Source organism: Macaca mulatta, chromosome 14 (genome assembly GCF_049350105.2).
Source record: "Macaca mulatta isolate MMU2019108-1 chromosome 14, T2T-MMU8v2.0, whole genome shotgun sequence".
NCBI lineage: Eukaryota > Metazoa > Chordata > Mammalia > Primates > Cercopithecidae > Macaca > Macaca mulatta.
In genome coordinates, this window is record NC_133419.1 from 57,266,738 (window position 1) to 57,327,685 (window position 60,948).

At 51.9% G+C, this 60,948-nt stretch overlaps 1 protein-coding gene and 1 long non-coding RNA gene across 19 annotated transcripts; one reads left to right on the forward strand and one right to left on the reverse strand.

Annotated features, from left to right (window-relative positions):
* The first annotated feature begins 885 nt into the window (after nt 1–885).
* Nucleotides 886–48,843, forward strand: LMO1 (LIM domain only 1). Of its 18 annotated transcripts, none has more exons than XR_013404539.1 (7): nt 962–1,264; nt 2,566–2,677; nt 6,080–6,339; nt 39,372–39,585; nt 40,015–40,130; nt 42,819–42,944; nt 45,232–45,644. XR_013404539.1 is itself a non-coding variant. In XM_028833723.2 (7 exons), exons 3-7 carry the CDS (start codon nt 6,315–6,317, stop codon nt 45,335–45,337), a joined length of 567 nt encoding a protein of 188 aa, XP_028689556.1. In that variant the 5' UTR covers nt 1,071–1,264; nt 2,566–2,677; nt 6,080–6,314; the 3' UTR covers nt 45,338–45,644. The 18 variants fall into 18 exon arrangements, 15 of the variants coding, with proteins under 15 accessions (XP_014970421.1, XP_028689556.1, XP_077820991.1 ...); XM_028833723.2 differs by having other exon boundaries at nt 1,071–1,264; nt 40,035–40,130; XM_077964865.1 differs by lacking the exon at nt 40,015–40,130 and having other exon boundaries at nt 1,071–1,264.
* On the reverse strand, nt 45,577–49,520 carry LOC144334564 (uncharacterized). The gene is made up of 2 exons (XR_013404540.1): nt 46,595–49,520; nt 45,577–46,248 (listed from the first exon to the last, which is right to left on the reverse strand). It is a non-coding gene; the product is annotated as an uncharacterized LOC144334564 (long non-coding RNA).
* Between the last annotated feature and the right edge of the window lie 11,428 nt (nt 49,521–60,948).

Consider the following 60,948-nt stretch of genomic DNA (forward strand, 5'->3'; position numbering starts at 1 on the left):
AGACAGGAGGTGAAGAATTAGGTCTAGGGTGGGTGGAGTTGGGGGTTCCTGGGTGCAAGGGTGGGGTGGGGAGGGTTTGGGGATAAAAGTTGAGAGTGGGGGCGGTATTGAGAGGGATAGTGAGAGGGCAAAGTGGGGGGTGGTGGTGGGAAACTGGGGTTTATAACTGAGGGAGAGCAAAGCCCAGCCTGAACAGGTGACAGGGTGGAGAACACTGTGGCCCAGCCTGGGTTCAGAGTCACCACCGCCTCCTGATCCTCTCGAATTTCTCCTCTGTGATCTGCACTTTCCCCTGTGGGGCTGAGCATGCCGCGGGGAATGGCTGGGCAATAATGAAAAAAGAAAGGGGATGGGGCGCCTGCCACGGTAGCCGCGGAGTCACATTCACAAAGTCACACACACAAGCACTCTCGCGATCTCCTACACATTCCTGTGCCGGGTCCCAGTCCGGGCCCACAGTCCCCAGACCCAGAGTCACGCCCAGCCTGGCGCACTCGTTCAGAATCACAGGCACGGAGCCCACACTCCCACCCGCACACACACACCCGCAATCGTCCTACCCCCACCCTCGTCTTGAGCTCACACAGTGGCTCACCACCCCACACAGCCCTCACTCTGGCATGCGAACACACACACACACACATACAGTTCCTCACACGCACACACTCTGGCTGTGCTTTTGTGTTTTGTCAGAATTAATGAGAAAAGTTCCCGTGCCCTGCGGGTAATTAGTGTCCTTGGAGTTAAATAAGCTAATGGCGGGCACCTCTGGCCCAAGCAATTATGTTTGTGTATTGAATAATTGATTCAAAGGGGGGGGAAGGGCCGCTAATCAGATCTGAGCATAATGAATTGATTTAATTAACAGGGGAATCTGAGGGGCCCTGGGAAATGCAGCCTTCACTTGGCTGAGGCGAGCGCGGCCCGCACCGAGGAAGGACGCGCGCGCGGCTCAGGCTCCGGCTGCGGCCCGGCCCGGGCAGCGGCTGCTCGCTAGGCTCCCGCGATCCCGGCCTGGCCGTCTCGCCCCCTCGCCGGCCCCCCTGTCCCTCCTCCTGCGCTCCCTGCCCGCGGAGCTGCGCTCCGGACTCCGGTCGGTCTGCCCCCGTCGGCAGCCGCGGCTCTCGCGACTTGGCACCAGCGCTGGGCCGGCGGGAGCAGCGCAGGCGGCCAGCGGCGGGAGTCGGAGCCGCTAGCCCCTCAGGTGTCCTCGGCGCTAGTCCGGCTGGAGCCTCCGGGACCATGGTGTTGGACCAGGAGGACGGTAGGTGCCCGGCGCGCGGGGCTAGGGGCGCGGGGCGGAGACTGCGGCGCTGGCCCTGCGGAGTCCACCCCGCTAGCGGTGGCAGCGCCCTCAGCACCCGGGGCCGCCTCCGGCTAATGGGTGCCTTCCCGGAAGCGCGGCTGCTGGATGTGTGCGCAGGTGCCGGGGTCGGCCGTGACAGGCTCGGCGGTGCCAGGCTCAGCGCCCGAGCTTCGTCGGCGGGATTAGGAAGTCTCCCGGTCCCAACGAGGCCGCCAGCCCTGCGCGCTCCGGCCGGGAACTTTCTCACGGACTCTTGCCGCCTTGCGGGCATCCAGAGCGCCTCTGCAACCCGCACCGCGGGCTTCCAGGCAGTGCCCACTGCCAACCAGTCTCCCAGCCTCTCTGGGTGTCTGCACGTTCCCCTTCCGCTCCCTACTGCGGAACGGATCCCCGCGGGAGGGTGGGGGTGCCCACAGATCCTGCAGGTGCAGGGGTGAGGGTGCTGTCAAACCAGCAGTGTCCCTGCGGTCTGGCACTCCATAGCTTCGGCATGGGTGACATTGCCTCTGCCCCTGGCAGGGCTGGGGAGGGAGCTGCCATCAGTTCACCCAGCCTGGCATGTTGGGAAGTGCCACGCTGGCTGGGGTAGGTGGGTGGGCCATCTAGTCCAAAATATCAGGTCCAACTAAAGGCGTTTTTACCTTGAAGTTAGCGAAGTTTAGGGTCCTTCAGGTTCCTTCAGCTGCCAGGTCCTTGGTGGTAATTTGGTATTAGTAGGCTTGTAGTCCTTTTCTTAAAGAGCCCCACGCCCAAACTGCAGTAAGCTTTGGACCTCACAAAATTTCCATCCATCCCTGGGTCCAACTCCTACACTTTCCACTGCCAGTCTCTTGGAAGAACTCACAGCTCTGGCTGACCCAGAGACCATCCGCCACCGAGGCTGGGACAATCCCTTAGTGCCTGAAGGATGAAGTGCTGGGGCAGGAAGCTGGGAGGTTTGGGATTGAGAGGCAACTTCTGGGCTGCAGGGAAAGGGTCTTGCTGCCTGGCCTTCCTCTCTAGTCCGTCTAGTCCCTTGACCCACCCTACCACCACTCACTATAGTGATCAATTGTCCTTGTTTGCTCAGAGCGATCTCAATTTTAGTACTGAACATTCTGCATCCTAGGAAACCCTTGAGTCACGAGGCAAACTTGGACAGTTGGTCAGTGCACACCCACAACCTTTTCAGGGCTGCGGTGCAGGGGTACGGGAGATTTCTTTGCTATGGTGCAGATTTGGCTTGGGCCTCCATAAGGCCTAAAAATTTATAACTGCAGCTTACAAGGAGATCTGTCCAGGCTCTCCAGAAACCAAAAGAGGAAAAGTTTGCCGACTGTGCACTTCTTCACTCCAGCGGGTTGCAAATTCCTGAGCATTGGCTGCTTTTGTGTAAGTAGGGGGAAGGGCGAGGCATCTGAACATGGCCAGCAGGCATCCTGATTGCACTATGAAGTCTGTAGGTTTACTCTGTCCTGTCAACTGTGGTGGCCACAGAGAAGGGGTCCTCATCACCCCAATACCTCTCTGAGCATCACCTGTGTGGCTAGCCTGTAACTCCATCTTGGAGGCAGCTGCATTGTGTTGGGAGCAGGCCCTCTGGCTGAGGCACATCTGACAGTCTTCACCAAAGAGTTCTGGAATATCTAGTCTGCCTGGGCCCTCAAGCCCTGCGTCCCACTCCTAATGCAGGAACTCTTCCTCAGGACTCTCCTGCCAGGTGGAGGGGCAAATTGCTGGGACCTGCCCAGATATTTGTAAGACAGCCAGTAGCACCCGCTTTCTCCTCAAACTAACCTTGGGGATTGATAGCTGTCCTCTCCCTGCCATCCCCAGAGGCATTTCAAGGGCATTTTGGAGCACTCTTGGCTTGTTGAAGTGAGAGTACATGCTCATCACCTGTGGAATGTGTTGGGTGAAAACTACCTCCTGCAGCCCCAGGGGATCTGAGGATTCCACTCTGGTGGTGTGGGCGTGTCCCTGGACCTAGAAGCAGCTTGGGTGGGGTGAGCATAGGGGTGGGGCGAGTGTGGGGGTGGGAGTTACTTGCTTGCCCGTGAGCGGAAAGAGGACATCAGATGGGATGAGTGATGTTCCTATCTGCCTCTGTCAACCCAGCAACCCCCTTCCTGGCTGGAAGGTCAAGCCACCCAAACCCTCCAAGACTTGCTGTGAAGGTTCCTCTCCAGATCAGTTTAGGAGTACCATGCTCACAACTGGGGGTGCAGAAAGAGCCACCTGTGGGCACACACAGCACCAGTCCCCTGCTGGCATGCCCTACCTGCTTCTGCAGCCCATTGCTGAGCACCCCAGGCCAGCTCTGGTCCCTGGGTTTGGGGCACAGGGCCCTGACTCCCCAAAGAGATGCCAGCCATGTGGCTGCCAATTAGGTACCTTGGAGGCTGAGGTGAGCTGGTATTCAGACAAACTCATGGACAAGAGAGTAGAAGGGTGGCCACAGCTAACCCAGTTCTGGTTTGTGGGTCAGGGCCAGTCCCTGAAAGTGAGGAGAAGCCGCCCCTGGAGGTCAGTAGTAAGGCTGCATGCAGCCCCGATGGAGTGAATGCCTCCAGTAGCACCGAGGTTTCTACGGCAAGAAGCTGCTGCTTGCCAGCCTGTAAGGCCCTGTGCGTGCTACACTGTCTAGCCCCCAGCTCTGGCGGGTGTGAGGGGCTGGCACCAAATATGCCAGTGGCAGCAGTGCCAAAGCCTCTCTCAGACCCTGAGGGCATGGGTCTGGCGGCAGTGGCAGGGGAGAGATCAAGCTCGCAGTCCTGAGGCATGCTGAGTCTGAGCAAAATGATATATTTAACATCAAATATACTCAAGGACTATTAGGATTAAGTATTCAAGATGAGGGGGAAAGTGAAACCCTCTGAGCTGCAGATGAGGCATCTCATTAGAAGCAGTGCTTTTCTGTTTTCTCAAAGCCTGACTTCCATGCCTAGCAGAGAGGAAGATGGCTGCAGCCCCCTGCCCCCAACCCCTGTCAAGCACTGGGGCCTCCCAGGGTTTAAGGGGTAAGACCTAGCCTCCAGGTCTCCTTCAAACCGGATAATCTCCCCCAAACCCCTGCATTGTCTGGAGTGCCACAGTTTACAAAGCATATTAACATGCATTAGCTCACCTGATCCCCACAACAACCGTAGATGCAGGAAGGTAGGTCTCCCACTTCACAACCAGGAAAACTGAGGCCCAGATAAAGAAAGAGACTTGCTAAGGTCCACTGTTGGTAATTGGCAGAGATGAGATAAAATCCCAACTGGCGGTCCTTCAGCCCCTTTCCCTTTCCCTGGGTCTAGTCCTCAGAAGTGATTGCCAGGACCAAGCCTCCAACACATCTGTCTGGACCCCTCCTTGAACTGGAGAAAAATCATTATTTCTATCCCACGCGGGAACTCTGTACTGTCTAGGCAAAGAAAAAAGACTTGGGATTTAAAAGTAGGTAGCCTTCTGGCCAGGCACAGCAGCTCACGCCTGTAATCCCAGCACTGTGGGAGGCCGAGGTGGGTGGATCATGAGGTCAGGAGTTCGAGACCAGCCTGGCCAACATGGTGAAACCCCGTCTCTACTAAAAAAATACAAAAATTAGCTGGGCGTGGTGGTGTGTGCCTGTAATCCCAGCTACTTGGTAGACTGAGGCAGAAGAATCACTGGAACCTGGGAGGCGGAGGTTGCAGTCAGCCAAGATCACACCACTGCACTCCAGCCTGGTCAACAGAACGAGACTCCATCTTAAAAAAAAAAAAAAGAAGAAGAAGAAAAAAGAAAGAAAAGAAAAAAGTAGGTGAGTAGGTTGCTTTCCTAGGGTAGGCAGCCAGAACATCAGCCCCAGGATTCTGGGGAGAAGCAGTGTCCAGGACAAGGGATAGACACTGTCTCTTTTCCTGCCTTATGACTTACAGAGCAAGAATTGTCAATTTCATAATAGTAGCAGGAATCTTTGTTTTGTTCAGTGCTGTATCCCCAGTGCCTTAGAACTGTGCTTGGCACATAATATACACTCAGTAAATATTTGTAGAATGAGAAAGGCTTTCAAGGCCAGGCCTGGGCTTACTTCGAGAGAAATTGAGATAAACTCTCCTACTCCATGGAGTTAGGATGCTTTTGGGGATGCTGCTGGGGTCAGGAGTAGTGCTGTAAGACTCAGGGTAGGATTGTTTGTGCCCTGAAGAGGGTTAACTTTGCCAGACAATCCGGGAAGCAACCAGAAACTCCGGGCAGAGCTGATAGGAAGGGAAAGGATGTGATCAGAGAAATATTGCTCGAAGAGGAGACAAAAATCAAGGCTGAGGGCCTGGGAGTAATACATGGGGTGCATCCTCCTGACAAACATTGAAGACCACGACCCTGGGATCCGAGGAGAGACGCTCACCGAGCTGGGACCTAGAGGCCTCCAGGTGGCGCTGCGGAGCCGGGCAGCCGTGCGTCTCCACTCCCCCATTAACCCGGGAGGGAGGGGGCCTCGGGAAATGTGTGCATTTATTCAGTAGCAGGAGTGCAAACCTCATACATTGAGGGAGAAAGGCAGCGGGAGACGGCCGCGAGATTCCCCCATCTCTTTGAATATAATTTTAGATTGAGATTCAGATTAAATCCGAGGGGAAAACACTTTATGAGGCTGAAAGCTGTGTCGTTGCCAGAGCCAGGGTTATGAGCTATCAAATGCAATTACATTAAGACAGATTATACTGGGCAAATTGAGCCATTTAGAAGGTGAGAATCAAAGAAACGGCTCTGATCCTCTTTTCCCCCTTCTCTCTCCCTCTCCCTCTCTCTCTCTCTAAATTGCAGTTCGTAGTTCCTTGCAATTCTGAGGCACAAAAGTAGGTGAGACTGCTTTTGTATCTGCGAAGTGCTTCACTCCTGAATGTAATTCTAGCTGAGTGCAATCTAGGTTAAGAGCCGGACAAGCGGGTAATTAGAGCCCGCTAGCTGCCCGAGGACCGGCCGCCCCGCCGAAGCGCGCCCCGAGTCGGCGCCCTTCTCCCGGCCGAGCCTAGCTGCGGCTGGACACGGAGCGCCCGAGATGATGGTGCTGGACAAGGAGGACGGTAGGTGGCGGGCCGGGGTCTCGACGCCCCTCACCCCCTCGCCCCCTTGCCCCCCGCTGCGGCGCGCAGGCACACACACGCGGGAACACGGGCGCACACCTGCTGGGCTGTGCGGGGATTGCGGGGCGGGCGGCACGCTTGGGACCAGGGCTGGGGCAGGGGGAAGCACCGGGGGACAGCCGGGCGGAACTTGCCGGGGGAGAAGGTGGGCTAGCCCCGGGCTGCATGCGCCCCGGGCCGCACGCCCCGCGGACCCCGGCCGTGAGCCAAGGAGCTGTGCACCGGCCGTGTGCTGCGCCGCGGGGCCTCGTGGAGGCTCCGGCTCCCCTGCGATCTCCGCGCCGCGGAGGTTCGCTTTGAGCATTTCGTCTCTGCGGCTGCTGCTCACACCGCAGCCATCACCCTCGCCCCCGCCGCCGCGTAACCCGAGAGGCACTGAGCGCTGAGCAAATCAGCGGCTTCGGGGAGAATCGTACTCCAGAGCTCGGGGCAAGCGGGAGCGCAGGAGGACGGCGCGAGAGCCGGGGTGCCCGGCAGGCGAGGGGAAGGCGGTTTGGACCCTCGGGGCACATCTCCATGAGCGTGACTCGATGAGAAAGAGAGCCACCTCTTGTGCTGGCCCGCTATCTCCCTGTCTCTTTGAGCGCGGAGGCGGGAGTTTGGCCCAGAGGAAGAAAGTGTCCCGCCGCCGGCCAGTAGCACTCATGCGGGGGCGGCTGCGAGAATGGCACGGACCTTCAGTGGTCGAGCCTCAATGCACCCTAGAAAACTGCAGGGCACGGGAAAGGTCGGAACAGAGGAGCCCATAGCTGCTGGAAGCCACTAGCAGTTGGTCCCATAGACCCCAAAGCCTTCCTGGCAGGGAGTGCCCTGCAGTTAAGTGTCCTAGAAGGTTGGGGATCCCAGCTCCCTTGAGGGGAAAGCCAAGTGGGTGCCCTAAGATGAGTCCCCAGGGTCAGGAGAGAGGCGGTACCCTGGCTGTCCCAGGACCTCCGGCCCTGTAGGTGAGGCCTGTGTGTTGGTGGTGTAGGGGCATTTGTGATTGTTGGTGTCCTCGCTGCCGCCGGCGTTCTGCCATTGGTGAGGTACCAAAAGGGTAGGTTTGCTTTGAGTCAGCGGGAATCCTCTTAAAGTGACTGTAGTGGCCATCCTCTGACCTTCCACTCAGGAGTCTCTGCTGGGCCCGTGCCCGCTGGACCCGTGCCCTCTGCCCCCGGGGCAGCGTTGTTATTGATGTGACCAGTTGGTGAAAACGCAAAGCTAAGTGACTTGCTCAGGGTCACACAGGATGCTCGCATTGCTGCTGCCAGGTGCTGATGCCCCCAGGCTGCCTACTGTCTTCTGAGACATCCAGCAGGGAGGTGGAACTTGAAGTATCTGGCCTGGGGGTGGCATCTAGGAGGCTCTGTGGCTCTCAGCATGGGTGTAGGAAGAGAGAGAATGGGGGAAACCTCAGTGCTTCTGGGCTAGCTGGGGTGGGACATCATCTTCAGTATGTCTTCTCTATTCACAAGGACCCCTTCCTTGGAGCCCCATGTAGGCCATCGGAGAACTTCATATAGAATGAAAAGGCGAAGAAGGGATCTGGGGTCAGGCCAGACAGGGAGGGAGGAGACCTTGATTTAGTGCCTTTCATCACGAACTCCTCATGTTACTTTGGAACAGTCATGCTTCACTTTCCCTCTTGGTAAAAATGAAAGGCTTGGAGAAGCCAGAGCAGAGGGCACTTCCTTGGTACCTGGGGATACTGTCACTATGGGGAGCATGTAGGGTTCATCTTGAGCAGAGGTTATTTGGCATGCTTGGCTCCCCAGGCCCAAGCCAGGAATCTGGAAGACTCAGGCTCTGCACATGGGAGGCCTCAGGCCGGGGAGATTGGTCTCATGCCAACAAGATGACACCCCCTACCTGCACCCAGGATCTTGCTCTGCCCAAGCACCTCATGATGCCTCTGGCTCTGAGATAATACAAAGGGTTTCAGATGAGCCTTGAGTGGGAATGGATTTCTGGAGGTCATTTTAGCCAGCTCTCTGCCTCCAAATTGCGGTGTACCTCAAGCACCCTGGGCAGATGTTTCTTCTGGTTTCTGTTAGAGCTGTGAAACAGAGCTCCAGATGCCCCTCCATCCCCAGCCTAGACTGTCCAGTCTAAACAATATGGTGCCCACTACCATGGAGCTGCTGGGCTCTGGGGTCTCTTACAGCACAAGCACAGCCACTGGGGTCCTAAGCAGCCACCTATTCTTGTCCTGCCCAGCCTATAGCTGTCTTTCAAAAGCAACCTTTCTGCTCATGCATCTGCACTCCACTCCCTGTTAAGAGGAGTCTGGCCTCCCCTAGTTCCAGGAAACCTTGAAGATGGCACCTTCAATTGGAGGAGGGAGAAAGGTTCTGGATCCACTCATCTGCTCCTCCAAACCAACCACCTAACTCCTTCCTGAACACTTCTGCCCTCTCAGCAGGTGGCTACCTGAACTGGGTGGCAGCATTCCCCCACCCCCCAGGTCCCCCAAAGGGTGCGTTCCCTGCATACAGCACCTTTTGTCTGGCTGCAGCAGGGACTCAGGGCTGCTATTAACCACCCCCAACGCCTTTTCTCCACCTGACAGCATCTTGTCGGGAGAGGCTGGGGCTCCTCTGGTTGAAGTCGGGTCTGCCAGCTGCCGAGGACCAAAGCTCCCGCTCTGCTGGGCTGCAGGGCTTTCATGTTGCACTTCTGAAAGATAATAAAATATCAATCGTTTTGCCGTAGCAACGGGTTTAAGAGACTTTCTGAAGTATTGAATCGTCAGAAAAAAAATTTTTTTTTTGCTTTTAAGCACAGTGCATTATTAATAAAGTAATCCATTAGGTCGAGCAGTGAAAGGTCACCACAGAGACGGAAAGATCTGTTTTGCAAACGGTTAAACTTCGAGTTTTAAGATTAATTGCTTTCATTTGGATGCTTGCTTTTGGCCTAGCCATCTCCACTTTACTGGAACTCAGGGTCCGGGCTTTCTAAATGCTGCTGGGTCTGCCTGTCAGCGAAAGGCAGCTGAGCTCCAACTTTCCCGGAGAAACAGCCCTTCTTCCCCTGGCACCTGCAGCTTGGGCTGGCACCAGGCAGTGGGCTTTTGGGGGAGGGTTAAAGTCCCAGGGGAGCAAAGAGAGCTACAGCTCTGAACCCTACCCAAGTCAAATGAGCCCTTGGGCTGTTTGAGAAGAGGCCTTTGAGTAGGAGCAGACGGCAGAGAGTCTGAGAGGGCCCAAGAACAGTGAGAGCTTTGGTCTGTGTGGGACTGGGCAGGAGAGGATGCTAGGGCATCCAGCTGGGGATGCTGGGATACTCCCAGGTGCACACAGGAGAAGGGCAGGGCTGGGTATAAACGGTCTTTGCAAAGGCCCAGCAGGAAGGTGGGGATGACCACAGGAAGCAGCAGGCGGGTTGTGGAACTAAACACCAGACATGATTCCTAGAGCATTTTTAATAAGTAAAAATGCCAAAGAGAGTGAAGCTGGACTGAGGAGGACCAGACAGCGGAGTCTTCAATTGTGAATGACGGCTAGGAGCACAGCCTCCACAGCTGACTCAGTTGATCCACCAGAACCGGCACATGGCTATGCTTGGGTACGAACCAGCCCTTGCTGGGCCACCAGTAGGATTTCCTAGGATAGACCCTCATGTTCTAGGCCACAGAGAGTCCTGGGGCCTCTCCTGGCAGAGTGTACTCACCACTGTCCCAGCCCTGGAGAGGCAGGCAGGCCCTGATGCTGTTCCATGCCAGAGACCCCAGCCCATTAGCAGGAAGGCAGAGCCAAGTGGACACTGCTGCCTGCTGAGGCCTGGTAAAGGCCTTGTGAGTCTGGCAGGGTGGGGACCAAATCATGTACTTGCCCAGTGCCTAGAAGCAGGGGAGTGGGAGGGTTACCATCTGCATCTACCATAACCAGCCCCAGTGGCAGCCCTCCTTTCTGCTGGGAATGAGGCATCACATCCTGAGCTGTACATACAGCTGCTTCCCCTTCCTGCCCAAACTTAGCCAGGCAGAGTGTCTGTAAAGATGGGTAACCCCCTCACACACACACACACACACACCCGAGCCTTGGGTGAAGAAGCAGGTGCTTCTCTCTGTTCCCTGCTCTTCCATTCATTTGCTCACACAGAGCAGCACTAAGAGGGGGACAGGGAAACAACATAAATTGGTCTGTCGTCCAGAATCCATGTCTCGCTAATGTACCCAGATTAACTCAACTGTAAATTGTCTCCTTGGATGGTGGTGTCTTGCTAAAAGTTTCCCATATGATTCATGATTTGGATTGCTTTTAACAGCTATTGGCTAAGCAAGCCGGTGACTGTACAAGGTGATGCAATTGGCATTAGTGAGGGGAGGCACGGGAGCGTGTAATGCAGTCAATACTGCATTAACTACTGATGCCCAATTACAGGGAGCAGGAGAGAGCCTTTCAGGAGCATTAGGACTGGGGGAAGCTGAGATCACTGGCTGCTGCTCGCCTAAAAGCTTCACCCTTTGGATGCCGGGGCTCAGTGCTGGCATGGCCACTCACTTGGCCTCTGTGGTTGTGGGAACTGCCTTTTTCTCTTGCTGTCTGTTTCTGAACATGTCCCACAAATATGCCTTTAGCACATGAAAATGGACGTTTCCCTAGAGCTGGGACCCGCCTCTCCCTCCCGAGAATTGATTCCTTACTCCACCCTGTGTCACCCTGTGTCCCAGAGTCAGACCAGGTGGCTGCCCCATGAGCTTCCATTTAAGGAACTTCATAGCAGGCCCTATTTGTGGGCAGCACCAAGAGGAGGTCTATTTTGGTCTCTCACCCTTGGAACAGATGGATGATTGCCAGTGAGCACTGGCAGTTGACTCCCTGTGGTCATGGGCAAAGGAAACACGAGGTTCAGCCATGGCCCAGGGCGAGGCTGCCACAGTTGGGAGGTGGCCGTGGCTAGACAGGTTGTGCTGTCTGAGCAGAAGGCAGAGCTGTGATGGTGCAGCTAGGGAAGGCTGGGGGCCAGTGACTTGAGCCATGTTGGGGTCTAGAGCAGATGCAGGTCCAGGGAGTTAGGAGATCCCTCCAGAGCTGTGCCCCCATGTAGCAGGGAGGCCAAGGCTGTTGCTGGATCCATCTCCAGGGTCTAGAGGGCCTCCCAGAAAGCCCTGTTCAGGGACGCTGAGAAGACTAGAAGATGTTAGGGCAGAAGGTAGAGGAAAGGACATGGGTGTCCCAGTGTGCCAGGTACTGTTTGACTTGCTGCCACCTTTGTCATTGCACTAAGCTATGCAGGTCCAGTATGTCTACTGTGATTTTGTGTTACACGCCCACCCAGTGTAGAGGTTGCTTGCCTCTAAACCTTTGCCTCTCTACCTTCTCATCTCTACAGTGAGAACAGCCATACCTAATTGGCAGGATTATACTCAGGATTAAGTGAGATACTGTCCATGTACACATTTGATGAGCCAGAAAGCCTCATGGCTGTGTGGAGCAACATTGCTCCGTGTTCAGTTACAGTATGATCTGAAATAACTCTGTGTCCAGTCCAGTGCTTTGTTCACTGGTAAGCACTGGGTCTGTACCCTCACTCTGCCAGTTTATTTATCATGGCCCTTAATCATTGCTGCCTGGGAGGAAGGCTGACCTCACTACTTGCCCATGTCCAGATCCCCACGGCAGGTGGCACCTTGGGAAGAGGTCTCTAAAACCACTCTTTGCAAATTCCTCCATTTATAGGTGGAAGTCGAGGTTCAAATAGGGCAAAAGGGCTGCCTAGGGTTCCATGAGGAATTGGAGCCTAGAGCATCAGCATCTTTTTGCCATGCCTTCTGCCCTAGCCCTGAGGCGTGATGAGGCTGGGTAGTAGAAAACTCTGATTACAGCAAACATCAACTGGACTGGGACTACGGACCACGTGCTTGGGTGTCCCAGTTTTACCCCTTGCCAGCCTACTGACAGCCCAGAAGATGCAGTTCTATCCTCAGATGTAGGTGAAAGGTGCTGATGGACACTCACATCTGTCCTGGTCCTTTTGAAGTGGAGAAGCCCCAGAGGTTCCTATGGCATGTATCCCATCTTGCTTCCCTGTCCTGTCTGGAGTTGGAGGACATTGAGACATGCAAGATGTCCTCCCATTCCCAGGCTTAGCTCTTTGTGGTGCTGCTAGAGTGAGTTTTCCTGGCAAGCCCATATTTGGGATTGGACTACACCAGTGGAGTCAACTTGTCCTGGCTTGCAAGATATTCTGTGCATCTCTTCCCAACTCTGAGTTCAGAGACACTGCATTGGTAGCTTGAAATTAGCCACAGTTTGTACCATGGACATAAGCAAACACTACAAATCAGGGCGTTTTCCCAAAGACTTGGTTGTTAAGCATGCATCAGCACATCACCGGATTGCATTCATCTGGGACTCTGGACCTACCTTTTTGTCCTCTGCTACCGCCATTCTCATCTCACCTACTATCTTTCTCCTGGTGCTCATTACAACCAGTCTGACCAAGCCTCTGCTACCCTGGCATCCTGCCTGAGGCCTACTGCTGCTTTGACCATCACACTAAACTATGCAGGTTTAGTATATCTACTCTGGTTTTGGGTTCCATGAAGACTCAGCATTTGCCTCTATTCCCTTGCTCCTATGTCCTCCTTGCCTGGCATGCCCTTTCTCCTTTAGTTGGCTGAGGTTTCTCCCAGACCATTCCAGACCATGCTCAGAGACACATCCACCAAACCTAGCAACAATTTGTTCACCACTGGTGGGTATGTGTTCATTTCGTGTTCTGTCTAAGGCAGGAGTCCACAGTAGCTGATACAATTAGGGGAAAAGTAAAAGCAGGTGGTGTGAGAGGAGTGAGTAGGTTGGTCCAGATTGCAGGGGCAGCTGCCCAGTATGAAGGCCCATGGGCTCAGATCACTAGCTCCTCCCTCCTGTCCCTTCCCCTGGAGGTCAACTGGGCTTTCTTGAGTGGCCTCCTGTCTTCAGGTGTAGTCTGCTAGCATGATTCAGAAAACCTGGGTTTTGTCCCAGCTGACTGCTGTGTGACTTCAGGCAATGCACTGGGCCTCAATTTTCTCATCCCTACAAAGGGTGAAACACCTAACTGGCACTTTATGTCCAAGCACACACTTGGTAAACCAGAAAGTTTCATGCTTGTGTGAATTGACATTGCTCTCTGCACAGTTACAGTATGATCTTTTGGCTTTGGCCTCTCAGCCTTTAGGAGTCATAAAACACAATAGCTATCATTATACTGAACCCTTACTTAAAAGTGCAGCATTGTGCCGTCTATATGTATCAAGTAGTTATTGCTGCGTAATCAGTTACCCTAAAATGTAGAGCCTCAACACAATAAGCATTTATTTAACTTGAAAATCTGTGGGTCAGTGATTTAAGCAGGGCTTGGCTGAGCAGTTTTTCTGGTTTCAGCTGGGCTCACTCACACCTGGAGGATGGAGGATGGCTGATCAGTTGGATGCTGGGCGTGAAAAGACTGCGAGGCCCTCATTAGCCAGTAGGCTTGTCCGACTTGTTCTTATGGCAGAGACCGGTCCAGAAGGTGTGGAAGCACACAAGGCTTCTCTTTTTTGAGAGAGTCTCGCTCTATTGTTCAGACTGGAGCGCAGTGGCACAATCACAGCTTCCTGCAGCCTTGACCTTTTGGGCTGAAGTGATCCTCCTTCTTCAGCCTCCCAAGTAGCTGAGACTACATCACCATGCCTAGCTAATTTTCGTATTTTTTGTAGAGATGAGATTTCACTATGTTGCCCAGTCTGGTCTTGAACTCCTGGGATCAATCGATCCACCTGCCTCAGCCTCCCAAAGTGCTGGGATTACAAACATGTGCCACCACGCACCACCGCACCCGGCCTACACAAGGCTTCTGAGGCCAAGGTTTGGCACTGGGATGTTGTCACTTCTGCTGCATTCTATTGGCCAAAATAAATCACAAGGCCAGCCCAAGTTCAAAGGGTGGAGAAGCAGATTCTGCTCTTGAAGGTAGGAGGTGAAAGTCATATAACAAATGGTGTGGCTATGGGGAAGGGTACGAATTGGGGTCATTTTTGTAATCAGTCCACCAAGCATCTTCCATATATAATCTCATTTAATACCCCTAAGAACCTTAGGAAGAAGCTACTATTACCCTCATTCTACAGATGAGAAAATTATTGTACAAAGAGATTGAGTAATTGGTTCCACTACAGCTCAAGAGTGCTAGAGCTGGGCTGTGAACCCAAGCAGGTTGACTGCAGAGTCAGTGCACTCACTCTCTGTGCTCTGTCTGCTCCCTTTTCCAGCTGTCAGACATGAGGATGCAAAGAAAGACTCTCAGAGTTCAAGGAAAGGTGAGGAACCTTCGAGATGACTTGGGGTGGAAGGAAGCTTGCTGTGGGCAGTTTGAGGGGGGCTGCCATGGGAGCCCAGCTCCATTCCTCCCAGAGCCACCCTGGCAGGGGAGGGACCATAATGAGGTCAGTCCCCATTGCCTCTTTCAGATTTTCCTCTCTGTCCTGCAAAGCCACTAGACAGCTTGAAAGGATGTGATGCTCTGTGTTCCCAGAGCTGACTTAGACCTGGGCATATATGCAGATGCAGCGAGGTGAGAATCAATTCATTGGTTGGCCCCTAGCCTCAAAATGGGGTGGTAAGTGGGCTGGTGAGAGGCCTGTGTACATTCATAAACCAGCTGATTGAAAAGCAATATTTCAGATAAATACAAGCCAGCGATCTATCAGTGGTTGTAATAAAACCCAGGCTTCAGGCTGTGATTTTATTTTGAAATAATAAGAATTGCTTGATTCTTTTTACTTGAGTTACCATGGTAATTCCGGCGTGGAGCAGTGTTATATTGATTTAGAAAGTGGACAGTAATATTTCTTTTGTGTTATTCTGTTTCTAGGCCTTGATTTCTAATTTCCACTTGGAGATTACTTTTATAAATTTCTTAAGTCCTTCCACTTTTTTTTCCTCTCACAGTATAATTTTCCTCTCATACGCTGCTATGTTCTGAGCTTATTGGTTTGCTCTTATTTTAAATTAAACTTGCTGGTTTCAAATATTGAAATGACATCTTTGTCTGTGTCTGTACTTTGGTTTAGCAAAATATTACAGTCTGACGCTTTCTGCTTAATAATTTAAGGGAGGCATTCTGTCGGCCCTCACTGGGTGCTGATAACTTATGACTCAACCAACGCAGGCCTTAAACTCCTGACATTTTAATATTGTGTGGCGGGAGTGGCTGCCCTTCTTCTCTGAGTCTCAGTGGGGAAAAATTCGTGTGGTACCCCAGAAAGGAGTTTTAATAAATCAACTTTGCTGGTTGGCATGATGACTTGATGGAGAGCAGGAGGGAGACCCACTCTTGCCAGACAAGTGGGAGCAGCGCCGGCCTGGGCTCCTACAGTCCTGCTCCATCCTGCGTGTCCTCTCCCCTCAATCTTTAAAAACCCTAATCCCTGACGACAGTATCCAGGAAGGACTGAGTGGGGCTACCTGTGGGTGCCATCAGAATGTTCAAACTCTCTGATTCTCAGTTTTCCTTTTGTAAAACAAGTGGAATTAGCATGGGCTTTGAGTTACACAGGTTCAAATCCTGTCTCTGCTGCTAAGTCATTCTGATGAGTAAATTCTACTAATAATTTCAAATAGTAAAATGGGTATGAACACGGTTACCTTTTAAGTCTGTTGGGACTTGATCAGGCAAAGCTTCTGACAGTCTTGCAGATGATTGGTGTCATTTCCCTGTCCTCCCTGGGGTACTGGTGAGAGCAGGGGAGACAGGGGAAGTGGATGTGCTTTGGAAAACTTGCCCTGCTCCAGACAGGCCTGGAGTTCCCAGCCCTGGGAGGATTACTCTTTGGAAAGGACTCACGGCTGTGGCTCCTTGAGGACGTGAAGCAGCTTCTCCCACTTTCCTCCTCTGCCCAGCTGAGGGCAGGGGGCCTGGGTAGGGCAGCTGGAGACAGGGCTCTGTCCTCTGGGCTCCTCTCCTCAAAACACTCCACCTCAAGGCCTGTGCTGTAGGAGGAAGTTCACAACAACATGGGTTGTCAGGCAGAGAGCTGTCTGCAGGGCCCCCTCTCAATGGCCTGAGGAGAGGGCCCTTCTCTACAGAGCATGTATGCCAGTGTGACAGTGTATTAATTATCTACAGCTGTGTAACACATTACTTCCAAAATTAGCAGCTAGAAACAATACCCACTTATTCTCTCATTGCTGTGGGACAGGAATCTTTACGGGGTCCTCTGCTCTGGGGTTTCTCTCAGACTGTGATCAAGGTGTCACCTGGGGCTGTGGGTTCATCTCAAGATTCATGTGGGGTTGTTTCAAGCTCAGTAATTTAGTTGCTGGCAGAATGCATTCCTCACGGGCTGCTAGACTGAGAGCCTCCATGCCTTGCTGGCTGCGGTGGCCATGCCGTATGGGCCTCTCCAACATGGCTGCCAGCTTCCTGAAAACCATTGAAAGACAGTGTCTGCTCACAAGAAGAAAGTCTGTCTACGAATCACAGATGTGACGTTTCATCACCTTTGCTGTGTTTCCTTTCTCGGGAGCAAGCCACGAGGTCCAGCCCACACTCAAGGAAGTGGGGCAGATGACATAAGGGTGTGAGTGCCAGGGGGCAGGATCACTGGGGACCATCTTAGAAGGTGGCCTGCCATGAGAGGCCAGCCTCTGGAATAGCAACTGCCTCCAGAGAGAATGCCTCACCAGCTCCATTCCCAGGAGGCCTCCTGGGTCACCTCATGCCAGGGAAGGGCACAGATGTCTCAGAGTCTATCATTTCATCATCACAACACCCTTGGGAGGCTAAGAGGACAAATACTAGCTCCATTTTGCAGAGGACTAGGTTGTGTCCAGAGAGGAAAAGATGCTTGCCTGGGATACCCCAGCAAGCTGGCATGTGGAAGAGTTCAGGCGAGAACCAGGCCCTGCCTGCCATGAGCCTGGGGAGGTGGCGGTAAAGACACTCGCAGGCCCTCCCTAGCTCTAGCTGTGGGAGGGATGGTGCTGAATATGTGCAGACACACACACGCACTCTCACACACACATCACACACACTCGCTCCCACATACATGCACGCACACTACATGCCCACTACACACCCCCATACACACCACACACACCTATACACACACATATGTTCACATACACACATTCACACACACATGCACACCCACCCACACAGACACATGCACTGTCTCTCACACTCACACACCCCACACACACACACACCCCCCTGGACCAGCGCTGGGGGCTGCTGGATTTTGTTCTCACAGGTGGTCAGTTTTCCAAGGCTGGGACGGCCCTACCAAGCCGCCCCAGTGGGGTCTATCACCCCAGGGTCTCCCTTCTCAGTCCGCCGGGATGATACCCGCAGAGGAGGTGAGGGTGGTTCCTTCCTGAGCCAGCCTCCCCGCTGCTGTTGGATTGAGGGCCCCACCTCTTTCCTGGCTGTTACAGGGGCGATGGAGGCGGCGTTTTGAGGCAGCCTGGGCAGAGGTAGTGTGGCAGTTCCTCACGTGGGAGCAGGGTGGAGGAGGCTCTCCTGCGGGCTGAAGTACTCCCGTAAGCAGGTTGATGGGCACGGGGCTGGGAGCCAGAACTGCTGCATCCACATCCCAGCTCTGCCACCACCTCACAGTGTGTCCTTGGGCTGGTCCCTTCCCCTTTCTGGGTCTTGGTTTCTCCATTTGCATTCCCAGAGTGCCTGCCGGCTACATACCCTGTGGCGTCGTATATGGAGACAGGACTATTGGGGAATGGGTGTGGCAGGGCCAGGCCAGCAGAAAGGAACTCCCAGTGAGGTCTCTTTCTCTTTCGTTGGTCTCCTAGGGTCGGGACACACAGTTTCCCAGGTGAGAGCATCTGTAGCTCTCAGCCCTCCACACTTGGTCTTGTCACACTCAATCCAGGTGGAAAGCCCTGTCCCCTGCTGTTTGCAGGTAGAGTCTCAATTAGGAGGCAGAGGGGACCCCTGGAGTAGGTTCAGAGACTCATGGCCAGTGAATGGAAGTCATAGCCTTGGACTGAGAGTACCCCAGTCAATTACATCCTTTTATGGCTGGGGAAACTAAGGCACTAAGAAGCGTCTGCTTCCTTTCTCAGCTGAGTGTCTCTGAGATACTTTCTGAGTAGAAATATCTGTGCCCAGCAGACGCTGCATCCGATTGGCATGGGGCCTTGAGGCTGCACCCCAGCTCTGTCAGTCAGAGGCCATCTCTTCCAGGCAGCCGCTCTCCCCCAGCCAGAAGCTGTTTCCCATCCATGAGGCATCTTCTTGGCAGGGGCCAGGGCTCTGGGGAGCAGTGGGCAGTGGGCAGGGCTCCCTCAGGCACCTGGTTCCAAGCTGGCACTCCACCCAAATGCAGAGTTCAATGCTTTGACCTGCCTTTGTGCCCTGAGGATGTTTTCATGCTCTTCTTTGATCCTCAGAGTGCTTATCAGATCACTGCTAAAATATGCCTTTGACAAGAGCATAAGATCTCATTAGTATTATTGAGATATTATTCTCCAAAAAAAGATCCACGAAAAAATTAAAATTGGTTGAAATAATTAACACAAAGTAAAACTGGCAACAACTAAGACTGCACCTGGTAAAGTATGTTACTGACTAAAAATTGACAGAAGAATCAAATCTTCCTGAGAAGTTTAGAGCTGGTGAAGCTGGCTCGGGAAGCATTTTCTGGTAGAAATAATTGCCAGAAAAGAATCCCAACAGCGGCAAAAACTCGAATTTGTGAGATCTGATGTGAGCCAAAAGCTGATCATAAGCCAATAGTCGCCTTTAACAATTTAAAAATAATTGATCCCAATGAAAATAATCTCCACAAAATTCAAAAAAAATGGGGAAGGGTGAAGAAATGGTTTAACACGAATGAATAGAAAAGTGATCAAGGAATTAATTGACTTAATGAAGCTCATTAAGAGTTACTTTATTGATGAAAAATTCTCAGTGTTGGTATAATTCTTATCAAAATGTAGATGTTAAGGGCTAGCCCCTACTAGTAGATGCTTAGTAAATATTTGTTGAGCGGATAATGAATGAATGAGTTTATAGGTGAAGGAGGTCAGGAGAGGATCAGAGAGAATCAAAAGGATTCCTTTGTCCCAGAAAGAGGACAAGGAACCCCAGGTTCAAGACTGCAGAGGCCATTGTGACTGGAGCTTGGGGCATCATCAGTGAGGCTGCAGGGTGGTCAGGGCTGGCAGCGCCACATTGTGCAGAGCCTTGCAGGCCGTGGGTAGCAGTTCCAGTTTCCCTACATCCTCAGGGGGCGCATGTGCAGGTTTGTTACATGTTACATGGGTATATTGCATGGTGGTGAGGTTCAGGGTATGACAGATCCTGTCACCCATCGGTGTCTGTTGTTCCCATCTTTATGTCCATGTGTACAACAGGACACCTTTGAATGGCTTGAGGTAGAAGCAAGATTCTTGCTCAAATTTACATTTCATTAAGACCATTTGGATTACTCTGTGGAGAGCAAATGGGAGGGGATAAAACTAGAGGCAGAGAAAGCAGCACATAATGGGGAGGGAGGGGTTCTTTTTCAGCTGTACAGACGGACCTCTCCCCATCCCTCCAGCTTCAGATGGCCCCACACTCCTGCCTGCCTCCCTTCAGTTTCCTCCAGAGCTTGCAGACTGGGTGTGTGCAGGGTGAGGCAGGTGGGGGTCTGGATTGGTCAGAGGAGGCAGTTGAGGTTTAGGAGAGGAACTGTGCTGAAGCTGTGGCCTTAGGAATGGGAGCTCATCTGAGGTCTTCTGGTGGTCAAGATCCTGGCTGGAGCTGCTCAGCTCCCTGTAGCGGGGCTTGAACTTGTGGCCAGAGCTGGAGTTGAACTCCAGGGAAGGTAGACCAGAGGCCCTGGCTGCAAGCCTGTCCTTGCCCAGCTTTGTCCCTGAGGCCCTTGCTTGCCCAGCCCAGCTTTGGCTTGAAGGCTTCCCCAACCCTTCACTTCCTCCTCTGCTGCTGTCATGACTGGACCATGATTCTGGCTTTCTAGGCTCTAAGACAAGGAGTCAAAGACTGTGGGCCTGAGGCAGGTGGGAGGACACCAGGACTGGGAGGTAGCAAGTCCAGACCTATCCAGCCACCCGACGGTCAGTCCCTGACTCCTCTGGCCTCCTATGATCTGTCTGTAAAGTGTTTCTTGGCCCTCCCACTCTGGGCCAATGTTCTTTCTCCCGACTGGCTTTCATAAAAGCTGCTGATTCTGGGAAAGAGGCATGGCTCAGGGTCTCCCTACCCTTACCTGTTTCTACTCTAGTCCACCCCCAATTATATTCAACTAGGATCAGTCCAGAGAAGAGCAGAACTTGTTTGAGGCCTCAGAGCACCTCCGTGTGGTCTGGGAACTATGCCTAAGGTCTTGCCTCTGCAATGAGCTGTCCCTCAGGGTAGAGGTCTGTATAGTGGTCTGTCTGTAGACTCAGGTGTCTATAGTGGTGCATATAGTGGTACCATTCCTGCCTGGCTGCCCAGGGTCTGGAGACCCAGCAGCCCACTCCATGCTGTCTCAAGGGCACACACTCTTCTCCCTGTGGTCCATACTACTGGGAATCCTGCCCTCCCTTCCATGGTAAAGGCTTTGGACTCACTCTCCCAAGGAGAGAGAACCCCCAAGAGCACCAGGTCAGACACATGCAGATGTGAAATCTTTAGAATTCTTTGAAAGCGACAGCAGCGGCATGAGGACCTGACCACTTGCTGCAGGATTAGCTGTCTTTTGACTTGGTAGGTAACAAGCATGAACTGTGGATTTCAGTCCTGCTCTGCGGTCCTCTGACTGTGGGCTCTCCGGCAAGTCTTGCTCTACCACCCACTGCTACTGGATGTTATTGGGCAAACCACTTCACTTTTCTGAGCCCTGGTCATATAAGTTAAGACCCAGAACATCCTCCCTGTCCCCTGCACAGAACTCAAATGAGAGAAAATGTTTTCATGTGTTTTGGCCCACCCGAGGAAGTGTTGGTGAGAACATAGTGGCTGCATAAACGGAAGGGCACTTGCAACATGCGCTCCTGCCACCCCTTACCTTGAGAGGGCTTCTCATCCCTGGGCCTCAAAGAACTTTGGGAGAGAAATTTAGAGAAGTTCAAGGGTAGTTTCCCTGAGGAGCAGCTTCCCAAGACAGCATTTCATGCTGAATCCGTGTAGACTCAGGGAACTAGCCTCATGACTAGAAAATGAGCATGTGTCCACTTGCTTCAAGGCCCAGATAGTCCTTTCAAGTGACCAGAGCTGTCCTGTCTCCTCCATAGGGCTCTCTCCACTGCGGGAGAATTGGAGGCTGGTCTGCCTCTGCAGAGATGAGGTCTGAGCCGCTGTGACCACTCTCAGTCTATCCCCGTTCATTCCCAACTTGGGGGCAGACAAATGCCCATGCCCCTGTGCAGCCCCAGCTCCCCCTGCTGACCAGGATGCTTCATCTTTTTGGGTCATCCTCTCAGATTAGCTACAAAGGGTACTGTCCCTAGTCTGGGCATGGTGCTCTCCCCTTCCAAAGGCAGCCTCGTTGCTTTCCTTCCTAGCCTCGTGGCCTGGATCTAAGCTGGCACATCCCTGTGCCAGGTGGGGCTCACAGGCCCTGGGAGAGGGCAGCATCCCTTACCCAACCCTGCCTGGGGGCCTGGAAGTCCTCACTATGATGCTATTCATTATGCATGTACCATTATGCACATACTGTTATGTACTTGTGGTGTCCAAAGTCGGACAAGCTCAAGGTCCTGAAGGAGGGACCCCTCTGCCATGGGCATGCTCAGTTTGCAGGTAGGGCATAGTCCTTGAAGGATGCAGAAATTTCAACAGAGACCTGAGAAGACAAAATGATAATGCAGTTGTGGAAGCAGATGGGCCAAGGAGAGTGATGGATCCAGTAAGGTTTCAGTTTCTTGGGGAGCAGGGCTGGAAAAGTGGATAGAGTCAGATTTCTGGATATGGGGGTCTGGGGAAGGAGGTAAGGGGGTGCTATGGAGCCCTTTCATCACTTTCATCCCAGCAGGGGCATGGAGTGACCAGGGCCTGTCCCCTGTGAGGCTGGCTGTGGGGCCTCCCAGGTCCCCACACCTGGCAGTTTCTAGCTGCCACAGGTTATTGCCCCACTTTGCTGACCCCAGAACTGAATATTTTATGAACTGGTTTCTCCTGTTCTCAAAGGAATATTTATATTGTTTTTGTTTGTCTCATTTTATAATAGCTTTATTGATTTATCATTTGCATACCACAAAATTAACCTTTTTAAAATACATACTTTAGTGGTTTTTAGTATATTCACAGAGTTTTGCAATCATCACCGTTATCTAATTCAAGAACATTTTTATCACCTCAAAAAGAACCTTCACCCCATTAGCAGTCACTCCCCATTCCTCCCTCCCTGGCAACCACTAAACTACTTTCTGTTTGTATAGCATTGCCTATTCTGGACATTTCATATAAATGGAATCATGCAATATGTGGTTATTGTATCTGCCTTCTTTCTTGGCATAATGTTTGCAAGGTTCCTTCACGTTGTAGCATATGTCAGTACTTCATTTCTTTTTGTGGCCAAATCGTATTCCATTGTATGTATATACCATGTTTTATTTATTCGTTTGTCAATTGATGGACATTTGGGTTGTTTCTGTTTTTTGGCTGTTCTGAGTAATGCTGCTAGGAACGTTCATGTACAAGTTTTTGTTAAGACCTATATTTTCATTTTTCTTGGGGATATACTTAAGAGGGGAATTGCTGGGTGATACAATTTCAATGTTTGTCCCCTCCAAATCTCATGTTGAAATGAGATTCTCAGTGTTGCAGGTGGGGACTGGTGGGAGGTGATTGGATCACGGGGATGGCTTCCTCATGAATGGCTTAGCACTATCCACTTGGTGATGAGTGAGTTCTTGCTCAGTTCACTCAAAATCTTGTTGTTTAAAAGAGTGTGGCACCTCCCCCATCTCCCTTGCTCCCAGTCTTGCCATGTGACTTGCTTTCTCCCCTTCCTCTTCTGTCATGATTGGAAGCTTCCTGAGGCCTCACCAGGAGCAGATGCTGGAGCCATGCTTGTACAACCTACAGAACTGTGAGCCAATTAAACTTCTTTTCTTTACAAATTACCCAGCCTCAGCTATGTTTATAGCAACGCAAGAACAGACTAACACACTGGGTCATATGAAAACTCTGCGTTTGGGGATATTTGTTTTTAAATTCAAATGAATAGTACATGAGTATTTAGGAGAGAAGCCATCCTTAGTTGTCTGGGCTTCTGGAAGGGAGGCACCCTTAGCTTGGTACTGAGGTTCATTGGCACTTTGGATACGTCTTTTGCCTGCTGGCTTCAGTTTTCCGATCTATGAAGTGGCTTTAGTACTGATCTCTGCTCACCTCAAGGGCTTCTGTAAATAATTACTACTTGTGAGCCGGGCGCAGTGGCTCATGCCTGTAATCCCAGCACTTTGGGAGGCCGAGGCAGGTGGATCACAGGGTCAGGAGATCGAGACCATCCTGGCTAACACGGTGAAACCCCATCTCTACTGAAAATACAAAAAATTAGCCAGGCATGGTGGCACATGCCTATAGTCCCAGCTCTTCGGGACGCTGAGGCAGGAGAATGGCATGAACCCGAGAGGCAGAGCTTGCAGTGAGCTGAGATTCCGCCACTGCACTCCAGCATGGGTGACAGAGCAAGACTCTGTCTCAAAAATAATAATAATAAAAAAATTACTACTTGCATAGCATGTCATGGATAGCAAAGGACTTCTGCTTACTTCAGGTACTTTCATTCTTCAGCCCTGCAAGTTGAATGTTATTGCTCTAGTTTTGCTGATGAGGAAGCCGAAACTCAGAGAGGCTAAATGACTTGACTGAGTTCACAATGTGGGTCGATGGCAGAGCCTGAACTTGAACCCAGACTTACCAGAGTCCAAGTCCCTGGCCTGAACCCTTGCCTCAGATGTGTCTCTAAGCAAAGCAGGGCCCAGACATGGCCAGTTGTAGGCTCTGAAGCAGAGCATGCTATAGGAGAGAAAAGGATGCTACAAAAGTCCATTTTTAGCTGTGTGACTTTAGTTAAGTTGTTCCACCTCTCTGAGCCTCAGTTTCCCCATCCACAAAATGGAAGCAATAATTATAACTTATAGCACTGCAACAAGGACTTGGGAAGATGCTGTACATGAAATGCTGGGCATGATGCCAGGCACATAGAAAGTAGCTGGTAGAAGTTTATAGGGCACACGAGGAGGAGTGAAGAGGATGCAGGGTACTGTGGGACTGTTGGGGAGAAGTGGCTGGCTTCTGGGCTGGTCAGAGCAAGCTTTAAGGAGGAGCCCTCACTCGGGCTGGCCAGGAAGGTGAGCAGAAGGTGGAGAGTCCCCTGGGAAGGCCCAGTGTTTTCTGACCTGGTGCTGCTGAAAACCACGAGGGGTTCCCAGGGTTCTCAAGAGATTTCCCATGTTGGGAGTTTGTGGACAAGCTCTGCTGGTGCCCCCAGCCCTTACCCCCAGGCCAGCCTGCAGATGCCTGAGAGGGGGGCTTGCGTGACTGCCTCAGTTAGCCCGAGCGGTAATAAAACACTTTAAATTTATTGTGACATTTGGATTTAATTAAAAAGTACACACTTAGGGAAGTAGAACATAATAGGGAGAGAGGCAGTGTGGCTTTTCCCCTCCTTTCTTCCCCAAACTAATTAGCATTGTATTTTAAATTGTTTATGTGCCGCTAATCATCGTAATAAATCATTTATACTGAAAAAGACACACTCGGCTGTGCCCGCCTTGCGGGTTCTGCTCACAGGGCTCTATCGCGAACAAATTGATCTGGAAGTGAATTTATTAACCACTAGGGAAGAAATCATTAGTGCTTTCTCTAAACATTCCCCAGGTACGCTTTATTGCCACAGTTTATGCTGTAACTAAGAGGAGCATTATCAGGTCCATGTTGTAATTTCCTTGCAAAGCCAGCAGCCCACTCCCAAGCTGGGGGCTGGGAGGGGCTGGGAGGGGCTGGAGAGTCCCTGCCTCCTCTCCTATATGTGATCTGGTGACCCCAGCCTCCTTTCCTGGTGCTCCTTATTCCAGAAAGGGCTCCCTATAAAGCCCCTGCAGGCCCGAGGCCTTGGTGGCTGCATTCTGTTGTCTCTTACCCACAGGGTGGTTCACACTCATTCATGTTTATGTGTCAGGAGTATGGCTTAAAGTTGGGAGCTAGCCAGGGGTTCGGAAAACTCTGGGGCTGGGGCTGAGGGAATCAGTGATCTCAAAGAGTCTTGTCATAGACCAGCTTCCCCACCCAGAGATGGTGAATGCACGCACTGTGAGCTAATGATAGGCTGGGAGGCACAAATGGGGCTCAACAGGGACCCAGGCAGGAGTGGGAGGCTGCAGCCGAAGCTGCCAGGAACATCCTCTGTGGGCTTATGCCTCCAAAGGCCTTCCTACTGCAGGCCTGGGGCCTTCTCAAGGGTTTGGCTAGAGCAGTCTGTTCTGGCTTGGTGAGGCCCACTGCCCTGTGCCTCCTTGTCCACCTCACCTGGGTGCAGGGCCCAGGCAGTACTTGTACTCCAGACGTGGTCTGACGGATGACAGACAGCACGGCTGTCAGCTCCCTGGCTGCAGACTCTGTGCTGTGGACAATGCGGCCTGCGGCCACACCAGCTTGCCCAGCGGCTGGCCCACCCTGCTGACTCTCACACAGGATGCCACTTTCCCTTTGCACTTGGGGGCTTCAGACCACTCTCACTTTACAGGGGCTGCACTGCAAGACACACAGCAGGCTTTCTCCCAGCAGGTTTCCAGAAGAGACATTCGCTTCTGAACAAGGATCTTCTGCCTGGGAGCCCATGGCTGGTCTAGGATACAGATCCCAACCTGTCTGATTCCAAAGCTCATATTCTAAATGGCTTCATCCACGGTTGCTCCCTGAGCCTCCTCAGTCATGCGGGAGGCTGAAGGGAGATCTGGCCCACGCAGGCCTTGCTTTCAGCGTCTCTCTCTTATCCAGGTCTGCAAAGAAGTGCTGAAGCAACCCCCAGGGCTTCAACAGGAAGCCCTGGGGCAATGCCTCAGGCAGGCATCCCAGAAGCAGTGCTGTCTCAGCCACAGCCAAAGGGGTTCCCATCCCTGCTGCTCCTGGGGGTGGGGCCTGGAGTCTCCCTCCTAACCCCCAGCCCTTCCTCCCCTCACCCAGCCCAGTGGCTGGCAGATGGGCTCTGGCAGCTTCAAGAAGGAAGCAGGACCCAGCAGCTGCCTAGGCTCAGCTTGCTGGGAGGGTCCCCTCTTTGTGCCTGGAGAACGCATTTAAAAGTTTGAATTCAAAATTGATTTTGAAGGGCCCTAATCTCCCATCCCCTGGTGCTCGCGGTGTGTCTGCAGCTCCTGCCAGACTCTCGTTTTCTGGTTCAGCGCGCTGGTGCTCACGTCCCTGATGCTGTGAAATTGAGACTCGTCTGAGAGTCCATGTCCTCCTCCTCTGAGGAGATTGCAGGCCTCCTGGGAGCCCTGTTTCATTAGATGGGTGACGCGGGCTTTGAGGGTGCCCAGGGAGCAGCTGAGTTGCTGTCAGGAGAACACAGATTCCAGATGCTTCTCCACCGGTCCCCACAGCTGTGCAGTTTCAAGCGGCATTCTGTTAAGGAACCTAGGGGCTGGCTCTAGCAGCCCAGGATGGGATGGGGGTTGGTGGAGGCTACAGATCGAGAAAGGCTTGGGCCTGGGGCTTTTCTGTAGCAAACTCCAAGGGCCGCTTTCTCCCACTGGCCCCCGGAGACTCAGACTATGCTGACAGGGAAGAGTAGTCATTTTTGTAAGCCAAGAAGACCCTCAGGTAGGGAGTTGGGAAGGCTAGGTCTGTGCCAGGGGTGGAATTACAGAGACACCTGATACTCCTGAGGGTTGAGATGGGTATTTATGTGTAAAGGGAGGCTCGCAGTGGAGGCAGGGGCTGGAGGATGTGTTTTTGCTCCTCTTTTATCTAAAAGATAAAGGGTTTATATTTGCATGAGAGCTGTCGTGCCTCAGCTGGAGCCCTGGGATGGCTTCTCAAAAGCCTGGATTGTGGCAGCCATGACCCAGGAGCTGCTGTGGTTGAATCTGCTTTGTTCGTTAGGGCCACATAGCTACAGGTACCTAGGGGGTGTGGCACAGGGGCAGCAACAAGCCTGATTAAGGCTCCATCTCTGGCGGCCCTGCCTATCTGAATTGGCCCACTCTGGCCAGCAGACTCTTGCCAGTAATATCTGGATAGAATCCAGTCTCTTCATGCATGAATTGAACTGATGGCTAAACAATGACTGCTGTGGGGCTCAACACTGGGAATACAATAGTGGACAAGACATGTAGGGCCCCAAGAACAGCCTTCATGGGGCTTTTGTTCTTAGGAGAACAAAACAACCAATCAGAGTTGTTTTTTTTTTTTTTTGGAAACTCACAGAAAAGTTAAAACAATGACAAATTGTGATGAAAAACTCAGAAGGAAATTACTGAAGTGTGGGGAGCTCATTTAAATAAGGAAATAAGGAGGTCAAGAAAGGCTTCTCTGAGGAGATAACATTTAAGCTGAAGCTTTGAAGATGAGAAGGAGCCAAGTATATGCAGAGGCAGAGGCAGGGAAGGGTGTTCTGGGACGGTAATAGCATGTGCAAAGACCCTGAGGCAGGAAGGAGTTTGGAGTGTGGCTGGAGCACAGTGTGCGAGGGGAAGGCAGACACCAGAACACATGAGGATGTTACAGGCTGGATGAAGAATCTGGATGTTATTCTCAGGCCATTGGATGTTATGAAAGGGTTCCAAGTTGAGCAGTGACCTGCCCTGGTTTATCTGGAAGATCCCTCCAGCTGCCATGTGAAGAATGGGCTATGGGTACCAGACATCATGCTATGCTCATAGTGCGTCGAGAGACTGTGATGGCTGTGGAAATGGAGGATGCAGGTGGGATGAGGAGCAAGAGTTGGCAGGGAAAAGGGTGAGGAGGATGGAAGTCTGAGGACGACACTGAGTTTCTGGCCAGAGCACTGGGTGGATGATGGTGTGGGAGGGAGGAAGTCTGGGCGAGGGTACAGGGGCGAGCTTTGGGGAAGAAATCAGGAATCCTGCTTTGGACCTGTTGCTTTTGAGCTATGTCTGAGACTCTAAAGACAACCAAAGAATGGAAAGAAAATGCCAATACCCATCCTGGAGAAGGTGAACACATTACAGATAACGATGCAATTAACGTAAGCCTCATTCCAAGTGACAAACTCCAGTGAGCACATGCAGCTTCTGATGTTTCTAAATTTCCCCCACTAAAGAACCATAGAAAATTATGTGAGGCTGTGAGAACAGACTGCATCACACCTGCTCCAGAATCACATCCAGGCCTTCCTGCAAGCTCTCTATGATGTGAATATTTGTGCCTCCCCAAAATTCTTATGTTGAAGTCCCAACACCCAATGTGATAGAGTTAGGAGATGGGGCCTTTGGGGGTGATTAGGTCATGAGGGCAGAACCCTCAAGAATGGGATTAGTGCCTTCTTAAAAGGGACCCCAGAGAACTCCCTTGCCCCTTCTGCCATGTGAGGATGCAGCAAGAAGATGGCCATCTAATGATCCAAGAAGCGACTCTCACTAGACATGGAATCTGTTGGTGCCTTGCTCTGGACTTCCCAGCCTCCAGAACTGTGAGAAATGAATTTCAATTGTTTATATGCCACCCAGTCTGTGGTATTCTGTTATGGCAGCCTGAACAGACTAAGACAGTCCCTTAGACTATTGCTATTGCCCCAAACCAGACTCAGCTTCCCTCAACAAGGAAGATCTGTGGGGGATGTGTGGAAACTCGTCAGGCCCTTTATGTCATGGTGGGTTCAGGCTTTAGATGCAGTATTCCTAAGGATAGATTATTCTTCGCCAAAACGCACTGCAAAAATGTAGCATATGAAGCTTCCCACTTTGTACTCCTGCACAGGAAATGGCCCCTCTGGGGGGCTCTGGGGATCAGCGACCCAACCTTTCCCTGACAAGGGGTGTTTTGTATTCCTGCAAGGAGTGTTTCAGAGCCGTCTTCTTTTGGTAGGGTCCAGATTGGGTCCAAGTGAAAGTTCACTTTCCCCATTGCTTGAGGAAAAGATGATGTGATGCTGCCTCTGGCCCTGGGACACAGCAGGCAGGGCATGGATGCCTCCTGGCCAGCAGCCTGGATCTGCAGCCTCGCTTGGCCGCTGGTGGCTTTACCCTTGGGCAAGTTGATGATTTCTCTGCACTCAGGGTCATGACAAGCATATGTTCCTGGTACAGAGCAGGCACTCAGTAAGGGGTAATGTGGTTTGAACTGTCATCCGGTTGAACATGACTACGGTGGCTGCAGGTGCTAGGGGTGCGAATGGACACTGCTTCCCTTAGGGCTTCCCTCCTGTGATGGGCTCTAGCATGCAGGAGGAGCTTGGCACTTAGAGCAGGCAAGCATTGCTGGACTTCACCCTGAACCAGTCCCCTCTCCAGGACCTCTTCTGCTCCAAATGTCTCACCCTGAGCTGGACCTGTCTCCAGGACCTCTCTGCTCCCCGCCCTACCCATCCCCTCATTCACACACAAGGCCCTGGCTGTTGGTTGAGGCTCCTGCTATCATTATAGCCCTGGATCTGGAGCCCCCAGCCCAGCCTCCTCCTGAGGACATGTGCCATCTCAAGGCTTCTTTGTCCTTCTCAAAGCTGCAATGCAGACATCTTGGCTCTAGTTCTACATGGCCCACTGCTCCCTTCCCAGCCCTGTGTCCTCTGTCTACTTAGTTTCTGGTCCATGTCCCCTTGCTGGCTCTGCCCAGAAGCCCTTTCAGGATCCCACAGCAATCATAGCATTTGAAGGATCAACAGATGAGTGGGAAAGTCCTGTGGTCCACCCAGAGACAGTGCCCTGCATGGACAGTCATCCCTCTTGGTTTTAGCCCAGGCCCTGATCTAACCATGGCCCCAGTCCCGACCCCAGCACCATCTGGCATCCAGGCTGCACTAGAGAATCCAGGATGTGCAGGGAGGCCCTGGGCGTGTGCTGGATGGGAACTTGAACTCTGGAGTCTGACAGGCCAGGATTCCAATCTCTGCCCTGCAGTCTTCTAGCTGCATGACCTTGCATGACCTGAAACTTCCCAGGCCACTGTCTTCTCATCTGTGAAATGGGGGTAATCATTTAGTGCATCAGAGTTAATATGAAGATTCACTGAGACAACACTATAAGATGGTTAGCCCAGCACCTGGCACAGTGACTGCTGAGTAAATGGTGGGGTTTATGAAAGGCATACAGAGCTCTGATGAGGGCATCTCCATCTTAGCTCCTTTTTTAAATTGGGTATCACATATATGCAGTTAAATGCACAAGGCTCAAATATTCAGCTCAGTGAATTTTTATACAGGTATGTACCCATATGAACACTCAGATCAAGACATGGGACATTTTCAGTACCTCGGGCTCCTCGTCCTTCTCTCAGTTGATAATATGTCCCCCACCTCACCCCAAGTAACCATTATTCTGACATCAGATCAGTCTTGCCTGTTTGGGAACTACATATAAATGGAATTATACAGTATGTACCTTTTTGAGTCTAGCTTCTTTCATTCAATATTATGTTGTCTGATTGACCCAGGTAGTGTGTATTGGTAATTCATTCTTTTTAATTGCTACATACTATTCCATTGTACGAATATACCATAATTTATTTTGTTTTACTGTTGATGGACATTTGTGTTGTTTTCAGTGTAGGACTATTAAGAAGAAAACATCAATGAACATTTTTGTGCATCTGTTTTGATGGGCATAAGCTCTCATTTCTGTTGGGCATATACCTAGGAATATAATTGTTGGGTCATGAGATACACCTAAATTTTCCAGCTAATTGCTTTATGCTACTATGCCAAACATTGTTATAAGTACTTCATGTTCATTATCCAATTTAATCCTCAATCCTTTAAAGTGGGCTGTCCTCATTTAGCAGGTGAGTAAATTGAGGCAGAGCTGGGAAGTGCCAAAGCCAGAATTCTAGCCGAGGGTGTGTGTCTGCAAGGCCCACAGTCTCAGGGCCTACACTACCCTGCCTCTTCTCACAGTCTCCCTTGAGGGGTAAGCAGCACCAGAGTCAAAGGTGCCAGTCCCTCCACTGAGCTGACCGCCACCCCATGGGCTGAACCCAGCCTCTCAGCCTTCCTCTCCCTGCCCTAGTGGGGAGCTGCAGGCCACAGGAGCCCCTGCCTCTCTCCCTCATCCTCATAGTGAACACGCTGCCTGCAAGTGGGTGTGCAGAGGGGCGGTAACGAGCGTGCTCTGGGTGGCTGTAGCCGCGCGTTTCAACAGTTGTTCTCATTGGCTTTTGATTCCAAATGAGTAGGAAATGCTATTAGTTCAGGCCTCGCCTGCCGCATGGCAAGGCCCTGGAATAGGAGTGCAGTGAGACGAGAAATTGTGGAGATAAAACTGGTGTGAAATGGAGGCCTTCTCACAAGGCTGGATGTGTCCGTGCGAAATGAAGTTACTTCTGAGAAAACGAGATTTAAAGAGATTCTGCAGAATTAGATTACACTTTCAAATTTCCTTATTAAAGAGGATTGATGCCTAGGAGGGGCTGCTGGTAGGCTTGGTTTGGGATCCTACTCTGCAGTTCCCAGGCCTGGGTGTGGGCCCAGGCGGGCAAAGCACCTTACAGGTGATAGGGACTCAGACCCCCAGGACCCAGAGAGTGAGTCTCCCCACCTCCAGAAGCTGAAGTAGGCATGAGGATTGTGGGACTGAACTTCTGGGTAATGTCTGATGTTGCACGTGGGTCCATGAGGGTAACAATAAGGGTTCATGCTCTTCCAATTCCTTCCATCTTCAGGTCTCTTACTTGTGGGTTTTGTTGAAATCAGAGCTTGATTCTAAGGGCTGTTCCACTTTTTGACACTGTAGTCTTTTAAGAGACTAAACGTGCATGCAGCTGCTTGTGCATATGTGCGCATCTGTGCATAAGTGTATACTTACATGAGTGCACCCAAAAGCGTGCTAATACATACACATGCATGTGTGTGCTTAGACGCATGGGTATGTATTTTCATGCAACTTACTGAACACCTACTGTATGCCAGCACTGTGCTGGGAACTGAAATAAAACTGTTGTGGGGAGAATAAAACAGATACAGTCCCTCCTCACATGGACCTAGTGTATGTGTGTGATCACGTGGACATGGGGAAGTATTTGTGTGCTGCTGTGCATGTGTCCTGCAGCTGTGTGGTGAGCATCTGCATGCTTTTCATGTGTCTCCTAATCTCTGTGAAGTCTCCTGCTTGCGTCTCAGACCCCCTCAGCATGCGGCCCTGCAGCACAGCCCCCCTCAGCATGCGGCCCTGCAGCACAGCCCCCTCAGCATGCGGCCCTGCAGCACAGCCCCCCTCAGCATGCGGCCCTGCAGCACAGCACCCTCAGCATGCGGCCCTGCAGCACAGCCCCCCTCAGCATGCGGCCCTGCAGCACAGCACCCTCAGCATGCGGCCCTGCAGCACAGCCCCCCTCAGCATGCGGCCCTGCAGCACAGCACCCTCAGCATGCGGCCCTGCAGCACAGCCCCCCTCCGGCATGCAGCCCTGCAGCACAGCCCCCCCCCGGCATGCGGCCCTGCAGCACAGCCCCCCCCGGCATGCAGCCCTGCAGCACAGCGCCCCCCCTGGCAAGCGGCCCTGCAGCACAGCACAGGAGTCAAGTACTTGGGCCCTAGTGATAGACTGCCAGGGTTCACAGGCCAGCTCTTTCTCCTACTAACTGTGATCAGTTAGCAAGCTTTCTTGTGCCCCAGTTTTCCCATTGTGAAATGGGGGTCATAATGGTTGTGGGTACAGCTCTTGGAGGCGGAGCACTGGGAGGTGCTCAGTCACTGTCTTCTCCCTGCAGATTGCCCAGTGCAGGCTCCCTGCTGGCCCCAGAGGAGGGCTCGGGTACCCATGGTGAGAAAGGGAAGCCCCAAAGCTGCAGTAGCAGCTGTGTTGTGCTGTGTGAGCTCTGGAGAGGGCCTGCAGCTCAGTCTCCCCAGCCCAGGCCAGAGAATGCCTGGGTGCTGGTTTGGAACCAGTATTGAGGCTTGTTGAGAGATTATGAGAAATACCAAGGGCCATGCACAGTGATTCACACCTGTAACCCCAGCACTTTGGGAAGTTGAGGTGGGAGAATTGCTTGAGCCCAGGAGTTCGAGACCAGCCTGGGCAACATAGTTGAGACCTTGTCTCTAAAAATAAAATAAAATAAAAAAAATTCCTCCCCCCAAAATTTAGCCTGGCTTGGTGATATGTGCCTGTGGTCCCACCGACACAGGAGGCTGAGGTAGGAGGATCTCTTGAGCCGGGAGGTTGAGGCTACAGTGAGCTGTGACCACATCACTACACTCCAGCATAGAGATAGAGGAAGACCCTGTCTCAAAAAATAAAAAAGGCTACACCTGCCTCCAGGGCTCTTTCCAGAGCAGCCAGAGGGTCCTGCCCTGGAACTGTCACCCTCTGCATGGCCACAGCAACTGCTTCCCACACGGCTGGTCACTGGAACAGCCTGTTGGACAGATACGGTGGCTTCCTTCTACACATACTTGCACTGACCACTAGACTGGCCTTTGGGTGGAGCTGGACTATGGCCAGTGCCAGGGTGACTTTAACCACAGTAGAACAATCAAATCAGTTTGTTGCTCCTCAAAATAAGTGTCTCTCACTATCCTGTCCTATACATTGAGGAGGGTGACACTAATCAGAGTTCACATTTTACTGTGGCCTTAGGCCTTAGCACATCACATAAATTAACTCCGTTCTTCCTCATGATGACTCTGAAATGAGTACTCTTTTCATACCCATTTTACAAAAAAGAAAATTGAGAAAATGTGAATTAAGGTCACACAGTCAAAAGTGTCAGACAAACCCGCATTGGGAGATATTCCATGAAATGACTGGCCTGTACTCTTCAAAAACGCCATTGTCTTGAAACACAAAAGAAAGGTTTAGGAATTCTTCCAGATGTAAGTAGACTAAACTTGACAACTGAATGCGATGCAGGGCCCAGGATTTTTCCATAAAAGATATTTTTGAAGAAATTGGTAAAACCTGAATGAGGTCTATAGATGAGATAATAATATTATGCCAATGATAATTTTCTGGTTTCAATTATTGCACTGTGGTTATATAAGAGAATGTCCTTGTTTTCAGTAAAGCATTCGCAAACCAGAAGTATTAGGGGATATAGAGGCTTCCTGTTTGAAACCAACTCTCAAATGATTTAGGGAAAATTATAGGTAAGTTGGTAGGAGTAGGTAGAAAGATGGTGGATAAATCAAATGTGGTAAAATGTTATATGCAGGGAATCTGGGTGAAGGGTTTACAGGTTATTTTTTCTACTATTTTCTACTATTTCTAATATTTTCTAATATTTTTCTACTATTCTTGCGAGTGTCAAAATTATGTCAAGAGAGAAAATGTTAAAAGAAAAAGAAAGCAAGTGCTGAGCAGGGATGGTATCCTGGGGTGAGTGTTAATACTATCAGTTCCTGTTCACTGTGCCCTGGGCACCAGACTCTGTGCTATGGCCTCATGTGCATAACCTCATTCTATCCTCACCACATTCTGAGCGGAAAGAGACCATTGTGGCCCCCAGTACACACATGCCAGTCAGAAAGGTGGGAGGATTTAATCCAGGTCCCCCAGCTCCTTGGAGCAGTTCCCAGACTTGAAACTAGGCTCTCTGATTTCAAGGTCTGAACTCTTAGCCTCAGTCCCGCTCTTGACTCTGACCTTTTGGGGAGAGTGGGCATGGGCAGGACAAAGGCATTTCTGCCTGGAGTAGTACAGAGTGAAGGCCCTGGGACACAAGCAAAGAAGATCTATTTGCTGGAGGGAGAGGAGCTGTGTTCCAGGATCCTGCAGGAAGCAGAGCCAGCAGTGCCAAGCAGGACACACTGGCGTGTGGGAGGGGCTGCAGATGCCCAGTGGAGTTGCCAGGGTTGCCAGGGTGTGGCTACAGTGGCTCCAAGCAGGAGAGCCACAGGAAAGAGCCTGGAGTGACCTGGGACTGGGTGAGGTCGATGTTCTGGGCTGGAAGACTGGCATTGGAGGAGCTCACTGGGGTAGGTGTCCCCCTAGGGTGCCGTCCAAACCAGAGGCACTGGTAGTACTGGAACCTGTGGGCTTGGCAGTTTCAGAAAGTCCACGTGCTGGAGCTGAGGGACAACTGGGCTGGGACAGGTGGGCAGGAGTTGCTGGGGACTTGGGTCTGGCCTAGTGGACTATTCTGGGGTCCATGTGAAGATGAGGGCATTTCACCTCCCTGCTGGAGGAAGAGAGTGGGAGGGGTAGGATGACCTCTGGCAGTCCCTCCCCGTCACCTGGACTGTCTGGCTTTCCCCCAGATTAAAGAGCGGAGGGTGAGTGTCTGGCAGCCAGATGAGTCAGCCTGGGAGGCTTCTCTCTGAGCCTGGCTGCCTCCTTCCACCAGCAGCCCTGCCTCCACCCCCTGCTAGAGGTAGGGGTTGGAGTTCAGCCTGTTTCCCCTCCAATGTCGTTCCCCCCATGTCCTAAGACTTAGGGGTGACCCTGGGTTGAGTGGACTCGTTTATTCTGTTGGACGCATGCATCTGAGTGTGTGCCCAGGCGTGCGTGTCGGCGCAAACATCATCCGTTGTAAAGTATCAGTGTTTTCATGGGTGAGTAGTAATTACTGGGTAATGCTTTAAAACCTTTCCTGAAGGAGCGCAAAGCCATTTTTTTCTAAAGTCAGGAGTACATTAAAAGGATTACCATGTAGATTTGATTTTTAGATAACACTAAAATGGATCCCAAATGGACTTCAGCAAAGGGATGCTATCTCCTTAATGGAAAGTGCATGGCCCGAGGCTCAGGTCCCAGAGCCAGGCTGGGGAAGGAGGGAGGGAAGAGGTGTCTGCAGAGGGGCAAGCTGGCGGATTGGGTGGGGGGCTAGGTGGGAATGGGGGAGGCAGAGCAGGAGGGAGGGCCCTGACCCTGTGGGGAGCTGATCCCTCCATCTGGGGAACAGGAGACTGCAGAGCCCCTCCTGAAAGCCCTTCCACCTTTCCAGCAGTGTTTTCAAGCCTCCTGGATCAGCCTGGTGAGAGCAGACACAGCATGGATGCCCCATGAGGAAGGAAGGCTGTCTCCACTGTTTTGTTTGACCCCCCAGAGCTCTTCCACTCTCCTGTGAGAAGCAAGGGATTGCTTCACTTTTTCTTACAGGCAGATGAAGGAAGTTAGGCCCAGAGAGACCGGGGGATATGCTCTGGACCCCATAGCCAGAGGACTGCAGACCTGGAGTCTGGTCCCAGGCCCATCCCACGGTGCTGTCCTGGCTCAGGCTTCCCCCAGGATGCCAGCCTTTCTTGCCAGGAGGTCTCTAGACCCAAGGGTCTCTAGATGCTCTGGGGCCTCCTCGGTACACTTTGGCAGAAGCTGTGTGGCTTCTATAAGAGTTTTCCAGAGCCAGGAATCAGTTCAGCATCCCGGAAGAGGGGTGTCCAGATCTTAAGGTAACCTGGCTGTGTAGAGGCCAGCCTGGGTACAGGCAGCAGGGAGGGGGACTTGTGGCAGCTGGTAGCTGCACCCCTCATGGCTTCCACAGGGCCCTGTAGGTGCCAGATCCCTCCAGTGGAGAGACTGTCGACTAGTGCTGGAGTTCTCAGCCCTGCAGGAGCCAGGACAAACATGCTAGGGTCCGAGCTTGGAAGACCAGCCTGTCCAAGAGCCAGGGTAGATGGAAGAGAGAGTGGGACAGCTGCTTCAGGTGCTGGGCTCTCTCACTGTCTCCCTTCATGCTAGGCTATAATTTAGTGGGCTAGGGTCTCCCCTGAGTACAGAGGTTCCAGCCATTCACCCATGTTCTGGTAATAACCCAAATATAGAGTCCTGGGAGGGGCTCAGGACCGCTGGGAAGGGAGCCAGGCCTGCCATGAGCCTGGCTGAGCAAAAGGAATGTGAGCCTTGTAGGGGCTGTAGTGGGGGCCTGGCCCAAGATCTTCCCAGTCGGTTTTTGAATGCATAGCTCTGTTGGCTGCACGCTCCCTGCACAGGGCCTAGGGACAAAGGTCCTGCCCACGGAGCCCTACCCTGGTCCAGGTCCTACCCTGGGAGGCCCTCATTTCCCCATCCAGCTATTTTAACTCCTCCCCCATGTCCCCACACCTCCCTGTAGGCCAGGACTTGGAAGGAGCCTTGTAGACCCCTTCAGTTCTCAGGGGTACCTGCTCCCCAGCTGCCCTCCTTCGGCTCTTTCAGAGCTCTGTGCCAGCTGGGCCCTGCTGGAAGAGACACAAGCAGGCCCGAGGACAGAGTCATCCTGTGCCCCATCCCTCTCTCAGACCAATTAACCTTTAGAACTGCATTAAGGAAATTAGGCAGCAAACTCCCCAGCTAACAGACAGGCCCTGCGGGGACTGGACGGAGGAGGAGGAGGGAGCCCACTGGCCCTGCGCACTGCAGCCTGTGGGTGAGTGCCTGCTCCCCAGCCTCACCTATCCAGGAGAAGTCTGAGGAGCCAGCTGGGCTGACAGTGAGCACAGGAGAGGGGAAGGAGCCCTGGGGCCAGCTTGACGGTGGCTGACTCAATGCCCTGTAACTGTCTGAGCCTTAGGTTCCCCATCTGTAGAATGAGAACATTTAACTGGAAGAACTCTGAGGGCTCTTCTGACCTTACATCTGTGGATTCTGAGACCAAGGCCTCTTGTGGCTGGTCCTCCCCTGATGCCCAAGGAGGGGGGAAGCAAAAGGAAGGGAAGCAGCCTAACCATTCAGACTCTGGGTTGGGGGCAGTGAGGAGGGCTGGGAATGGGAGGGACACCAGGGGATGGGAGGAAGGCCAGAGCCCTGCAGAGAGCAGGAACCCTTTGGAGAGGACAGGGCCAGTAGGAGGACTGACTCCAGGGGAGTGTTGGAAAGCCGGGGAGGTGAGGAGGGCTGGGCCCTTATCCAGCCTGCACCTTGGTCAGGAACAGAGCATGCACACCCTCCCTGTCTTCACAAGGATTCTCAGGCAACTCCCACAGGCCTGTAAAGTCACAGAGCAGGGCTTCTGAGGTCCTCTCCACTTCCCTCCCAGCCTCACAGGTCCACATGGATGTACAGGCTACTGGATGACATCTGTCCCCATCTCCTCCTCAACTGTCCCTGTGGTCCCAGGAGAAGGGAATAGGAATCCATGCCTCTGTCACTTCATGCCCACACCTGCACATCGTGCCTGTGTGTGAGGGGTGTGTGTGAGCACACATGCTCACCTGCTGCGATGGGAGGCTCTGCTCTGTGGTGAACATCATGTTGGGCCCTTTGTACTTGGTGCCTGTGTGTATGTTGGGAAGCCAGTATGGGTGCTGGGAGGTGCGGATGGCTGAGAGATCCTAATCCTGGCAGAATGACGAAGGATCCAGAGGCTCAGAGCCTGCCCTCCCCCAGGCCAGGGCAGGTGAGGTATGAAGCATTCCCAAGGAGAGCCCCAGCCAGGCCCTGCCAGCTGCCCCCTCTTACCTGCCAGGAGCCCCAGAGCCTCCGCTCCCTCCTGGGAGTGTCCCAAGAGTGTCTCACTTCCTTCTTGATGCCTTCACAGCTCTACATGGATAGACCAAGAGGCTGTAGCATTTCAGCTGGAGAAACATGAGTCGGCAAAAAGATCTGGGGGTTCTAGAGGATCTCCTGGGCCTGAGGAGACTACATTTCTTAGGCTTATTGCTGAAAGAGCCAATGCGATGGTGGCTTCACATGGCGAGCTTCAGGCTTCTCCGGGTGAGACTGCACAGGGGCCAGAGGCCAGTGTGGGGAAGAACAGCTCAGGGAGGCTAGGCCTGGGGTCTGTGCATGCCTTGGAGCAGAGCAGCCTCTGGAGGGACCTTCACAGGACCAGGGAAACAGGCTGTGCCACGCAGCCCAAAGGGCAGGACCCAGAGCCAGGGAAAGAGGTTACTGGGGAGAAAGCGAGGGCTCCTGGGAGCCCCAAACCTAGAGGGGGCAGCAGAGAGAAGCAGTGAGCTCCCCATTCTTGGGGGATATTCCTTGAGGCCCAGAGCTACGGGGCCCATCCTGCGTTCCTGTCTGTCTGTCCGTCTGCAGGCGTGCCGATGCTCTCCGTTCAGCCCAAAGGGAAGCAGAAGGGTTGCGCGGGCTGTAACCGCAAGATCAAGGACCGCTATCTGCTGAAGGCATTGGACAAGTACTGGCACGAAGACTGCCTCAAGTGTGCCTGCTGTGACTGTCGCCTGGGCGAGGTGGGCTCCACCCTCTACACCAAGGCCAACCTCATCCTGTGCCGACGCGACTACCTGAGGTGGGCTGCCGACCCCTGGCCTCGCAAGCCCTTGTCCTACTCAGAAAGCCCCCCATCCTCAGCCCTAGTGTTACTGTGCCCCGGCCCTAGACCCAGTACCCTGTGTGCCCCCCCATTCTTGACTGTCCTGCCCCTGCCCTGCTTGCCCCAGATACCTGAGGGAAGGCCCAGGTCTTTATGCCCTTGGACTAGTGCTCAGCACAGGTTCAGGGCAGGCATTTGTAACCTGGGGCTCCTAAGTTAAGCTTTCCGAGGGCCCCAGCTTTGCTCCCCCCCACCACCCCCCACCCCCTGCCTTGGCCAGGTGCTTCTGACCCACCTGATCTGGAATCTGGGAGGGGATACTTCAGAGGGGCTTTGAGAACAGGTGTGGAAGCTTTGACTTCCCCGGGCCCCTCCTCCCTAATGCAGTCTTCTTCCCTCTCCCAGTGCCCAACTTTCCTTTCCAGGTGGTCCTTGGGAGCCGGCGTCCATTTGCCCAGGGAAACTGGCAGGCAGCCATATCCTAGGAGCAGGGCCACTGATGCTGGAGCTTCAAGACCTGGGTTGGAACTAGCTCTGAGCCTGTGGCTCCTAATCTTCTCCTAGCCTCAGTTTATTTCCCCGTGAAGGGTGAAAGAACAATGCTTCCCTGCCTTGCATTCCTCTGAGCTCTAACTCACCCTCCCTACAACCTGGATCCTATTCCCTGGGGCTGCCTCCCCCAGTTAACCCTCCCTGAGGCCATTTACGACATCAGCAAGGCTGGAAGGAGGCCACAAAGCAGGGCCTTGGCTGAGACCCAACACCTGCATTTGGCTCTGTCGCAGGCTGCTGGATGGCGGCTGGGCTTGTGGGGAAGGAGGGCTCATCGCATTCATTAACAGGTCAGGGCAAAGGCTTCATGGGGTTCCCTCTGCCTAGGTCTGGGCATGTTGCAAGGGGGAGGTTATCAGTGGAAGCTCCCCCACTTCCCCAAAGATTCTTTGACTGACCTGCCTGCACCTTCTCTCTTAACACCTGCATTTAAAAGTGATGTAGTAAAACAGAATCTGTGACTCAATGCTCCTTGCCAGGGCTGGAGGGGAGAGGCTGAGGCCAGGAGCAGGGGTTAAGGAAGAATGTTCAGACTAGGCATGGTGGCTTATGCCTATAATTCCAGCACTTTGGGAGGCCAAGGCAGGCAGATCGCTCCAGTTCAGGAGTTCGAGACCAACCCTGGACAACATGGTAAAACCCTGTTTCTACAAAAAAACAAAAACAAAAAAACAAAAAAAAAGAGCCAGGTGTAGTGGCTGCACGCCTGTCGTCCCAGCTACTCAGGAGGCTGAAGTGGAAGGATTGCTTGAGCCCAGGAGTTTGAGGCTGCAGTGAGCTGTGATCGCGCCGCTGCACTCCAGCTTAGGTGACAGCTCTTGCTGACCCTGTCTCAAAAAAGAAAAGAATGTTCCTGGGGATTCACCCCTTGAGGACCTAGAAGGGGCCTCCATGTCTGGAGGTTTAGGGCATCACCTGGGGGCTGAGCCTACCGGGTTAGGACAACATGGCAGACCAGCTGATGGGTCCATTTGACTTGGAGAGAGAGGCCCACAGTGCAGAATGGGCTTATCAGGAAAAAGCACCCACAAGCATACAGGGCCCTGCCAGCTACTAGGGATGGAAGGTAATTTTTTTTTTCCTCTGGCAGAGGCAAGGAATGACTGTAGGACCAGCTAGACCAGTGGGCTGGGATGGGAGCGTGGCTTCCTTGAGCTGCTCAGGCCGGGAGAATGGCTGTCCAGAGCCTGCGCCCTCTGTAGCAACTGTTCCTGGGCTGATGGCAAGAAAAGCCCCTCTTGGCAGGCAGATGCTGTGGCCCAGCCTTTGTCTGCCTTAATCTGAGCCACCAGGCAGCTCAAGCTGATGAATAATGGAGCCAAGCTCATCTGCAGGCGCCTCAGCTTGAGCTGGACAAATTGGGGATTAGAGGGGCCCCCCTCTTCTCAGCCTCCTTGCCTCACTTGGGGCTTGCTCTGTCTGTGTGTAGGAAAGAAGCAAGGAGGAGCTGGGATGGCTCAGACCTTTGGGACATCCAGCCGAGGGCTGGCTTGCATGGGGAGGGAGTAAACTCCCTGTCCCTAGAGCTTTACAGCCAGCAGATGAGAGGAGGGATGCCTGCCTCAAAGAGGCATTTGTGCCAGATGTCCTTGGTGCTTCCTTTGGGCATCAGTTCTGTTTTACAGCATCTTTGAATAGCATCATCCATCCCTATTTTACAGAAGGATAAACTGAGGTTCAGAGAAAGGAAAAAAAAAGGGACTTAGGCAAGTGAAACAGTGAATTTGTCATGGAAAAAGGATTTAATAAAACACTTTAATTTTGGCAAGGCACAGTGGCTCACGCCTGTAGTCCCAGCACTTTGGGAGCTGAGGCAGGAGGATCATTTGAGGCCAGGAGTTCGAGAACAGCCTGGCCAACATAGTTAGACCCCATCTGTATTTTTAAAAAATAGAATAATAAACACTGTAATGTCAAAGGTGGGAAAAGCACGTCACACAGTAGTTTAGAGCATGCCTTCTGGACCAACGCCCTGTGACTGTCCAAGTTGTTTCTCTGTGACTCATTTTTTAAATCTTTAAAATGGGGAATAACAATAGTACCACCTCCTAGGTTTGCTGTGAGGATTAAGAGTTAATCTTTGTAAAGTTCTTAGAATAGTGGCTGACACACAGTGAACCCTACCTAGGTGGTTGCTTAGTGAATCGTGACTGAGAATTTACAACAGGTTTCACAACTACCCCATGAAGGGTATGTTTCAGACTTTGTTTTATAGATGACTTAAATGAGGCTCAGAGAGACTCACTGACTTGCCTGAGGGCACACAAGGGAACCCAAGATTCACATTCTGCCCCTGAAATTCAGGCTTGTGTGGTTCTGGATCCCTTGCTCAGGGCCCAGCCTAGGATTCTCTTGGTGGCTCCGGGGCTTGAGGACCCTTGTGGGAGCCTGGGAGGGGGCCTTGGGATAGGCAGTGACAGCCAACTCCTGACCCCCTACACACCCTCCCTGGAAGGGGATGTGCCGATTTCTTGGCAGCCTGATGTCAGGGCGGAATCTAAATGCTGCCCTCAGTGCTCTCATCCTATTGCATGAGCCCACCTGCCAAGCCCACAAGTTGGAGGATGGGAAGGACCCTGGATGGAGGCAACTCCTTTCCCCCTGCCCACCCAGCTCCCCAGAATGCTGCTGAGTCCTCTGCACCCTTCCCTCGGCAGGCTCTTTGGTACTACAGGGAACTGTGCTGCTTGCAGCAAGCTGATCCCAGCCTTCGAGATGGTGATGCGGGCCCGGGATAACGTGTATCACCTCGACTGCTTCGCCTGCCAGCTCTGCAACCAGAGGTCAGTGCTGGACTGGCAGACCCAACACACTCCCCAGATGCCAGTCTGAGGCCTGCTGGGATGGGCCAGGAGCACGGTGGAGGCGTGCAAGCAAATGCAGGTCGCATGTGTGTATGTGGTGGTGTGTGCAGGTGATGAGTGTGCATGTGCTTTATGTGTTTTGTGTGTGTGTAAGCTTGGTAGCCAAATGTGTGCACTTTAATACTGGGTGTGCACATCTGTGTGGCACATTTCTGTGTGAATATAATGAAGGTGTGCATGAGTTTACTGTGTATGCATAGCGAGTGTGCATGTGCATGCATGTGTATTTGTAAATGTCATGTGCAAGTGGGCACATGTGCATGATGGAATTAATATGCATTTGTACATGTGTTTTAAATGGGGGTGTATGTGTATGTGCAATGTGTGTGCATGATGAGGTGAGTATGCATGTGCATACATGTTTTATTTTATTTTTTGAGATACAGTCTCACTCTGTTGCCCATGCTGGGGTGCAGTGGCGTGATCTCACAATCTTGGCTTACGGCAACCTCTGCCTCCCGGGTTCAAGTGATTCTCCTGCCTCAACCTCCCAAGTAGCTGGGACTACAGGCGTGTGCCATGACACCTGGCTAATTTTTTTTTTCTTTTTTTTTCTTTTTTTGTATTTTTAGTAGAAATGGGGTTTTACCATGTTGGCCAGGCTGGTCTTGAACTCCTGATCTCAGGTTATCCGCCCACCTCTGCCTCCCAGATTGCTGGGATTACAGGTGTGAGCCACCGCGCCCAGTCTGTATATGTGTTTGAAATGTGCACGTGCATGGGATGACGTATCCTCCCACCCCCATACCCAGTGTGTAGTATGTGTATGTGTGTGCATCTACGTTCCAGTGAGAAGGGGTTCCCAAATCTAGAGGGCAAAGTCCCCTTAGGGAGTGGCCACTCTCTCCTCACCCAACCCTTGTGATTCTGGTTCCAGCCCAGCCTCTTTTCTGGTCTCTTGGCCCCAACTCTGTGCCCTAGCCCTGTGGGAGTCCCTGGGGACCTAAGGAGCCAGAGCCCTTTAGTTCTGGCTGGGGCCTAGCACCAGAAGGCAGGTGCTTTTCTCAGGAGCCCCCAGGTCAGGTAGGAACGCATACAAGTGCTCCCTGAAGTGAGGTTCAGAGGGACCTACAGGGCACGCTGGTCTGGCTGGGGGCTCTGGCCAGACCTGGTGCTAGGAGGGCTCAGTGAACTTACAGCGCCACCTGGTGGTGCGACTGGAATCTGCTGGAACTAGGCCAGGGATCCCTGGGGTCTCACTAAAGGCTTCACCCACCCTGGGGACATCTTTAGGGAAAGCACTGGAATCTTCCATTACTTGGGGAGGACTAGGAGACAAACGAAGGATCTTCCTTGGGTAGGAAAGGAGACACTGGAACAGGGTCATCTCCTAGAAGGATGCTTTAGGTAACCTACCGATTTTGTTTAGAGGAAGAATGAATGCCCTGTACTGAGCCATCCTCTTAAATTGGGGAGAGGGATAGAGGGATGGAAGAAACAACCATTTTATCCCTCCCTCCTTACCCATCTCTGCCTTTTTTTTTTTTTTTTTTTTTTTTTTTTTTTTTTTTTTTGAGACTGAGTCTTACTCTGTTGCCCAGGTTGGAGTGCAGTGGTGTGATCTCGGCTCACTGCAACCTCTGCCTCCCAGGTTCAAGCAATTCTTTGCCTCAGCCTCCCAAGTAGCTGGGATTAGAGATGCCCACCACCATGACCAGCTACAGTTTTTTTGTATTTTTGGTAGAGATGGGGTTTCACCACCTTGGCCAGGCTGGTCTTGAACTCCTGACCTTGTGATCCACCCACCTCAGCCTCCCAAAGTGTTGGGATTACAGGCATGAGCCACTGTGCCCGGCTCCATTTCTGCTTTTCTCCATCTGTCTCCCTCTTTGGTCTTTTTCTGTTTGTCCTTTCCCTTTCTCCCTCTCTGGGACTGGGGTAGGCTGTTCCTGCACCTCTCCACCAAGCCCCCTAATCCTCCACTCACCTCCACAGGAGACCTGACTGTGGAAGCCTGTGGCCCAACTGTCTCTCTGTCCTACCACTCCAGGCTACAGGGCCTGGCCAAGGTTGGGGCTGGCCTGGGGGAATTGCCCAGGTGTGCTGTGGGGACTTTAGGCAGTCCCCTCTGGAAGGTTCGAGGAACAAACTTCCCCCACCACCTCCCACATAGCCCACCTCCTAGGCCAGGCCGGGTTCTGTCTGCAGCACCCCCTTACCCACTGGAACCTTCCCATGGCTTCTCTCTCTCGCTTGGATTTTCTAGATTTTGTGTGGGAGACAAATTCTTCCTGAAGAACAACATGATCTTGTGTCAGATGGACTATGAGGAGGGGCAGCTCAATGGCACCTTTGAATCCCAAGTTCAGTAACACCCGGCGCCTGGCCTCCAGGCCCGTCTGTCCATCTGCCCGCCTGCCCACCCGCCTGGCCGGCCAGCCAGCCACTCTGCCAGTGCAGGCTGGCCAGCCACTCTCCTGCCACCTTAGAACTTCTCCATCCTCGATGGGAGGGACGGCCCTTCCTCCTCCACCACCGCCCGTCTGTGTATGACCCCTCCTGGGGCCAGGCCGGGCCTGTACAGTCTGTCTTCTGTATATAAATGGGAACATTTATTTTATGAGAAATGTAATGCGATTTTATTACTGGCGTGGATTAAACTTATGAATGTTTCCGGGAGGTTACTCTGCGTTGTTCACATGACTGACACAGACCTGGGGCCCCTCCCCTCTGCCTCTCAAGGGCAGAGCACAGAGCAGGGTGGGGGTCTCCGGCACGTGCTGTAGCCGGGCAGGGGAGCAACAGGCTGGCTTTAGGGGAAGAAGCTGGGAGGAACGAGACAACTCAGAGACCCTAGCTCCAGCCGGAGGTGAGACCTGAGGCATCTTCCCTCTGGGAGAGCACACACTCTGGCCCTGAGTAGGTCCCCAAGAAAAGGGGCAAGATGAAGCCTTCCCTACCCTGTGTTCCATCCCCTCTGTTGAGACCCCCGACTGAGGGCACAGATGGAGACCCAGCTCTGACCTTTTCCCCAGTAGGACCACAAATCTTGTGTCCTCTGCCATGGGAGCACCATGCTGAAACCTCTCTTCCCTTTTAGGGTGACGGACAGTACTTGTTGTCTCTGCGAGCAGCTGGGGCCCAGCTTTCTGCTCTTCTGAGTGAGCAAGAAAAATCCTGTTTCCTTTCGACTCAGCCCATGCAGTCTGGAGGCATCCATTTATTCAGTCAGCAAACCTCAACAAACTCCATGTCTCAATCCCATGCTGCAACCGGGGGTGTCCTGGAGCAAATCAGATGTGAGAATGAATCATAGATCAGACACTGTCCCTGCCCTTGGGGAGCTTGCTGTGGGGGTGGAAAGTGGAAGCCATGTTGCGGGGAAAGCCAGGAAAACAAAGCACATCATTGTGAGGACAGAATGCTGTGCGGAGACCTGGGACAGGCCAGTTCCCTCTGCGGGACACAAGGCCACTTGTGATGACTTAAGAGAGTCATGGATGGACAAGTCAATGCACATATGGTCAGACAGACATGTGCTGCAGGCAGGAAGGATGGACACACACGTAGACAAGTGTGTAGGCAGAGACAGGCAGGAGAGGTGGAGGTGGGCAAGCCCCATCACTCACCTCCAGCCACAGCTGCAGCAGACAGGCAGGCATCAGGGCGTTTCCCACCTCCCCCGCTGAGCTAGATTCACTCAAGGCAGCAGGGGTGCTGTCTTGGTCTTGGCTGCAGCCACAGTGCCAAGCACAGAGTCTGGAACCGTAAAGGTACCTTCTCACCGGGCAATATTAAAAAGAGAGGCTTCTTGAGTCCCCAGCCTAGACAGAAATAGCTGCACAGACAGGCTCCCTCACTATCAGGCCGCTCCCTTCTCCTTCCCAGGGGCTATTTTCACCCTCGCCATAGCCCAGAGCCCAGGGCACATGGAGCCAGACTATTGCCTCAAGCCCTGCCTACTCCTGGGCAGGGAATGGGCTGGGCTGGGCTGGGCTGGGCTAGGCTAGGCTGGATTCCCACCTCACCCTCCCCAGGCCTACTCCTCCACTTGAAAGTGAAAAGATGGCGGGGCCCTCCTGCGGGCTTGCAGGAGGCTACCTCTCCAAGTTGTGGTTTTGTGGTCACTGGCCCAGTTTGTGAAAAGGGATTGCTAGAGTCGAGGATCCTGGGGCAGGAGTTCTCAACTTTGGGGGCATCCGGTTTCTGTGAAGGAGCTGCACCCTGTATGTGCGAGAAGAGAGGCGAAGGCTGGTGGATCTGGCTGCAGTGGGTGTTTGTGTGAGCCATGGGTTCAAGGGGACGGTGAAACTGGGAGTTGTCTGTATGTGAGCACATGGGATTGTGAAGGAGTTTGAGTGAGGAGAGACACAGAGGGCTGGAGTTTATAATGAGGACTTTTCTTGCTCAACATGAAAAAGCAAATGATTTTCCTGCATTGTAGCAGAGTCCGCAGTGCCAGATTCTCCCTGGACCCTTAGGTCTAGGATGGCTGTGCCCAACCCAAGGGCCCCAACTCTTACTTCGAGTTTGCTGGAGATAAAGTTATAACACAAGTTAATTACATGGTTATCGAGAGATAACGGAGCCAGTTGAATGCAGTTTCTGGGCAATTACAATTGTTTCCAACAGAGTTACCATATTGCAGCCATGAAATAACATGTCATTTTGCAGTAATTATGTAATTAACTTGTCTCACCACTCTAGGTTGCACAACAGTTAATTCACTCACAATGAGATAGAGTCAAACTCAGGCAGGCAGGGTTTGCAAGTCCCCAAGAACAGAGCTGGCCTTCTAAGAAGACCCCAGCCCCATCCTGCCCACCCCAGACCTTGTCAACGGACTTCCCCAGCTCAACATGGTATGGAATTTGCCAAGTCTGGCATCATGGACCCAGTTATTGCTCTCTCACCGTCTCATCTGGGAAATGGGGATGATCTGATTCCCAGGTCAGCCACGGGCCCCAGATCTACACTGTGAAGTGCTGTGGTTACATGAGCTACAGTCAGCATTGTGGACATCATGAGATCCTCAGTAGGAGACCCTCACCCAGAAAGTCCAGTATCAGTCCACAGATATCCTGAAGAAGAGGCCACATGGGCCTCATCTTCGCAAGTGTGAAACTGATAAGAGGGTAGGGATGAAGCAGAGAGAGACCAAGCTCATTCTGTAACAGAGCAACTGGGATAGCAGGAATGGCCACCAAGGTCTGGGGATTATGCACCTGGAGAGAATTCGCAACACCCAGGAACACCCAGGGGTGACACAGGAGAAGCCTGAATTCCTCCCCCATCACTGCAAAGGAGAAACTTGGTTAAGTGTAGGGCATGAATTGTGTGGACTTGGCTCTCCTTAGGGGTTGCACCCACCACAGATGATTGGTGCAGGGAGGGAGAGCTGAGTGTGAACTGTTAGAGGCTGCAGCAGCTCTCATCTCAGCCTGGGGCATGTGGGCGGTGGGGAATGTGGGCCACCATTGAACCACAGCTGTGCACAAATCTCCCTTTCCTCCAGCCAGATCTTGGGATCTCATCCCCTCTCCCTGCCTTCCTTGGTGGCCTGGGGAAGAGATACCCTAACAGGGGGCCTGAGCCCATGAAATATGGCACCTGCTTATGCTCCCACTCCTTGGCCTGAAGCTGGACTGCGCAGCCCATGTTTGGAAAGAAATTTGATTCCAATCTTAACACTGTTGCAGAGCCCATTATGAAATCTCCTATGAATCCTGTCTCCTCCTGGGCCTGCTCTCAGAAACCTTCCCCCACATCATGAGACATGCGGAGGCCACAGGCACAATCCACATGACATTCCTGCCTGGGAGATCTCATCTCTACAAGGAGACAATTGCTCTTTCCCTTAAAGCTGTCAGAGACCATTCATGGCCAGGATTTTTATTCTAGGGCAGCGTGCTTCTCCTTCATGACTCAAGACTTCCAGTGGGTGCTGCCTAGACCCCAGCTGTCTGAGCTTATGTGCTCTGAGCCCAGGACAAACAGCCAGGTCCTCGGACTATCCCCCGGCACTGGGTTTTGCAGAGCTTATTGCCTTTGCCAAGAAAGCCTGGGCCCCTCAGAGGTTCCAGAGCCCATTGGCTGCCTGTGGCACCTGGGCTGGGGTCTGTGCCTCCGTGGTCCCCATGCCTTCTCCGTGACACCACATTCCAGAGAGGAGCTGGTTCAGGGGCTCCTGCCTGGGGCTTTCTTTGCAGACTCTTACCTCCTGGATCTGCTCTGGAAGCATAGTGAAGCCTGTTGGGGTGGGGTAAGGGATAGCTCTGGGGTTTCCTGAAGTTCCAGCAAGTCCAGTTTTGTCTTCCAGAGCTCAAAGATGCTAGGGAACTGAGGCAGTTCTTGGGTCACATTTGTTGTTCTAATGGGTCTGCCTGCTGCACTGGGTGAACTGAAGGGCTCTTCTGACAAGGGGCCGGAGAACTCCTCATGATTACCTGGGCCCCTTTTCTCCGGCTGCCACCCTGATCCCTGAGCCCCCGGCCCATCTGCCAGGTACTAGGTGGGATCAGGGATCAGCGACAGAGCACTGAGACACAGAGGGACAGAGGAAGAGATGAGAACGAATAGGTTGTGGTGCAGTGGAGGGAGAGAAAGAGAGATGGAAACAGAGGGGGAGATGGAAAGAAATGAGGCAGAGGGCAGGAGAGGAGACAGAGGGGGAGGGAATGGGAAAAGCATCCCAGAAGAAGTTTCTAACTTTAGGGAAGGTGTGAGGTGACAGCAGTGCGGAGGAAAGGGCAGCGTGGCATGATGGTTACATGCATAGGCCCAGGAGCCAGATTATGTGAGTGCAGATCCTAGCTCTCCACTTGGCAGCTGCACAGCCCGGGGCAGCTTGCTTAGCTTTCATCTTAGAGATTAGGCCTTTCCTCATCTGTAAAGGGGACTGATGATAGTGCCTGCACCTCAGGTTGCTCCCAGTGGTAGATGAGCCATCACATGGGAGGTGCTCACAGCTGCAGCAGCTCCTGGTAAACACCAGAACATGTAACTGCTGCTGGGAACCTTCCTTTATACAACCAGCACTAGGTCTGCTGGTTTGAGGCCTGGCTCACCGCAGCAGAGTCCTGCGTCACAGGTGACTCCTGGGCATCTGAGAGCTCTCAGGAGAGGGGCACTGCGTGCTGGCACCAATGGGGGAAATCCAGCCCAGATAAGGCAGGCTTTCATAAAAACATGCCCAACCCGCTTAAGCCTCTCAGCAACTCTATCTTACAGTTGAATCATCCCCATTTTACAGTTGAAGAATCTAAGGCTCAAAGAACCATTCTAGTTAAATAATATTCAATAGCATCTGGACTTGAATTGAGGCCTGGTCTGACTCGAGTCCATGTGAAACTGCCACCTAGAGGCCGCTCTGGGCAGTGGAAGGATCTGGGAGTCCAGAAGTAGATTTTATCCTCACTAAACCGCCAGATCCTCTCCCAGTCTGCATTCCCTTTTCTCTCTACAACTCACGCCCTAGTGAGGGCTTGGTGCACAGAGGGGAAGGGTCCTCAGACACTTATGTTCCTCACTGCACATCCTGCATGAGCATGTCACTGGGCCTGGCCTGTGCTGGCCACTGGGTGGGATGAACAATTCCAGATGCTGAGCAGAGGCAGTGCAAGCAGCCTGTCCCATGCCTGAACTGAAGGTTTATCAGTGGGACAGGCCCCAGTGCGTCATTACTCTGTCAGTCTGTCACAGATATGAGTCAGGTGCCTCTTATACGCCAGGCATGGTGCTGGAGGGAGGCTATGGGATGGAAACACAAGTGAACAAGGTCATTCTCTGTGTGGTTTAAAGTCTAGTGAGGGAGACAGACAATAAACAAATAAAAAGATCAATAACAGGCTAAAGACAGTGCCGGGCAGCAGGGAGAAGCTGGAGGGAAGCCTACTCAGAGAGAGTGGGCAGGGATGAGAGTTTCTTGCCCACCACCCTTAGAGACCATCTTATCGGATGGGCTCACTTTGGGGAAACGGGGGCCCAGAGATGAAGTGATGGCCAGGGGCACACTGGAACCAGCCTGGGTTGGGAGCCTGGGTTCCTGGCCCTCAGCCTGGCCCAGGGCTCTGTCTCCTACATCCTGTGACTTGCGTTCCAGACAAGGATCCTCATCGGGCACACAATGGGTGGAGGAAAGGAAACCGCTCAGCCCTGACACCTGCTCAGTGCTTCTCTTCCTTGTTTTCCAGTTAATAAGAAACATTACTCCTTAAAATGTCAAGAAATTGGGTTTGGGTTCTTGGCTTCGACCACCAGTCTCCCTGCCCCATAATTCCACGAACTTAGGACACATTGGTTAGATCCATGGCTTCTGGGGATTCTAGAGGGATTGTTCCGGACACTTGGAGTGACTGCCCTGTATAGCATATGCATTAAGAAGGCAGGATTCTCTGCAGACTCAGCACAGTAGTGTTCTGGGGAAAAAACAATTCACTGTAAAAGCAGGAAAGTGCAATGCCCTAAGGGCTGCAGGACACTGGGAACTGGCAGGACCAGCTCTCCTGTTCCTTTTCTCCAGCCCTTGCCTCTTTCAGCCCTGCTGGTTAGTTCTGATGGCGGAGGAGCTGAGGCTCAGCTTTGGGGCCTCTGTTGGACCTTCCTGGCTCCTGGGGTCCAGAGGTGGGCCGAGGCAGGTGGGTTTCTCTTAGCTGTGCATCACAGGCCGAGGTGTGGTGGCTCCTGTCTGCTGCCAATGACATGCCCATTAGGCACCCCCTGAGGGAAGGGTTGTTTTGTCTGGGTCCTGGAGACGCCCCTCCCTGCTTCACCTGGGCTTTCAGGGCTATCGGTTCCTGAAATCAGTCAAGGTGACGGTAGGGCGCCTTGCTCCTGGTCCAGGCACAACAGGCCACCATCCATTCCTCTCTCACAGTGAAGGAGTGAGGGTGAGTTTGCACAAAGTAGGGTTGGGGTGGGCACTGGTTCCGTGGGACCCCATTCTCTGAGTTCCCGTGGGCTGCTGCCCCTCAGCCGGGGGCTCTGCTGGCCCAAGCCCGTCCTTCACCCTTTCCTGCACCTGCCTTCTTATTTAGGGCCTTTCTGGAAGCTAATCCCCATGCTTATTAGATGACCCCTCCTCCTGTCCCTCTGCTTTCATTAGAGACAAGAGAGCTAATTACTGGCCCCTCTGAGGCCCCCCTACAGGCCATTTTAGAGCTGAGGCGGCCCTTAAAATGATTTAAAAATCCCATTTCCCTGCAATGCAATAGACTACCCTTCCCTCCTCATTAAGGCTAATTACAAAACATTGCCCACCTGAGAGGGGCCTGCTCTTGTCCTCCCACCCATGCCCACCTCCAGCGGTGGCTCCCCAAAGAAGCCTCCCCAGGCTGGGAAGGGAAGCAAGGGAAGCATCAGAGGCTTTTCTCCCTCCAGGCAGACGTCCCAGAAAATTCTGGAAGACTGAGCCTGAAACAGCCCGAGGCAGGATGGGTGCAGGTTGTGGGGGTTAGATGGAGAAATGTTGAGAAGGGGAAAGAGAAGACTAGGTTTGAATGGTGGGTGCCACCCCTTCTGGGGCTGTCAGGCTGCAGAACTGCAGAACTTCCCCACCAAGTCCAAGACGTGAGCATGTCCTATGTGAAGGAGAACCAGGCCGGGTCTCAGGACTCTCTGGAGCTCTTTGTGGTCCTGGAGTTTCCAAGATGGAGCCCCTTGGGCTCGTCAGCAGATACAGAGTGGAAGAGGCAGTGGAAAGCACCCCCGACAAATACGGCATGGCCTTTCCCTGGAAAGCCAGCACTCACTAACTCCAGAAGCAGCTCGGCTCTTCAAAGGGGGGCCTCCGCCCAGGTGCCTCTGACTCCAGAAAATGATGCTGACATTATCCTTTATTGTGACATTTGTCTTGTTCCCCTCTGCCCCCTGCCTGGGATCAGCAAAGTGGAAAAACCAAATGAAAAACTCAGGCTATCAAAAAAGGAGCACTTTAAAAATTTCAGCATATAATGTGTGTGTGTCACATATATATTATATAAAGGTTTGTTTCATTTCAAACACATAACTTTATTTTGCAGTTTAGATATTTTTATTTTAAATCCCATATGGGGTTGGATGCCCTCATCTTTTTTCTTTAGCGTAGGGCCTCTAACCTAGGCTCTGGACTCCATCTAGCTCTGCTCTCTCGGTATGCAGTGTGGGGCTGTGCAACGTAATCTCTGAGGTTCATCCCTCTCCCACATTCTGGGAAATGGTGAGTCCCATTCCATGGGACATTTGGTATGGACTGTTTCTGCATGCTTTCTTCCCAACCCCGCCTTTGGTAGGGGGCTGTAGATTGGTGGTGTGCAGTAGATGGACCACAATGTTTAGCTCATAACCAAGCTTTGTCGAAGGGGGAATATAAAGCAAAGAAGTTGCATGATCTATTTTGTTGGGGACCCCAAGGTGTTCCCAATGTGAGCCCAGGGCTAAGAAGGAATAGACTGCCTTCCACCACTGAGTTTGTCTCTGGTGACCCTCAACACCAGCAATGCTTTGAAGAATAGGACACCATATTCCTCACTCCCCTTCAGACACTCTCCTAGTCTTGTACACCTTTCAAGTTTTGCTTTCTGATTTTTGCAGATAAACATTTAGGCCAGGATGAAGACTTCATATAAAGGAAGGGGCACAGGTTCCAGAGTCCCAAGATAGATGCAGATTCTGGGCTCCTGATCCCATCTGGGTGAGGACCAGATCCCCATTATACTTCTGGTTGTCTTTATTCCCTGTTAGAATGCACACTCCTACCTTTCCCTACCACTGACCAGTAGCCCTTTGTCCAGCAAAATAATGCCCTTGGGCCTGAAGAGACCTTAGAGGCACAATATCAAGGGCCCCTTGCTTTTAGTGGGCAATCTACGTTTTTATATTAGCGGTCACAGGTTTCTACCCTCTAGGAACTTACCCGCCCGAGTGGGGCCAAAGACAACAACCCATTATAGAAATGTTTCTGCTTATTAAAGCCCTATAACCCCCATTGCTATATTTTGTCTCCCAGCCTCCCTGGGAGTACACAGGTTAATAGTCCCAGCTTACAGGGAAGGATATAAAATAAATTGTAATGTAGTTAGATCATGCAGAGGACAGAAGAGGAATCAGCTCTCTTCCTCTCGGGACAGGGTGCCTGCTCTGTACCTTAGGTGTAGACCACTAATAGAAGCAATACATGGTGAGAGTGGATGAATAGATATTGTGTTGTGAGAATTCTGAAGAGGAGATGGCCCATGTGGCAGAAAATATCTGAGAAGAGGCAAGTACTGAGCCGCTTCTTACAGAAAGGCTAGCTAGAAATATGAGGAAAGACCTTACAGGTACAGAGGGAAGCCTGTAATCTTGACTTGTCAAAACAGAAGAAGGGACACTGGGAAGTGGAATGTGTCTCGAATGGAAGTGGGGGACAGGAAATTGGAAGCTGAGCAGAAGAGTTTAAGCCTTTATGTACTGGGCAATAGAGAGTTTGAGTTGTGAGTCAGGCGTAGCACACATGTCCACTGTTTTCTAAGTTGTGAATCTTATGGACACTTGCAAAATGTATTTTCCTGTAGGTACCATAGGTAACCTTATTGGGTATCACTTATTAAAGCCCTACCTCTGTAAGGGCACAGTGACCTGCTATGAAGCGGGAGTATCAAGGAAGAATGTTTTTGGTGGCTCAGGCTGGGGCCCAGGGAGCAGAACTGGCTTATTTGAGCTGGGACTAGGATTTATCTGTGTGGAAATACGGAGAAAGGACACTTCAGGCTGAGACAAAAGCAAATGTAAGGCCTAGCAGTGCTAGGGAGGCTCAGGGAGGAGCATACAGTTAGACGTGCCGGGAGGCGAGGGGGCTTATTGGAAGTAGTGAAGTGGTCTACGGGTAAAGGGAGTACAGTTGATGGAGATATTGGATGGTCTGTGTCCTGGGGCACGGGGTATAGAACTGGGGTTAAGGAGCACTGTTTATTGGGGAGGACTTTGAGGCCCAATAGACCAGAAAGCTTCGGAAGGTGTCAGAGTCTAGCACAATGGTGTGATGTTTTGAAATGCACCTCTGCCAAGGGGTAATAATGCTCTTTGCAAGTGGAGGTGACCACTCTCTTGGCTAAAAATTGAGCATGATATGGCCTGGGGCAAAGCCCTGTGGCTGGCTGGTCATGCAGTACTTTCTATCAGACTACCATTATTTGGTGCTGTTTGGGGGTTGATTCTTCAAACAGCTGAGTAGTATCATGTCAGATGCCGTTTTCCATCACAGGTGTGGATGAGGTTATGAAGGAACTTACCAAGAATCCAGACACTGAAAAGCATGCCTGAGAGCAGTCTAGTGACCTAGGCAGAAAAAAAAGTGATGTTGATTTAATTCATCCATCAACCTATACATCCATCCATCCATCCTTCTTGCCATTCTTCCTTCCATCCAGATTTCTGTCTATCCAAGGTGTGTCGAGTGTGTAATGCAGTATCAGGCAAGCAAGGTGAAAAGACAAATGAAGCAAAGCCCCTGCCCTCAAGAAATCTCACAGAAAGGAGGGGAGTCAGGAGCCAGCCTGTTAAAAAGTCATAACTCAGTGTGATTGGCATCATGTCAGAGCTCTGAACAGAGGCTTCAGAAAGAAGGAAGAGAAGGTGACTAACTTTTCCTGGGAGAAGGGAAAGTATCAGAGGAAGGGACACTTGAACTATCAAACATGGGATGATGCATATGCCCGGCAGCCGGTAAAGGCACAGAAGTGGGAGACAGTGGGGCTTAGTTGGAGGGTGACCCAGCACTCAATGTACCTGCAACGCAGAACGCAGAGGCCTTGGAGGAAAGCAGCACGCCTGTTGGCAGGGACTCTCATGCCAGGCCAGGGAGATGGACCTTTACCCTCGAGGCAACCAGGAAATGTCAAAACTTTGTAAGTGGAACAAAGGCACAATCAGGCCTGAACTTTTTGGGAAATCACTCTGCAGTGATATAAAGAGTGAATCATGGCAGGAAATAGTGGCTTACGCCTGTAATCCCAACACTTTGAGAGTCTATGGTGGGAGGATTGCTTGAGTCCAGGAGTTCAAACCTGAGCAACATAGCAAGAGTCTGTCTCTACAAAAATAATTTTAAAAATTAGCCGGGTATGATGGTGTGCACCTAGCTACTTGGGAGGCTAAGGTAGGAGGTCTTGAGCCCAGGAGGTCAAGTCTGCAGGGAGCCATGATCACACCACTGCACTCCAGCCTGGGAGCAGACACCAGGAAAGGAGACAGAGCAGACAGCAGGGGTGAGGACACCTGCAGCTTCTTCTATTGCACAGATGAAGAATGAGTTTTTCATGACTTGCTCTTCATGAGCCTTTGCTGGACTTTTTTGTTTTTCTCTCCATTGAATAAGTACTAGAACTCTCTTGGGGATAGAGAAGCAAGGGCTTCCATCCAGTCATTGTGTCCTAGGCCTGCTTTGAGTTTTATCCACTCTTTGCTCCCAAGGCATCTTCAAGCACAGAGAATAAAATGGTCAAAGGAAAGGTGTTCACACTGGGCAAATAATTTCTTATGAGATGAAGTGAACTGTGGTTACCTCCTCAGCCCCCCACCACCAGGGTATTTAGGGCTCATTGAGAAACAAATTGAGAACAATGCCAACATCCCAAATGGCTCATATGGGGCATTTTCTGTTAGTGGAAGTTCTTTCTACAATAAAAACAGGTTCAGAAATGAGGCAAACACTTACTTTAGTATAATAATTCCAGGTAATAATTATTGGAGAGAAATTAAAATCAGGTAACCAGGAGGAATATGTATTCCTCTGGTAATAATCAGCTTTGAATTTTGTGAATTTTGTGAATGTCTGTTAGGTAAATCCAGGAGGAAGCAATGCATCCATGTCTGGTTTAGAGGTCGAGCTAGAGCCAAAGCATGAGCATCTTCCTCACTCACAGGAACAAGGGAGCATCTACCTGAGACATCCTCGGTAGTGGATACTCAGGGGACTTTGAAGCTCCACTCCACAGATGATTAGTCTAAAACAAAGGCGTGTACCTGGAACCTATTAATGGCCTAGGGTGTGTAGGTATCCAAATTGTTCTTATCAGACTAAGGACTCGTATCCCATGACAGGATGAGAAGTTTCCTGTCTTTGTATATGTGAATAAGGAAACAGGTGGTTCTGTTTGTCACTGCTAGCCATCTTATGACCATGAAGGAAACCAGTCTTAGGATGAAGATGGCACCAAGGAAGGCAGAATGGAGGAATGGAAAAATCTATGTCCTCAATGGCTTCATTAAGCTGCTGGTGGTATACACTTGGGGCCCACCCTACCTCCAGATGACTCTATTGTTTAAGTCCCTTTGAATCAGGGGTTTCTGTTACTTGCAGCTCAGAGCATCTTTACTAATACACCCTACAAAGGACTCCAAAGGTAAAGTTGCATAAGCCTTGTTGCGGTACGAGGGAACTTTTTGGCTGTATAAACTCATGCCCTGGTCTTTCCAACTTCCTGTATGGATTTTACGGGTGCCTAGTTGAAGCCTTCATTAGAACTGCTTATGCCTCCATCCACTGGAGTTGAGCATATATTAGACCTGGGGAAAATAGGTATGGTGGCACTCAGAGAAAGGGGCAGGACCTTTTCCTTCGACTTCTGATGGGGGCCTGGTCCTGCCTTTGAGAGTTTAATAGCCAATATTCTGATTTTCCTCTCAAGAGAATATTAGCAGATCATGTACTTGTCTCACCTGAGGGCCAGAAGGGAGGGCCTTGTGCTGCAGATTAGTAGTGGCTGTCCTCTCCACACCAAGCACTGTTTTCCTTCCCACCCACCCTTGTATTCTCATCCCCTACTCACCCTATTGTTGAAGAGAGGGGCTGTGAATATGGAAGTGGTAACTGGGACCAGAGCCTAGCTGAGGCCCCAAGGCAGTGCTCCAACTGGCAGGCAGGCAAAAACTGGAAGCCCTCTTTCTCTAGGGCTGAAGTACCAGCCAGAAGAGGCTCTTAGAAGCAGGTCCTGAAGGTAGCATGTGCAGTACAGCCTGCTCTGGCCTAGCTGGGACCGCAAGAACCATCAAAGCTGTCCTCCCTTCCCTCCCCTGCCTTGGATGACACATGAAAGGGACTCTGATGCCCTATGCTGGTGGTTTTGATGTCCAGCCTTGCCCATTGAAAAGCCCTTTTCCTGGCAATATTCTCTGTCTCTCCTCTGTGACTCTTTCCCCGTGTCCTCCTTGTCATTCTCTCTCTCCCTCCCCCTCCATTTTTCCCCCTGTCTCCCTCTGACCATCCCCATCTCCATCCACCTTTCCCTGCTCCTCGAGCTCTGTGTAGCTAAGTCATTTTTCCTGAGGTAAAATCTGAGTTATCCTGTGTAAGACAGTTGGGTTCATTGAAGAGCCTGCCACAGGGCCTTTGCTAGAGCAAGCCTGAAGCTACTCACCCCACTCTCTTTTCTCAGAAAAGACATGAGTCCCCTGGTACTTGGATGCTTGCAGCTGGTCCTACCTCCAGAAAAAATGCAAGCATTTCTGTGATCTGGCAGGACTCCCGTAGACCCCAGAATATCCCCCAACCCGTCTGTCTGGAGCCCAAAATTCTACTATTATTAGTTATCCCATTGGGAGCCCCCTGACATTGTGCACCAGTGATTTCCTATGTGAGTCTCACAATTTTTCTCTGAAGGGTCCCAATGATCAGAGGTATCAGGGAGCCTTGGAGTGTGGTCTGCCATATTACAAGATGATTTTTAAGATTCAGGTTTTGTCTTAAAAGTTTACATGCATCTCACTCATAACTGGGAGTTGAACAATGAGGATGAGGACACATGGACACAGAGAGGGGAACAACACACACCAAGGCCTACTGGGGGTTGGGGATTAAGTGGGGGAACTTAGCAGATGTGTCAATAGGTGCAGCAAACCACCATGGTACACATATGCCTATGTGACAAACCTGTATGTTCTGTACACGTATCCCATTTTTTTAGAAGAAATAAAGAAAATAAAAGTTCATATGCATCAATGTATTCCAGTTTATAATATATCCCTCAAGTCCCCAGTGCCCCCTTTCAGGTTACCAAATGTACCTCCATCCTGCCTGCCAGTTCATAATATATCTTTTCAGGCTGAGTATGGTGGCTCACACCTGTAATCCCAACACTTTGGGAGGCTGAAGCAGGAGGATCAGTTGAACTCAGGAGTTCAAGATCAGCCTGGGCAACACAGCGAGAATTTGTCTCTACGAAAAATCAAAAGAAGTAACCAAGTGTGTGGTTGTGGGCTCCTGTAGTCCCAGCTACTCTGGAGGTGGAGGCAAGACTATTGCTTGAGCCTGGGAGTTTAAAGCTGCAGTGAGCTATGATTCTGCCCCTGCATTCCAGCCTGGGCAACAGAGCCAGAGCCTCATAGATACATGACATCTAACAATATTTCCTTTAAGATTCAGGTTTTGATCTCTCTCTATATATAGAACTGTATATAGAGTGATCTCTCTCTCTATATATAGAGTGATCTCTCTCTCTCTCTCTCTCTATAGAGAGAGAGAGAGAGAGAGACTGTATATACATATACTTATTTATTTATTTATTTAATTCATGGAAGGAGTACTAGCATTATTATTATTACCACTCTACAGTTAAGGAATTGATGGTCATAAAGATGTGACTTACCCAAGGTTGCTGAGCCTATGAGTGGTGACCCATGGATTGGGGACTCCTGCCCAGGTCCCATAAGCCCTGTCAGTGGTGGCATTCCCAGACAGACAGAAATTTGCTTGCTGGAGCCTGGGTTGTCTTGTCTGATGAAAAGATTCCTGTTGAGAGCCTTGAGAATATTGAGTTAGGAAGATCTAAGAGGCAGGGGGATGGGGTTTAAGCAATACTGACTCCCAGGATTTGGCCATGGAAGGACTGCAGGACTTCAGGCACTCTGACTGGGGTGGCCAGTAGGCCAGTAGGTGTCCCCTCCAGAGAATCAGGCTCTGAGAGGGATTACATTAGTCCTCTGAGCCAAGTATGACTGTTGGCTTCCTGGATCCCTGATCAGACACTCACCTGGCTCTTCCCTGGGGACAGAGGAGAACAGGGTATGGTCTGGCCCCCTGAGTGTGACTGGGTGAACTTGGGCAGTTCTCTTCCTGTCGCTGAGCCCCAGTCCTCTTTGCAAAATAAGAAACTGGAAGGAATGTGTCCCAAACACCCAAGGGGTGGCTTGCAGCCCCCAGGGCAGCCAGCAGGAGGTGCCAGTGTCCTGATGGGTCACCTTCATAGAAGGGAAGAGCCAGGTCTGTGCAGCCTCTCCGGCCTCTAACTTGAGGCCTCCCTCTCTTAGTAACTCCCAGAGGAGGGCTCCAGCTGTCAGCTCACTGGGATTAAAGAAGGAATCTCTGGCAGACTCTGGAGGTGTAGGAAAACCTACTTGGGGAGGATCAGACCAAATTCTGCCAAAATTCTGAGGACTGGAGAAGGTGATTTGGGGGACTCCTTTTCAAAACAGTAAGTCTGAACCTCGGAGGGTAAGGGGGGCTATAGAGGAGTGCAACCCCTCACCAAGAACTTTATCACCAACCCAGACTGCATTAACAGAGTATGGTGTCTAGAACATGGAAAGGAACAGGCTCTCTTCTGGCCAGACCGCCTGTGGACTTTGGGCTTCAGGAAGAAGGTCCAAGGCAGCAAAGGCAAGGGAGACCCTGTCAGATGAGGAGCACCTACAGCACCTTAGCTTGTCTTCCCTGCAGCAGAGCAGTCTTAGAGTCATGGCTTTCCAGACTGTGGAGCAGAGAGGTCAAACGTGGGGGCACTGGTATCCAGCAACGCTGGGTTGGTGTCTGGCACTGTTACATTCATCGGTGACCTTGCATAGGTTACTTCACATCTCTCTGCCTCAGAATTCCACCTACTGGCTGGGCACGGTGGCTCACGCCTGTAATCCCAGCACTTTGGGAGGCGGAGGTGGGTGGATCACGAGGTCAGGAGATAGAGACCATCCTGGCTAAGACAGTGAAACTCCGTCTCTACTAAAAAAAAAAAAAAAAAAAAATTAGCCAGGC

Coding starts and splice junctions, on each gene's coding strand:
- LMO1 (XM_077964854.1), top strand. CDS start 38,632: ATGGGTGCTGGGAGGTGCGGATGGCTGAGAGATCCTAATCCTGGCAGA. Junction 39,048..39,371: donor CGAGCTTCAGGCTTCTCCGG/GTGAGACTGCAC, acceptor GTCCGTCTGCAG/GCGTGCCGATGCTCTCCGTT. Junction 42,945..45,231: donor TGCCAGCTCTGCAACCAGAG/GTCAGTGCTGGA, acceptor TGGATTTTCTAG/ATTTTGTGTGGGAGACAAAT.